The sequence below is a fragment of the Haliotis rubra genome, unplaced genomic scaffold, assembly GCF_003918875.1.
Source record: "Haliotis rubra isolate DU_JTF1 unplaced genomic scaffold, ASM391887v1 Scf2206, whole genome shotgun sequence".
Classification (NCBI taxonomy): Eukaryota; Metazoa; Mollusca; class Gastropoda; order Lepetellida; family Haliotidae; genus Haliotis; species Haliotis rubra.
This window is the reverse complement of record NW_025766233.1, coordinates 1-55,797: the sequence shown is the minus strand read 5'-3', so window position 1 is coordinate 55,797 and position 55,797 is coordinate 1. Positions and strand designations below refer to the sequence as shown.

The window sequence follows — 55,797 nt, the reverse complement described above, 5'->3', positions numbered from 1 at the left end:
TGCGAACACAGTATTATTTCAAATTTATAAATGCCAAACAGAGAGGGTTATAGGATAGCAGATTTCCCCAATATTCTAAATTAAAAACTTTATCGTACCATTCACCTTTATCCCTCTTTTCTCTCGAACCACGTCAACAATATCACGTACGCGAAAGAATTATAGAATAGCTTTGCAAAAATATAGCTCAAAACACGGATTAATGATTGAATAGGCAGATAGCAAAACCGGTTAAATTTTCAGCAATGTTCCGTATACAAAATAAAGACCGAAAAACGAAGTTCATGTTGAATGCGTAATATCACCCAAAGATTTGCGAAATCGACCATTACCTGGAAACTTTAAAATTGAGTTCAATCCTTTAACCGTCAACACATTTCTGGTAAGAGCGCCGCCTAATCGCCTAAAATCGGTTAACATCTTCAACATAACGTCAGGGCATTAATATGGGTTTGTTTGCATTGTGGTTGGCGATACCACCGATGAAATAGCGACAAGGTTGTTCTTCCGTTCATCTCTCGGTGGCGATAACATGGTGTTAACCGGTGTTCTTCATTTTATTAATACGCACATTAAAAGGCATTTTCTATCATGGCGTTGACGGCAGATATATAATTCTTCAATACGCATAGTTAACATCATTGAAGATAGCGCGGTCGCCGAGAAAGAAAAAGTAACAGCGATATGTAGCGCAGCGATATCAAAGCCGACTCGAGCAGCCTGGTTTGAAAAGTGCTGGCGTGCTATGAAACCGTATACCGACAGCCTTAACCGGTGACTTTATATCCGGTGGCCTTTCAAACAAAACCCGCATTTATGTTTTGATCCAACGAACGATCGATACCCAGATATACCTTAACATTTGGTATTTATCGAAATACTGGCAGACGTCGATTCTGCTGTATTGCAATGCCGAACACACATAAGCCCGCAGCCATCTTCAAGTCTACCGATTAACGAGGTCTGGAAATCAGAATAATCAATAGATTGACAGCTTCAATAATGCGATATTTACGACGTATTCAGTAATAAGCAAAGACAAAGTTGCATCAGTTCAAAACAAGTAAAATAGTCAGGATATCAGAAAATGACTATTTAAGACCGGTCTCAGCACATTCAAAACAAGGTGCCAGCGACTATGCATGTTGTGCGTTGCCGACTTTTGACTTTATTCAGCGGAGCATGTTGATGAAATAATCGAATATTTCGACTTAGGTCGACAGTAGTAGACAAACATTCGTCGAAAGAGCGCAGCGATATTTGCTAACATTTGGCGAAAGTAAAGATCGGTTTTCAGCGAAGATACGGTAAAGATTTGATATCACCTGGCGTAATATCAAAACAACATGACATGATCAACTGATCAGTTATGACATAGAGAAGATATGACACTTCGATAGAACAAAGACTTCCAGAGAAAGCGCGCGGCCGATATTTTGCTATATCATTTGCGACAGTAAAGACAACCAGAAGACGCTGGCTTTGCGACATTCGGTTATCATTTGCGAAATAGTAGCAGTTGATGACATAGCGCATCAAATATTAGGGTATAGTCTGATAACACATTTCTATCTTCACGGAAAATCATTGTTAAAAATAGCGTAATGAAATACCCAGCAACAATTTAATTCGGCCAGAACAAATACCGGAAGGGCGCATGCCATTAATTTGTAAATAAGCATTTCATTCTGGAGATGTTATTCTCCGTTCATAGCACACAGCATAGCCAGATAATATATCAGGATAGAGCTTTCATAGTAAAGTTGACAGCGACTTTGATAGTGGTGGCATTGCATCATATTTGTCTAATAGTTATCAATTACTTTAGCCATTTTCTCGAACTTTTATCATGTTATTATTTTTTGGCTATATATATTAACTGATAGAATTATAGTGAAGTTTAGAAATGCGTTCATGATTTGTCATCATTACCAGATAAATATATGAATTTTCTTCGGCAAGAATGAGAGTTATCAATAAAATAGCAACCCCAGTAAATATAGTAAATTTTGTAACAGGGACATTAACAGCGCTTTTAATACAGCGTACTGTCATTCCAAAGTTCGTCAATATCAATACGAAACATGTCAATATTAATGTTCCAGATTCTTTCATTAGCATCGAGTTATGATCATTATCATCATTTTCATCTACTGTTCTTTCTGTAGATAGCCAGAATGAATTCGGTATCGAACCAAGAGTTTAACATCTCAGTTCTCCAGAAAATAGCGTCCCAGGGCGCTACATCAATAACTTCCTCATTTTCATCATCAGCAATTCATTCGATTTGACGAAACGTAAAGATTTACAGCCTGAAAGGTGTAGCAAGAGTTAATATCGCTTCATTAATCGGGTCAAGATTTGGATTTGCTTACAGTCATTTAATGGCTTCCGATGCATTGGGAATACCATCGTCCTTATTGTAATTCAAAAGGTACTTAACTTCAAATCTCTAAAGTCATCAAAGATAGTAGTTCATCAGAGTCATACAAGTTCATTCAGTAACACCCTTTATTAAACCAACTAGAGATAACAGAGAAATATTAACAAATGAGGCGGTCGAATAACGGTTTCAGCTATTTTCAACACCTTAAAAGATGACATACCAAAACCATGCCGAAATCATATCCTTCCAACAGCAACATCCACTCTCAGATAGATCTATTTCATAGCTTCCCACCGAAGCAATGGGAACATTGCAGCTGATATGACAAAGCTATTAATGCCGTTAGTTTTTAGTGAATGATGAAATAGATATTCGTCATCCACTCTTCTTCCCGGCGGTCTTTAATGTTTGCCTTTCATTATCGTTTCCTTATCTGCTGAAAGAGAAAATTTTGCTCAAATCTTTACCAGCATTTGGTAGAAGCCAGATATGAAATTGTAGAAGTAGAGCCAGAGTTTATCAATCAATTTTCCGATAACAAGTTAAATGTTTTCTGCCAATTCTCTCATCGCATTCGTATTTGAGTCATTTTTCAGGTTTGGTGAGAATCCCAGTTATTTGGTCGAATATATACCACCAAAGTCACAGAAATTCGGGTCCGCTTCATGCATCTCCTCACAGATAATACCTTTAATTATTAATCATAAATTTCAAACATACGTTTAAATTTTATCAACATACTCTTCAATCCAGAGATCCCATAAAAGAGAGATGTATCCATAGCCGCCTTTTCCGTGCCATCCAGAAAAGCGAGGTCATCTGGTTGGCTCAGTTTGCTTCACGGTTTAGTACAATACCCTGACGCCACGATATCGCCTGTAGGCTGGCAACAAAAGAAAAGGCACGGTGAATACCTCGAATTGGGGAAAAGTCAGATAAGCGGCCATTTTGAATTTATCAATATTTGTGGCGGCATTACTGTTAAAAGCGATATCCGATTTCCGATAGCGATTAAATCCGAACTTTTCATAACAGAATAGACGAAAGCGTTTCCGGTCAAAGCGCTTTCAAAAGTCAATTAATCAGCAGGAGCCTCATCGCCTGTTTCGAGCTCAAAAATGTCATAAAGGAGTCTTACATTACTGGTCTCCCCGGAAAGCCAGTTCGATTTTGTTAAATATCGAGGGCACATTTCACTATTAGTATCGCAGCACCAATCAACATAACACGAACAGAATTGGGACGCCATAAAGGTTTTCGCTTCGCTTAGCATAAGTTACTGCTCATAGTTAAGTAAAGATACCAGGCTCTAAAACGACCATTTATAACGAAACAGTCCACATTTTCCTCAGATCGTCACCAAAATAGTTCTGGAACTCTGTTGAATACCCGATATCGGTCGTAATGAGACGTTTCATGATTGCTGCATTTGCCATTCATTGCCTTCAGTTTTCTGTGTCAAAGCGCCGGAGCGAATTGCGTTAATGCCAGATACCGCGGTTCATTCGTTAGCTTGGCAGATCTTCAAAATTGCTTGCTCAAAATGTTCTTCGTCAGCAATTGATCGTCGTTCGACAACAAGACAGTTAATGGCTTTGACTAGTAAATCGTCTGCTCGCGTTTACAAAATATTTCGAAAGCGTTTTCGCCTTTCTTCCTCGTCATAACATTCCGTTTCTACTCTGATACTGACCTTCTCTCGATTCTCGCCTAACTATATGTGATTGATCAGACAAGAGAGCCTTCATTCATATTTCGAAAGTTCATGATATGTTCAGCATCAGTTGTTACCCACCTTTAGTTTTCTTTACCTCTAATGTAGAAGCCGCGGGTGACATTGACTACTCAATACCATCGGGTCAGAGCCTGCGAAAGAAGATATTTTTGAAGAGCAAAGTCATTTCACCAATATTCTTTCATATCTCGGCAAGGGTTACAAACGGCATTGCCGCTCAATAAGCCTCTATTCGGTCCTTACTATTTTATGCAGCCTCGTCCGCAAAGAGGCACAATTCCGTGCAGCTCCTTCCGCGTTATTATTGCTTCGAAAGTGCGCCAGTAGGTCCGCGAAAGTTAATTCGGTGTTCGCCGTCATAACCGTCATCGAGAATCAAAAATCTGCCCGGCCAGTTAGTCCAGGGCCTTTTCCACCGCACCGCATTGTCGATAAAGATCACGCCAGATATCTCGTCGTTAAGTTGATTCGAGCCAGTGTCAATACTTTCGCACAGGGTTGTTATCATGTTTGTAGTTCATAGTTGTCATAATAATCGGTCATATCGAACGCATCAATCTGATAAATAGATTATAAAATTCGGCGTACTATGTTAGTCATAGACAGGCCGTAAGCCATGTCGGGTCAACGATGAAATATCTTCGTCTTCTGGTTTCATGAATAACGATCTCTCGTCATTGCCAAACAATATCAGTAACACCTCCAGAATTTCGACCGAAATGGTGACAGCGACATAATTTCAACCTTCACCACCGCGGTATCGTTCGTAGTACGCATCTGCAGCAATATAACGGTGGCTTCGAGCGTTCTCCAAATAACATGTAATCTCCTTCTTTAGTCGTCACAAACTCTGAAATCATTTTGGTTTTATTATCCATTTTCAAAAGGAGTATCACGATATTAAAAGCAAAACCGTTTTTATTGTTAAAACAGGAAAAGTTAAATTATCGCACATACCTTCATATGCCCACGTTTTGTTCGCTGAAATAAAGAAAAATTTCAGAAAAAAGGAAATAAAGAACAACATCCGCATAACGTCAGAGTACATTGTTTGACGTTCGTGTTCGATTTGTTTCACCCAAAGATATAGTCGCCAAAATATAGTGTTTCAGCAGAATCAAAGCAGAATATGCAAAGCGTTATATAATCGAAATTATTCAGAATCAATAATAATGGCGATATCAGAACTGGCGATATCTAAAATTACCAGGGAAAATTGAAAAGAAAAGATTCAGAATAAGCGATTCGTCAAAGTTATCGTTGGAATGTTCGTCGCCAATTATATTCATTGTTATCAAAGTCTATGTTTTATTTCATTCGATTCACTGCGCTCATGTGCGGCATGATTTGAGAACTCAAAGCCTGGTTAAAGCCATATCGTTCAGCGCGGATCAGGGCACAAATATTTGCACAAAGGATCCGTCTAACATATCTTCAATTCACACAACCGTTGAAATAAAGAAGAAAATAAGTTGGTAGAAGCGTCCCCGCGCGAATCGAAGGACCAGTTAATATTCCTTTGAATAGATGAGACATGCTCGTTTTTTAAACAATGGCTTCGTCTTCAGCAGAAATCCTTTTCATAAGAAGATTATATAATACATCAAATGAATAATATGTCGAATAGCGTACCGTGATATCAAAATGTTGGATCGAGTCTTTGTTAGGAGAGCGTAATTTCGCGTTATATAATATATGAGAAAGTCCATTGTTGCCTTGGTGTATTTTCGGTGATGCGCAGACACAACCATTACTCTGGAGGTAAATGATGAATAAAGTAAAGATTCATACTGATTTAAACATGATTTCGCTCCACCAGTTAAGATTGTGCGAATTGATGTTAATATGTGTTACATATCCATTACTTCCGGGAAAGTGAAGAGCAGCATTCATATCCGGAACAACATGATCCTCGTGTTCATTAAGACAAAGAATCATTAATAGTATGTGTCATTTCCAGAATATATTCATCCTCGTCAAACATGATTTCTCAACGACTTAAGTCAAAGCCCGACTGCGATTTTGAATTGATAGTGGAAAGTCAATATTAGCGTAAAGTCAAACATATCGGGTTAACATTGACACCTGTGTCTGCCCGCCGAACAATTCGAAGAGAAGCAGGGCGACAAAGTGCCGCTGTCATATCCAGGCTAACACGATGATTCATACAACTTTGCGTCCGTTCATCAAGTTTAAGCGCAGGCCGATCGCAGATGAAAACATTTGAACATGCTGGAACATTCATAACCATAAAGAAATCATATAAAGCATAAATAAGTTGTAGGATCCGACCAAACGAATTCCGATCCAAGAAGTTTAAAGAAGGGTGATCATGGTGGCATAAGTATAAGCGTCGTCTTCACGCGATAGTTTGTACCGCATTGAAGCTCTGAACAACTTCGACGTCTAGTTAACCAAGAAATGGAGCGAAGACGTAAGCCGATAACAACCGTAATAGTTTGAACAATGACGTCTGAAGTTGATCAGAGCGAAAAAGATGCTATGTTGTTTCCCGAAGCGAATCGATTAGTTACATGCCAATCCTTTAATCAGAAGAAACGTATTTTATAAACAGCGAAACATTTCATTGACAAAGAAGTCATATGATACCGTTGATGTCACCAGTGAAATCGAAAGCTGGCGATGCATCATTCCCCTCGAAAGTTTGTGAAAGATACCAAATGGTTACCGAATTTGTGACCTCTTACAGAGGTATCAAAGAATATGAAAAGACGTAAAGTCTTCAATTCAACATGATAGTTTGAACAACTTCATAATAAGTTTGAACAACTTCCGATGTCTGGTTAACCGCGACTGGAGCGAAAAACTTCGAAGTCGAAGGATTAGTTACATAACTCAGCGAAGAAATGGTAAACATGACTTAACAGAAACATTTATCAGTAAGTCATATGATACATCGTTGATGTCATTAGTGCGCTGTTATCGCTCACTTCGTTTGTTAATATTCAACGGGCGTTGCCTCAGATCTTCTATGAGGCGCATAATATTTGCTCATATTATTACCCATTATAAGAGAGAAGTCCGTTGTTGCTTCATATTTCAGACGCATGCCCGTAAGAATCATTACAGTAATGCCTCGAAATATTTTAGCAGTCTTTGTTGGTTTGTGTTTACTGCAGGCCATAGACCGGGGACGTCCTACCGCGTCAGCCCCTCCGAACGAATAAAATAACACATGTTATACCGACATGCAGTCGAGATCGAAGTACCAACCACAAATTGGCAGCCAATATCGACGTCCTCATTTGTAATAGTCCCAGCATCATATAATTACTGTCCCTCATTATAACATTCCGTCGAAATGGTAGGTCAAGAAACATTGAGCTCGCAGTTATCATAAAGACAGCGCGTAGTACCTCCGTTACCGGCAATAATAAGTTGTAGAGATCGTGGTTTCATTAATGGGTCGAATATTCTCCCGTCTGCTCATATCTGAGGTATGTTCAGTTCAGTGTTTCCACGACAAGCAACAAAGCATATAGAAAGCAAATTACACGATCTAGTTTATCTAATAGGCGCAGTCGTCCAGTCCACATCTCGCCATCGGTCTCATTTGCTCGGGGAAGTTAATGGAAATGATGTCGATGGCCTTTCTCAACACTTCAGCAGCATTTTCCCAGTATACGCCCGGCAGCAAAGTCACGGGTCTCTTTTCAGCTTCACCGGTAAGTTCAAATGGTCAGATACTGTACATCTGTTCGTTAAGTGAATGCATATTGAAATAATCAACGCTTCATCCGCCGTCAACAGGCGCAGGCATTTCGCAGAAAGCTAACGCAGCAGTTCATGGATATAAAACTGTTGGCGTTCACATTCGTTTTCAAACATTACCTCAGCTCGGCATTTGGCAACCCGTAATAGTAGATTTTAAGCCAGAGCGCAGTCCATATCCCGCTTTTTCATGTCGTTCGTAACTCAATAATCAGAGTTTGATTACGATTTCATCAATGGCCTGAATTGAAGAGATGGAATCGACATCTCCGGAGACTTTACTATCGTTCATCACGTCCGTTTTCTCGTTAGTTTCAACCCGCTGCCTGACTTGAAGACGTGAAAATGACCATCGGCTAACCGTTATTACAGTGTCGTGGTATCGCTAGCAGTGGTTTTTGAAACAGAACGACATCGGGATCTAAATTAAGTTGCGATAGCTGGTTGACAAGTTAAAGTCTTTGCGTCGGCTGGTTGCCATGTCGATGACGGGAAGAGGTGATACTTAGACGGAGCGCTGAAGCCTTTCACCGTTCACAACGCAAATGCATTACCGAAGATTGACATTACGTCGGCATATCGATACCATGCCAAAGGACTGGATTGTCTGCGACCGTTACATCGCCGCCATATGCTGAATAAGTTGAGCGCGGCGCAACCAAATCATCATCAATTACCACTACTCGGCACCGGCGCAACCGTCGCCCTAAAAATCCTGGTGATTTCACGTCTGCGCAGTCCAGCCAGAGATTACCGGTACCGGCGAGAGTCAGGCGACGTCACTTCGACGTTTCGCGCTAAAGTTGTACCGGCAGTATTAAAATCAATATCTCGAAAGCCGAAAAAGCCAGTTCGCCACAGTATTCCATTGCTTCAGCTGATCAAAACATTTCGCCCGTTTGGGGCATGATTTGCCGAAAGTTGGTTGGCGGCGGAGTTTCGTTTGCTCTGCAGCCCTCGATGTTTAAAACCCCCACAATCTCTGTTTACTAAATGACCAGCGTTCGTCGGGCGTCGTATTGTTGTGATGACTAACACTAAAACGGGGACGACGGCACACTTTGCACTGAATGTTTCTTCGGTGCCGGGTATATTATGTCAGGCCATTGTCATTTTCATCTATATCACGCATCACCGAGCCTGAACCTTCTCTTTATGGTCAGGGTCGGCACTATCTTTATTTGGTTCACGCCTTTACCGTCATATTCATTAACAGGAATACATAAGTAGTATGTGCTGCTTCGTCGCTGAAACAAAGAAGGGGCTTCAGCGATAATGGTTGTCACGGGTCGACTAAATCGTTGATTCTAGGTAGCGCAAACAAAGTTTTGATAAATACGTAAAGCTAAAGTTATGCACGACAGTCCATCGTGATCGCAGCACCGACAGTCTGTAGAGGCGTTTCCTGCCAATTCGTCGACTTCATCGTTGCGTTTAGCGCATTTGAAGGTCCGACGGAGAATGCAAGGTTCGTTCGTTCCAAAACCTTCAGTTCGCGATGGCGTACCATATAACCGGTCGCCCATGGATTGTCATGGCGTAATATTTGAATGCGTATCATCAGATAGAACACTTTCGACACGGACCGAGTCCGGATTATTTCAATGGAGCGTATATACCGATATAATATTCAACAGAGCCAAAGTCTTAAAGTTATCATCAAATTATCTTCCTTACCTTGGCGTTTAGCCCTGTTCGATGGTTTCATTAAACAACAGCGCCCAAAGCCGGTATCATTCGTTAATGAAAACCAGCATAATACGTCGCCAGTCTTCAGGTAGCGTACCGGTTCCGGAGATTATTAACAGCGTTTCATAGGCGCACAGCATAGTAAACGACGCCCGATTTCTGGGGTCAAAGTTAAGAATTCCAGATTTCTCCTGCCAATCAACTTTACCGTTGCGTTTCAACAGCGTGACGAACTGTCCCGTCACACCTCGTGTCTTCGCGATGGCGTGACTTGAGCATCGGTCTGAAGCCAGCCGGAGCGTCAAGGGTGCGTAATATCTGGGATGCCAGATTACCGGGTAATATCTACCAAGACCTCTGCGCATCGACATGCATGCACTCGAACGATTAATACGCCAGTACATAGAGAAACCGATTTCCGGCAGTTAATGGTTCCCGCACACCTTCACCGAACCTTATCGTTGCGTTTCAAAAGGCGACGGAGTTGTCCGGTTTCCGTTCGTCCGAAAGTTTTCATTCGACCGTGGTAGTGATGATCTACGAACCAATGTTCATGCCATAGTTCATTGGCCCCTTCAGCTTCGTTCCAACTTCCGTGATTGTGATATCAATCGCCGGAAAGCCTCAAGGGCGTTCATTACTTGAATGGTCGTTTTCTTCAGTTTAGAAACATTTTGCCAGCGACTTAAACACGACCATTCAATCAGTTAGTGCAGACCAAATATTGCTTTACCAGACAGTCTAAGTTGCTCCATGAAATGGTCTTCTTCAATCATTCAATATATCCATGACAATCGCGTATTATCCAGGGTATGTTTCGTATGATCATTGCACCAAAGAACAGGCGTTTAACACTTCATCGAAAGAATCGTTATAATATTTACCCGTTGATTAACTTCCAGGTATGTACCGAAGTTTTAAAGATCATTACATAGGTGTATAGAGCAGCCGATGTCAGACTTTCAGTTGATTCTTCCTTCATCATTCCAAAGCCAAAAATCATTGAAGTGACGAAGCGATCCGACGGAGTATCCTTGCTCGCCCGCGACATGCGATCTCTCATGATTAAAGCCAGCCGGATTGAAACAAGGCGCAATATAGGACGCATGTTTTGAAGATACGGTCATTGCCGTCTGCCATAATCGTGTCAATCATTGCTTTGCAGCCTGTCATTAAGCACCATTTTGGGTTCAGCATCCTTGAACTGACAAACAAAATCAACGGGTTATCATCATACGAGGCATTGCCACAAAATAAATGTTGATTATCTAGGCAGGCCCGCTTCGCAGGTAAAACCGATGTCAGACTTCATTTATTAGCTGTGATCTTCCTGGTTAAATTTGCCCTTTACGATGTGCTTCAACAGCGTGACGAGGGTAACTGACAGCGAATGTCTCCAAGGTTTGTTCCCGTCCAATTGTTCCACCATCTGCAGTGATGGCGCGAGACGAGACACGAATGCCGTTACAAGAGGCCACGTGCGGTTCTTTTAAGATGGTCCGGTATCGCTTGTTAAGCGATCGTCGATTATCGCTCACCGACATCGTTTCAGTATTCACTAGTCTTCGGAGATGATTGACATGCTTGGCTGGTGGTGCATATAGAGAAATGATGTCACTACGCAGCTTCGGCAATTTAACTTTAGCTTGGTGCTTTGTGCGTGACGAAGGTAAACTAAAGCGTAAGACAGCGCAAACCAAAGTTCGTTCTGCCGATTCAGACAGTCGACATGCGACTTTACAACCATCTTCAATGCTATATTCACCCAGCCTGTGTTAACTCCGACTTGGTGTCATTCACAGCCGGGTGTCGGCGGCGTGCATTGCAGGCCGCATTCACTCATACGATCGATTCGATTTTCGATATTGACCCGCCGATGACATTTATCTTCCGTCACACGATAAAAACATCGTGACTATACTAAGAGTCGCTATTCGAAATGTCGGGCAATGTCGACCGTCACCATCATTGATATAGCCGCGTCGACCGGGTTTGCTCGCCTTACGATATCTTCAACCGCCGCTGGTTCAAGATTACGTTCGCGCTGCGTGGTGGTCATTTAACAGATTATTCGATCGCACCGAAATAGTGATATGGTTACCGAAAGAAATTAAGCGCGGTCATATCTTCATCGAAATCATTCAGTACTGCGTTCTTCATACCAGAAAAAACTTTACAGCGACTCAAAAGCGATGCGTATTTTCATACCATCACCAGTTAATGTTCCCACGTCAGTCAAATGCTTTCCTTTATTCAATATTCAAGCGCGTCGAAAATTAAGTCGCGAGCGCATGTTTCAGTTTGAGCGAAAATCACAGAACAAAGACAAGGTGTATCACGCCATGAAAGAAATCGTTTGATAACGCCGATTCGTACTACGCATTTGTACCGAAGTCTTTGGAGATACCATAATGCATAGCAGAGAAAACGATGTCAGAGACTTTGTACCAGTTAATAAACCTCTCCTCATCAATTCTTCTCTCGATGTTGTGCTTCGAATAGCGTTTATCTTAGCGAATGACGATAACGTCCGAAGGTTTGCGCTCGCAGCAAAAGAAACATGCACTGTTCGTGGCAGGCGATGACGCGACGGCGACACCTTCGCCAGCCGCAGCGTCAAAGGCATGTTATTTGGGATGTGTTCTCAGATTGTAGAAATTACAACCATCTTCAACAAATATTGCATTTATTCGAGCACCGGGTAATGTCTGGTTGGTCAAAATACTAACATAATAGCTTAGCAACAACATTGCCGTCACCAGCGTTGTGTGCTCCCGTCAACAAAAGAACAACAGTTCGTCAACATAATGTAGCGAATCGTTATTATTGCTCATCATAAGCTCATCATCGTTGTATTCGCGTTCAGTTTGCGACGATTCGGCGCCAGAGGCATTTGCAGCAGTATTGTTCCGGAAGTCAATACAGTCGGATTTCAAGCACCGTGGATGAACGTACCAGCAAAAGCCGCAAGCCGATTCTTGGCGCAGTTTTAAATGGTTATTTCGGCATATCACCAATGTGAACATAAACTTCGACAGCAGTCAGCCGGTTTTAGAAATAATCAATAATCCTCACTGTTACCCGACTATCAAAGTCTGAGTATCGTAAACGCTTTAGCAATATTCGTTTTTCACTGAACCGAAACATGCCATAATGTTGCTTCCATACGTTATTAAACAAAAGAGCACGGTATTCCGATACAAAGGAGCACCAAAATCGGCAACTCAATATTTATACAGTACCTTAAAATCAATACTGTTGATACATTGTCAGTTAATGTCAACCGACTTTGGCTTCGGCAGTTTCACATACAGATTACAGCTGCATAGACACTATAAAGCTCGACCGAAGAGTAGTAATGCCAATACGAATTTTCAAACGCATAATATCACCACGCCAGATCATGTATTTCTCGAAGTTGACGCCGCGTGTCAGTAGTGTACAACTATCACGATTTGAAACAAACACTGTTCGACCAGGCCACGCCGTGACTTTGTTTGTGTCATGCTTGGTCATCAATACGGTCGGCGGTTCGACGTAGATATTCGCGGCAGCCCGTGGTAAAGCTGGGTAACGTTATTTTCAACTCGTTGTGGGGACCCGGCATTCACCGTCCGTTGTCGTGTTGCGCCCCAAAATGGTGGAGGACGGTTCGGTGGCTGAAGGCACTGGTTCAGGAATAACGACTCGCCCTACTGCGCCTGATGGGCGGTTATTCAGTCGGTTCAACCAATCGGCCGTCATGTCAGGTTCCGTACCGCGATTTGGCGTAATTGCGATTTCAATATTGTTTAAATTGTCTGGCACTTTTGCTCATGTAACATCGCTGATTTTGCAATAGCGCGTTTATCGTGAACTTCGCCTGAGCCCATGCTCAGGGCGGTGAAGCTCAGGTAAGAATTACCTTGTTTTTCGCAGGAATAATACCTCCGAAAGTACTTCAGTGCCGCAAATTACGGGCGGGCGTTTCATTTATTTGGAAATCAATAAAAACTAACCATTTGCTGGCGCCAATGAAACCCCCCAAAAACCTCAACGTTCACTGACACCGATCCGCAGGGTACTCCATCGGCCTGATCGCATTATCCATTGATATTATTACGCTGCTTTTGCGATGGAGACTTCATCACTGTTCAGTTAGTCTTTTGTTTACTTTGCAAAGGTATACAGCAGTATACCGGTGTTGTGGTATCAACGTTTATCACGTTAGTTGTAGCAAGGGGTCGGTATTCCGAGCGACTATCGAAAACGTCTGCCGGCAATTGTTCAAACGCTCTGTGCGGTCACCGTTAGTTGCCGTTGCCTTTGCTGCACTCTTCAAGCAATGACCCTGAACATAAACGTTTGATACTTTTACAACACCGGTTATGCCTTGTATGCCTTTTGCAAAGTAAAACAAAAGATTTTAACTTTAGTCTGGTGTTATCTTGAGTCTCCATCACTAAGTAACGTGGCCAGTAATCAATGGATGTGGACAGTCGTTGGTCGTTACCCACTCTGGATCGTGTGTCAAGTGGACGTTAAGGGTTTTTTAGGGGTTTCGTATGCCATGGTTAGTTTTAATGGTTCATCATCCGAGCTCTCCACCCTCCATGGAGTATCACAAGAGACAATGTTAAACACAAGTGGACCTCCGACTTGCAGCACCAAGGATACTCGGATGATATATTCCCGCAGAAAACCTAAAAGATTAATTTTTCTACCAGATTGGCCTATGAGCCACCGCCCTCTGGGCATAAGACTCTAGGCAAAGTTCACGATAAACATATTACAAAAAATCAAATGATGTTTCACATGAACAAAGGGTGCCAAGACCAAAATTTAAAACAATATTAAATCAAATGTTGTGCAATTACGCAAAATCTATGGGTACAGGGCTTGATATGACCAGCCGATTGGGTTGAACCAGGCTGAATTCAATCCACCCGTCTAGGTGATGAGGCGCGAAGTGGTGTGTTGAGCAAACGAACGCTGTTCCTGAGACCAGTGCCTTCAACCACCAGACTCCCATCCTCCACCGACACAGGGGCGCAAACTCCACGGCAAACGGGTTGGTGGATCTCAAATATACCCCGGGTCCACAACGGGGTTGAAGAGCTCTTAGCGTTACCCAGCACCCACCACGAGGAGGTGGCTCTTCACGGGTGCCCTCTACGTCAAGACCACCGACCATGCTGGTGGCTAAACGTAACCTGAACCTGTAAGGGACTTGGGAAGGAACGCGTCACATCGTTATTGGCTGTGGCCCCGTCGTCAGTGAATTAATGTTTGACAAATCGTGATGGTTATTACGCACTACTGACGCACGGTAGGCGTCAAATTTCTGAAAAATACATGATCCCCGGCGTCCACAGAGATCGTTGGTGTGTGCGTTTAAAGTATGTGGCATTATATATTCGTCCTCTTTGAGTCGAACTTTATAGTGTCTATACGAAAGCTGTATCTGTGTGCTGAAGGCTGCCAAGCCAAAAGTCGAGTTGACGGTGTGACAAATGTATGTAGTGTTATTGATTTGCTAAGGTACTGTATAAATATTGAGTTATGATTTTGAGAGTTATGCTCAGCTTTGCTTATCAGATTACCGTGCTCTACTGACAACAACACGTCTTTTATGCGGCTGAAGTGCACGAAGTAGGCTCTGTATGTTTCGGTTCCAGGTGAAGAAAAAACGAATGTATACAAAGCGTTTTGATATAAGGGTTTATTGAACTATTGATTAAGAATGGAGTAACAGTAAGTTATTGATTATTTCTAAAACCAGTATTTGTAATCAGAGTTTATGATACATTGGTGATACTTTGAAAATAACCATTTAAAACCCCCAAAACCCTTAAGAATATTTGCAGCTTTTCTCAATCACGTTCATCCACAGTGCCCAAGTCCGACTATGGTGGTGACTCCACTGAAAAGACGGAAAAAAGCTACTGCAACACAAATGCATCTAAGCGCCAAAGGTCGAATCACCCAAACTAAGTGCAGATACAACGATGATGAACTTATGATGAGCAATAGTAACAGTTCTCTGATTATAGTGACAAAGACCTTGTTTTGTTCTTTTGTTTGACAGGAGGCAATACGAAACATATGTTGACAACAATATTTGTTACTAAATATATGGTAAAGAAGCAGACATTATTTGATAATAACTTAAGACATTACCCAGTTATGAATAAATACAATATTTATTGAAAATGGTTGTAGTTTCTCTAATCTGAAGAACACATCCCAAATGTACATACCTTTGACACTGCAGCTGGCAGAGGTTGTCATAAGAATCACGTCATCATCACTGCCACAGACAGGTGCATGGTCTTTTGTACAGGCACAAACCTTCGGACATTCTCCTCCGTCGGATTCCTTCGTCGTACTATTGAAGCACAACATCAGAGAGAATTGGTGGGAAAGTCAACGAGGTTTATTTAACTGGTACAAGTCTGACATCGTTTTCTCTATATGCATTATAATTATCTCCAAAACTGAGTACAAAATTACGTAAAACACGAATCAACGATTATCAAAACGGTTCTTTCCATGATAGTGATATACACCTTGTCTTGTTCTGTGGTTACCATAAAGCTAAAAAACATACCTCTGACCAATTTTCATTGCCTTGGATATGGTAAAGATAAAAGGAAAAGCGTGTTTGATGATGACGTAGAACATTAACTGGTGATGGTATATGAAAATACACATCACTCCTTTTTAGTCCTTGTAAAGTTTTTTCTAGTATGAAGAACACAATGTACTAGGGCTGCAACGATTCGGTTCGATTCATTGAAAATCGAATATGACACCTATAGTTTCGATTTTCGATAACCATTATCACTATTTCGATTCGATATTTGAATATCTATTTAAATTATTTCCACACAGCCAGAACGTAATCTTGACTCCAACTCGAGCAGTTTGGGGCGCAGAAATAAGGCGAAACAAGATTGGTCGACGCCTGGCTAATAATCCAATGATAATTGTTTGTTAGTCGACATTGCCGACGATGGATTTCAGGCTAATGAAACCGACTCTTTGAGAGTTAAATGAAATCTGATGTTTTTACTCGTGTGACGAATCGAATCGAAAATGATCGAATCGAGGGTCCAATATCGAAAATCGAATCGAATCGAGGTCTGGGTGAATCTTTGCAGCCCTACAATGCACACACCCTTGACACCCAGCTGGCATTGGTTGTCACAAGTCAAAGGGTTAGACACAAGAGCAAGGATAATTTTGAATATAGCATTAGGGAATGGTTGTAAAAGTCACGCCATCATTGTCACAGATCGGTAGAACGGACTTTTTGGACACGCACAAATCTTTGATACGCTTTGGACACCTTCGTCGCACTTTTAAAGCACAAAAGTAAAGTTAAATTGCAGAAAGCTGCATGAAATTTGACATCGGTTTCTCTATATGCACCTGTAAACGTATCAATCATCTCCAAGACTAAGTGAATACCTAAACGATGTCAGTGAGCAATGAATATTTGATCATAGCTTAAGACATTACCCAGTTATCTTAAAAGAACCACACATCCCAAATGTACACACCCTTGGCACTCCAGCTGGCATTCGTTGTCATAAGTCACGCCATCACTGCCGCAGATAGGTGCAAAGATAAGTGGACAGAGACAAACCTTGGGACATTCGCCGTCGGACACCCTCGTCGCACTGTTGAAGCACATCAGTAAAGTTAAATTGTAGGAAGGTCTACAGGCATTCTTAAATGCTAGAAGTCTGACATCGGTTTTTTATATATGCACCTGCAAGCGTATTTATCATCTCCAAGACATGCCTAGATGAATCAACGATTTATTTTGTAGCAACTGCCTCATTATAGTGATAACCCATTGATTTGATTTTTTGTTTGTCAGGTTCAAAGGATACTGAACCTAATAAAAATGGTAACTTAACATAGATATGGTAAAGGTACAAAAGCAATGATTATTTGATTATAGCTTAAGACATTAGCCAGTTATCTTAAAAACATGCATCCTAAATGTACACACCCTTGACAATCCAGCTGGCACTGGTTGTCATAAGTCACACCATCACTGCCGCAGACAGGTGAAAGGACATCAGGACATGCACAAACCGTCGGGCATTCTCCGTCGGATTCCTTCGTCGCACTATTGAAGTACAACTTTAGAGATTAATGGTAGGAAAATCAACTGCTAGAAGTCTGACATCATTTTCTCTATACACACCTGTAAGCGTATTAATTAATCATCTTTAAAACTGAGTACATACCTGGGAGATGAATCAACGATTAAATATTATAACAGTTCTTTCATTAAAGTGTTAAACACCCTGTTTTGTTCTTTGGTTACCGTAAGTCATACAAACATACCCCTGGATAATACTGATTGTCATGGATATGGTAAAGATGAATTGGAAGAGATTATTTCATGACAACTTAAGACTATATCTGGTAAACAATATTTGAATATACACCTAACTAATTGAAATGGTCGTGTGTTTAAGTCCTTGTAAAGTGTTTCTAAACTGAAGAAAACGTATTCAAAATGTGTAGACACCCTTGAAACTCCAGCTAGTATTGGTCGCCACAAGTCACAGAGTTAGGTACAAGAGCAAGGGTTATGAGACTATAGCATAAGACATTGGTTGTAAAAAGTCACGCCATCACTACCACAGTCAGGTGAAAAGACTTTCCGGACAGGCGCAAACCTTTTGGACAAGCTCCGTCGCCTTTTAAAAAGCACAACAGTAAGGTTCAATTGTAAAAGGTGTGCAAGGATTATTAACTGCCAGAAGTCATCGGTTTCTCTATATGCCCCTGTAAGCGTATTAATCATTCAAGTGCATGCATAAACGATGTCAGTGCAAAGAGATTATCTTAGTATAGCTTAAGATATTACCCAGTAATCTAAAACCATACATCCCAAGTGTACACACCCTTGACACTCCAGCTGGCATTCGTTGTCATAAGTCACGCCATCACTGCCGCAGACATGTGAAAGCTGTTTTGGACAGGTGCAAACCTTGGGACATTCTCCAAATCGGATTCCTTCGTCACACTGTTGAAACACAACAGTAAAGTTTGATTGTAGGAAAATCTACAAGGATTCTTAACAACTAGAAATCAGACATCGTTTTCCTATATATGCACCTGTAAACGTATTAATAATCTCAAAATTGAGTACATACCTGAAAGATGTTTAAGCGACTTAGTATTATAACAGGTTTTTCATTATAGTGATACAGCCTGGGCCCTTGTTTGGCATAAAGCATAAAAACCATACCTCTGAACAAAGTTCATTGCCAAAGGTAAAAGGAAAAGATAATTTGATGATAACTTTAAGACTTTATCTGGTGAATATTATATGAATATACATATATCCCATTGAAATAATCGGATTTTTTCAGTCCGTGTAAAGTGTTTCTAATCTGATGAGACACACATTCCAAATGTACACACCCTTGACAATCCATGAGGCATTGGTTTGCCATAAGTCACGCCATCACTGCCGCAGACTGGTAAAAAAGAGTTTTGGACAGGCACAGACCTTGGCACATTCTCCGTCGGATGCCTTCGTCGCACTAGAAGCACAACAGTAAAGTGTGATTGTAGAACCGTCTACAAGGATTTGTAATTGCTTGCAGTCTGACATCGTTTCTCCATTTGCACCTTTAAGCGTATTTATCATGTCCAAAACTGTTTGCATACCTAAATTATGAATCAACGATTTAGTGTTGTAACATGTCTTCCATTATCATACAAACCCCTTCTTTGTTTCTTTGCTTGACTGCAAGCAAGCATACTCACCTTTATAAACAATATTCCCTGGTATGGATATGGTGAAGGTAAAGAAGCATTAATTAAATAAAGGTGTATATGGTGCCGACCCTGACTCCTCTAAGGGAAGTTCAAGGCTCGGTGATGCATGATATAAGGTAAATGTAGTATGGCCTGACATGATGTATGCCTACCCGGCACAGGAGAGGAAACATTCGTTGGTGTAGGTGTTGCCGTCGTCCCCGCAGACAGGGGTGTTGGTGTCATCACAACAACAGTCCTGACCTTGACAGACGCTGGTCAGAACTAAGTAAAACAGAGATTGAAGTAAAAGAGGGTTACAAGGTATCGAGGAACACAGAGGCAAAACAGAAACTCCGCCACCGTTGGCTTTTTGGGACTTCCGGTAATGCATTGCGACAGCTAAGACGGGTGAAGATAGCGCTCCGTCTAAATCCTCTTCAATCATCAAACATGGCAGCAACCCGGAGCCAAAACAAGTCAAAAGACAACTTACAATCAACCAATATCACTAGCCTTGAAAGATTTAGATCCGATGGCGTTTCTAGACAAAAACCCTGCGCAAAAGAAAAAGACGACGACACTACCGGAAACGAAGACCGCATGGCCATGATGGCGGACGAACCGATGGATATGAGGGCATTTTTCACAGCCCAAATAGATAGGCTAGCGGACAAACTAACGGGAAAAATGGACATGATACAGGAAGAACTGACAAACACAAATACAAGAATCTCAGAGGTAATCAGTTCCATCTCTTTCAATTCAAAGGCCATTGATGAAAATCGCCGGGAAATCAAAACTCTGAAAAAGACAATTAGTGAGTTACGAGACGACATGGAAAAACAGGATATGGTCTTTGAGATGCACTCACGGAAACAAAATCTACTAATCTACGGGGTTCCAGACGCTAAGAATGCCGAAGCTGAAGTGAAAAAACTGTTTGAGGAAATGAATGTGGAGAACGCCAACAAAATGGATTTTGTAAATATCCATAGACTGCCACGTTACGCAACTACAGGACGCTCTGCAGAAATGCCTCTGCCTATTGTTGTGAAATTCGTGCGGATGACTGATAGGCAGTTGGTCTTCAATGCCACATTCACTAACAGACAGATGCTACGGGAAAATCATATCTCTATTCGTACAGACTTACCAGTCAAACTGAAAAAGTTCCGTGGAAAACTTGCTACCAGAGCGTATTTCTTGAGGAAAGAGTACAACGTGCACACTAAAATTGTTGAGAAAGGTATCGACATCAGGCTGTGCTACAGGCAAAATAAGGATTCTCAGTGGCGAGATATTGGACTGGACGATACGCCTATTGTTAGATAAACTAGATCATTGTGAATTACCACTTGCTCTATATGCTGTTGCCAATCATTGACGGACTGCTGGACTGAGGCATACCGCCGAAGATCATGAGCAAGTTATCGGACAGGAGGATATTCCGATTATTGTGAAAACCACGATCTACAACTTGTGTGCCGAGTAACTTTTGGAGAATGCCACTGTAATGCTGTAATGGACACTACGAGCTCCAGGAATACTGAAAACTATGTTTATAAACTGACCTACCATCTGAACTGTTGGAATGTGTATTTATAATGAGGGACAATTAATTATATAATGCTGGGACCCTGTACAAAATGGGACGTGTGTGAGAACACTTAGTTTGTGGTTGAACACTCGATCTCTGACCATGTCAGATATATAACATGTGTTATTTTTATTCGTTGGATTTCTGGAATGAGGAGGGCCCTTGGCACGGTAAGGACAGTCCCCAGTCTATATTTTTTCCTGATAAAAACAAAATAACAAGACTGCTAAATATTTCAAAACATTTCAAAATGTGAGATATTTTGTTTATGCATCTGAAATATATAAACAACAACGGACCTCTCTTATAATAAGGTAAATAATATGACAAATATTGTACACCCTCTCATAGAAGGTCTAAATTCGGTGCTGCCGATTTTGAATATGCTCATAAACGAGTGGTATCTATGTATAACTGTCTCACACTAGTGACATCCAGCTTGATGTATCATATGTAACCTCTTGTGTAAATGTTTCTGTTAAAGACAGAAGTCACTGTTTATAAAATACGTTTCTTCTATTCAGGATTATGTAACTAATCCTTCAATTCACTTCAAGAGTTTTATAACTTACTTATATCTTTTTTCACTCCAATCCCTTAGTTAACTAGACATCAAGTTGTTCAAACTATTATGAGTTGTTCAAACTATCATGTTGGATTGAGAGACTTACATCTTTTTTCACTCCAATTTCTTAGTACACCCTTCCATAGAAGGTCTAAATTCGGTGCTGCCGATTTTGAATATGCTCCTAAACGAGTGGTATCTATGTATAACTGTTTCACACTAGTGACATCCAGCTTGATGTATCATATGTAACCTCTTGTGTAAATGTTTCTGTTAAAGACAGAAGTCACTGTTTATAAAATACGTTTCTTCTATTCAGGATTATGTAACTAATCCTTCAATTCACTTCGAGAGTCCTATAACATACTTATATCTTTTTTCACTCTAATCCCTTAGTTAACTAGACATCAAGTTGTTCAAACTATTACGAGTTGTTCAAACTATCATGTTGGATTGAGAGACTTACATCTTTTTTCACTCCAATTTCTTAGTTAACTAGACATCAAGTTGTTCAAACTATTACGAGTTGTTCAAACTATCACGCTGGATTGAGAGACGACGCTACATAATACTTATACCACCATGATCACCCTTCTTTTAAACTTCTTGGACATCAAAGGTTGTTTGAAGTCAGTTCCTACAACTTATTTATACTTTTATACACGCCAATTTCTTAGATAATTGGATATAAGATGTTCAAACTGGCATGTTAGATATTTTCATCACCACGATCAACCTGCGCTTAAACTTCTTGATGAACGAGACACAAAAAGTTGTATGAATCATCATGTTAGCCTGAGACATAAATGTTACTTGTACTTTTATCACTTCTCTCTTGAATTGTTCAATGAATTAGACACAAGTGTGTGAAATTACTATGTTAGCCGGACATATGACGGCTACATAATATTAACTCTATAATTCACTTTAATCCCTTAGTGAACCTGACTTAAGTCGTTGAAATCATGTTTGATTGAGGGATGAATACTACTCTATATTCACATCATTTTCCAAAATGTGAGATGTACGGCTACATACTATTAACTTTATAATTCACTTTAATCTCTTAGTGAACCTGAGATCATGTTTGATTGAGATATGAATACTACTCTATATTCACATCATTTTCCAAAATGTGAGATATATGGCTACATATTAACTTTATAATTCACTTTAATCTCTTAGTGAACTTGACATAAATCGCTGAAATCATGTTTGATCGAAATATGAATACTACTTTATATTCACATCATTTTCCAAAATGTGAGATATTGTGTCTATGCATCTGAAATACACAAACAACAATGGACCTTTCTCATATAATGCATATAACACGAAAATTACCGCTCTCCCTTTCATAAAAGGTCTAAATCCAGTGCTGCCGATTTTGAACATGCTCCTATCTGAGTGGTACTTGCGTATATTTGTTTCATATTAGTGACATCCAGTTTGATGTATTATATAAATCTTCTTATGAAAAAGTTTCTGCTAGAGACAGAAGCCATTGTTTAAAAAAAAACAAAACATGTCTCATCTATTCAGGAATATTAACTGAGTCCTTCGATTCACTTTGAGACTTCTATAACTTATTTACATCTTCTTTCACTCTAATTTCTTAGTTAAGTAATGAGTGAAATCATTATGTTAGATTGAGATGTGCTTGTTACATGATATTTGGTACCTAAATCCATGCTTAGTTTGATATGAAGCTAGCCAAGGTATCGAAATTATTTTTTGAGTTCTCAAATCCTTGTATCTATATTACCCTTTACTTAATTTTTTTAGTGAATCGAAGATAAGTCTAAAATAAGACTTGTTAACCATGAACTCAGGCCCAAACGTTGGGAACGAATTCTTTGATGCTTGATGAATCCTTATTCCTGTAAGATCTTTCTTTTCAATTTTCCTAGTGAACTAGATATCATAAGTTCTGATATCGCCATTGAAATTGTGATTCTGAGATGTGACTGTTATATAACACTTTTACACATATTCACACTTTGATGTTCACTGAACTTTTCTTTTATATTTTCGCTTGTTGCTATTACCTAACCACGTCACTTTAGGTTAAGGAGCAAATAGACGGAAGCGTCAAACCTGTCTTATACAACATTATACGGATGTTGTTTCTTTTTATTTCCCTTTTTCTACAAAGTTTTTTTCTTTTATTTTCCAGCAAACTTAAAAAACATTTTAATGGGCATATAGGAGGGTATAGCAGACACCCCATGAGACTGCTTACTATGACAACAATAAAAACAGTTTTGCTTTTAAATATCATGTCTCACTTTGAAAATGGATAATAAAATTAAAATAGTTTCCGCTAACTGTAGGGGACTAGCTGACAAACAAAAGAGAAGAGAGATTATGAACATTTGGAGAAAACGTAAAGCCACCGTTATATGCCTGCAAGACATACACATCTCTGAAAAAGACGAGAATACCATGAGGAATGAATGGGGTTTGAAATGTATCATATCACCATTTCGGTCAAATTCTAGAGGTGTTGCAATATTGTTTAACAATGATAGAGAGATCGATATTCATAAATATAAGAAAGATGAGAATGGTAATTTCATCATTGTTGACATAAGTATCGATGGTATAAGAATAACCCTAGCCACTATCTATGGCCCTAACCAAGATACGCCAGATTTTTATAGAAATCTATTTAATCAAATTGATGCATTCGATAATGAATCAATTGTGCTCTGTGGTGATTGGAATGTGGTACTTGACCCAACTATAGATCTAGAGAACTACAAACATATTAATAACCCTAATGCAAGAAATATTATTTTGGAAAAAATAGATCAACTTAACTTGACAGATATCTGGCGTGATCTTAATAGTAATACGAGAAAGTATACTTGGTGGAAAAAAAACCCTAGACAGCAAGCCAGGTTAGATTTTTTTTTGGTCTCCCACGATGTTGGTTGTATGACAGTAGACACCGAAATTCTTCCTGGTTATAAATCTGACCACTCTACCATAACACTTACTTTTTCAAATAATAATAACACAAGAGGAAAAGGCTACTGGAAATTTAACACCTCTTTACTGCGAGACAAAGAATACATAAAAATAGTAAGGACCGAGATAGAACTAGCCAAACAGCAATATACATTTAATAACTATACCGAAGATATAAAGAATATTGATGAAAATGACTTGCTCTTAAATATCGATGACTGTCTCTTTCTGGAAACTTTGTTGATGAATATTAGAGGTAAATCAATATCCTACAGCTCCTACATTAAGAAATTAAAAAAAGAAAAAACTAAAAAATTGGAAGCCAAAATAACTGATACTGAAGACACAATCCGTAGGAACTTTCAAAATATAGATGAGGCTCTCTTATCTGATCTATCCACATATAAGTTAGAACTTGAAAAAATCAAAGAGGAAGAGGTCAAAGGTATCCAAATTAGAAACAGAATGTTATGGCAGGAAGAAGGCGAAAAACCTTCAAAATATTTTTGTAACCTTGAAAACAGACAATTTACTAGTAAAGCCATTAACTGTCTGTTGTCAGACGACGGTGAGTTAATTACTGACGAAAAGGACATTTTGTGTAGGCAAAAACAATTTTATCAAGATCTATATGCTGAAAAAGATAACAAGATAGACCACAGTGAAATACTATCTGAACTTAACGTGCCTGTTCTTCCAAGCACTTTGACAGAAAAACTAGAAGAGCCAATAAATATGAATGAAATACTAAATGCCTTGAAATCTATGAAAAACGATAAAAGTCCCGGTATTGATGGATATTCAATAGAGTTTTTCAAATTCTTTTGGTGTGATCTGGGAAAATGGATATTTCGTTATATAAATGAAGTGTTTAAGAATAATTATCTTACTTTAACTATGAACAGGGGAGTAATAACTTGTATACCTAAGCAAGGAAAAGACAGAAAACTGCTAAAAAACTGGCGTCCAATTTCTCTGTTGAATTCCGTGTATAAACTGATTAGTGCTTGCATTACTAATAGATTAAAATGTACCCTCGATTATTTAATACAGGAAAATCAGACTGGCTTTATTCCAGGGAGATGTATTAGTGAAAATATAAGACTCCTTTATGACATTATTTTTGAAACTCGAAAACAAAACATTAAGGGGCTCCTGCTGTTAATTGACTTTGAAAAGGCCTTTGATACTGTTTCAAAACCTTTCATCTATTCTGTTATGAAAAAGTTCGGATTTGGCAACTATATGCTCAAATGGATATCGCTTTTAACAAGTAATGCCACTTCATGTGTCATTCAAAATGGCCACTTATCTGACTTTTTCCCTAATTCGAGAGGCTGTCGTCAAGGGGACCCAATTTCACCGTACCTTTTTCTTTTTGTTGCCGAAATTCTAGGCATTATGATCCGTGAGAATTCTGATATCAAGGGTATTGTACTAAACCGTAAGGAATATAAACTAGGCCAATATGCTGATGACACTCAGCTTTTCCTGGATGGCACAGAGGATAGTCTAAAGGCAGCTATGGATACACTCTCTCTTTTTTATAGGATCTCTGGATTGAAAATTAATGTTGATAAAACTAAAGCAATATGGTTAGGGGCTATGATTAATAGTAAAGATATTATCTGTAGGGAATATATATTGGATTGGGTTTCTGGTAACTTTGAGGTGTTGGGTATAGTATTAAATGCTAAGTTGAACGACCTCTGGGTCATAAACACAAAAAAAAGAATGGCTCAAATACTGAATACATTAGGAAATTGGCGAAGAAGACATTTAACTGTTATCGGGAAAATTACAGTTATTAAAACTCTAGCTCTTTCCTCCTTGGTTCATATCTTCACAGCTCTACCTAATCCACCAAATGCTTTTATTAAAGATTTAGAGCAAAAATTTTTCTCTTTTCTATGGAATGGGAAACCCGATAAAATAAAAAGAGTAACATTAAAAAAGGACCACCGGGAGGGGGGGAATTAGGATGACAGATATCCTTTCTTTCATCGATTCACTAAAAATAACAGCATTGAAAAGATGCCTTTGTAGAGCTCCTCGCAATAACCCTTGCAATGTTCCCATTATATCATTACTTCAATTAGGAGCTAATAGTGATCTATCTAAGGAAGTGGATAACCTTTATTGGAAGGATGTGTTTCAGGCATGGACGAGGTATATATCATCTTTTAAAATTGATCAACATGACTATGAGAAAATACTTCATGAACCGTTGTGGCTAAACCATCAATTTGTTAACTCTTCTCTGTTTATCTCTAGTTGGTTTAATAAGGGTGTTACTGAGATTAAAGACTTATGTAACTCTGATGGACTACTATCTTTGATGACTTTAAGAATAGATTTAAAGTTAAAGGTACCTTTTTGGATTACAATAGAGTTTTGAGTAGTATTCCCAATACATGGAAAGCCACATTAAATGACTATAAACTAGAAAATCAAAATCTTGGTATTAATGAAGCGATATTAACTCTGCTTACACCTTCAAAAGGCTGTAGAATATTTTACGACAAATTGATCAAATCAGATAGATTGCCTGATGTGTGTAGAAAATGGGAAGTTGTGATAAATATTGCTATACCCTGGGACGCTATTTTCTTAAATTATAGAAAATGTACTAAGGATATTAAACTCTTGGATTTTCAGTACAGATTCATTCACAAAGCTATCTACACAAGAAAAGAACTAGTAAAGATGAAAATAATTGATAATGATCACTGTATATTCTGTAAAAAGAATCTGAGGACATTGTACATGTGTATGTTTCATGTGATATTGTCCAGACTTTTGAATGACTTAAGTACATATATTAAAAACACTGTTAATATTAATATCCTATTTACAAAATTTACTATATTACTGGGGATTAACACTGGCTACCTTTTTATTGATAATATCATTCTTGCCGGAAAAAGATTCATATATTTATCTAGTATTAATGATAGAAAACCATCCTTGGACACATTTCTAAACTCACTAAAAACAATTCTATCAATTGAAAGATATATAGCCAAAAAAAATAATAACATGACAAAGTTCCAGAGAAAATGGCCCAAGGAATTGAAACTGTAGTATTCTTCTTAGATAAATATATGATACAATACCTACTATAAAGTGCTAATAACTACTATAAAAAGCTCTACTCCTATTATATTATATCTAGCTATACTGTGTGCTATGAACTGAAATAACATCTCAAATTAAAATACTTATTTATATAAGTGTAGCATGCGCTATATACAGTATTGTTCTGGCCGGATTAAATTGTTACTAGGTCATACGGATATTTCATTACACTATTTTTTGTATAATGATTTTCCATGAAAATCAAGTGTAATATGTGTTAGCTCAAGACTATACCCTCTTAATATTTGATGCATATGTCATGCTTGTTTTACTATTTCACTAAATGATACTCAAATATCACCATGTATGCTTCACTGAAAGTTTGTCTTACTACATCACCAAATGATACTTAAATATCAACCCTGCACGCTTCTCTGAAATGCTTGTCTATTACTGTTTTTCATCAAGTGTCCTTATGCCATCCTATATCCTCTTAGTAGTTGATCCATATGTCATGATTGTTTTATTATTACACCAAATGATACTCAAATACTACCATGTATGCTTCACTGAAAAGCGTGTCTTACTACTTCACCAAATGATACTTAAATATCACCCTGCATGCTTCATTGAGATGTTTGTCTACTACTGTATTTCGTCAAATGTCATTATACCATCCTGTATGCTCCACTGGAATGAATAAAAATTAAAAAAAAAAATGCATCCAGCTGTTTACGGCGAAAAACAATATGGCGCCAAGCAAGGGAGTGTTCATTAAACTAAACATCTCCGGGAGAAATCATTGTCAATTTTTTCTCTTAAATGATCAACCTTAATATATAAATGAAAATAAAGACCAACTTTTATCACCAAAAAAGACCAAACATTATCATAAATATTCAAAACAGGTGGTAATGAAAGAGCATTATCATCGTTCTCTTTAAACTTTGTGGTGGATATACTGGAAACAAGTGAAATGTTAAAACGTGTTACCTTAGCCTTGCTCCTTTTATGTGATCCACAAAATTGCTGCCACCCAGTCTTCGAAGATGAGATTTCTGCAAATTCCATTAAAATAATCTTATTTCATAATTAAATGTTCCTTACATTAAAATTACTTCTTTGTATGTAAGATTTTAACCTTTACGAGACATGAATTACCATATCCCTTCCAAACAAGTGTAAGAATGAAAGTCTGTGGGTGCAGTTTTGTTAATTGTCCCATCAAAGAATCATTAGTGAAGTTACACTTTTTGTAAATAAATAAAAGTTCAAATAAATTATATACAATTTCATCCTTCAAAGACTTTCACAAGACATTTTAAAGTGAAAATTTTCGTTGCATTTCCTTACGCCATTCTCCACCACCCCTTCCCCCCAATAATATACATATGTTGACAGGGTTCAGGGCGTGCTCAATGCATCATTTACTGATAGATCAAACAAATGTTCATAATAATGGGAAGCAATATAAAATGTTGATTAATCCTATCCGATTTTGTATAGCCGCCCTTAGGGATCGTTCATAATGTATGGCTTTGGGTGATGTTGATTTTTATGTACAATGTGAATTAGGAAAATCTTATTCGATTATATAATAAAATGCCAAATATATGCATGCAAATATATTGAAAAATAACAAAACAAGTTCATGGAAAACACGGGCTTCCACTAAATTTTGAGAAACATGTACTGTGACATACCGGTAACCTTGTGAGATAAAACATGAGCCCTAATTCGGAGTTTCTTGCTACTGCTAGATTTAAACGGCATTCCTACGTTTTCATTATACATGAAGGACATACTTACCAAATAAACACCAGCATGCCGTGAAGATGGTGAAAATAGAACGATATTGAGTTGAACTTCGCCAAAGTGAACTGACAACGATCAGCTGCCTTTGCGCGCGCGATAATTGTGCGCATGTCCGATATGGCCAAACGAGGCGATCGAAAGGTCAACATCTGGCTTGTGTTTGAAAGCAAATTGTCGGGAATTATACAACTTTCACAGTTTTGTGGGAAAATATCAAATGTAATGCAATTTGATAACTGATGACTTTATACCTAAAACTGCGATTTACGTAATATTTCCGTCCGTTGATCGATGCACAATCAAATAATATATAAGATTATATCTGTCACTAGCTCGATCTTGATCTTTTATGAAAATAATGTTCCGAAATGATAGTTGCTAAGTTGGATACCTATTACCAATATGAATTATGTATCAAATTTGCCAAGGAAACAATTAGTTGACAATTTGTTGGTTCCTTACGTTGAAACAACGTTGACAACTAAACGAATCTCGACTAACTTTCTTTGGTCGCGCATGATAAACGTTGAATCAACGTTTATGAAAGGTTGATCAACCAAACAACCAAAATTCAACGTTGATTCAAAGTAGGTAAGGTACAATGTTGCAGTGGATAAGGGAGTAGGTACAAAGTTGTACTGGCTATGGGGCGGTACGGTACAATGTTGCATGGATAAGGGAATAAGTAAGGACAATGTTGTAGTGACAGGGGTAGTAAATTGCAATGTTGTTGGAGAGTAAAGGCAACAAGTAAGGTGGAATGGAGTGGATAAAGGAGGAAAGGGATACACAGTTGTAGTGTATAAAGGAGGCAATGAGGAACAATGTTGTAGTGGATGTAACTAGGCACACAACACAGTAGTTGATAAGGGAATTAGGTAGAATGTTGCAGTAGTTTAGAGTACACAGTGAAGTGATGGACACACACAGTGTTGACATAAAGGGAGGGAACACACAGTGGTAGAGGAGTGAGTAAGAGTGAGGCAGTGGAGAGAGAGTGGAAGGTACAAGTTGCAGTAGGAATTAGAAGTAAAGGTACAATGTTGTGGTGGATGAAGGGGAGTACACTGTTGTAGTGGATGAAAGGAGTAGAAGTGATGAGAGCAATGTTGTAGTGGATAAGGATTTTGGTACAATGATGTAGTCGATAGGGGAGTAAATGTGTACAATATTTGCAGTGGACAGTGGACATGGAGAAAGGAGTTAGGTAATGCACAATGTGCAGTGGATAAAGGAGTAAGCAAGGTACAATGTTGTAGTGTATAAGGGAGTAGAAGTAAGGCAATGACTTTGGTGGATGGGGTAAGCAGGAATGCAATTTGCTGTGGATAAGAGGGTGTAAGTAGGACCAGTGTTGTATTGGATAAGGGAAGTAGAAGTAAGGTACAATGTTGTAGTGGATAAGGGAGTATGTAGGTACAATGTTGCAATAGATAAAAAGAGTACGTAAGGTACAATATTTAGTGGCTAAGGTAGTAGGTATGGTGCAATGATGTAGAGGGATAAAGGAGAAAGTATGAAGCAATGTTTTACTGAATAAGGGGGAGCAGGTACGGTAGAATATTCTAGGATTGATGAGGGAAGTAAATAAGGTACAATGCTGTTTGTGGAAAGGAGGTAAGTAAGGTGCAATGATGATGTAGAGGGATAAGGGGAGTAAAGTAAGGTGCAATGATATAGTTGATAAAGGAATTAGGTTCAGTACAATGTTGTAGTTCATAGAGAGTAGGTAAGGTACAATGTGTGCAGTGGATAAAGGGAGTAATTAAATTGCAATGTTGTTGAGTAGGGAATAAAAGTAAAGGTGGAATGTTGTAGTGGATAAAGGGAGTAGTGGATAAGTGCATACACAGTTGTAGTGGATAGGGGAGTAAGTAGGAGCAATGTTGTAGTGGATAAGCAAGTAGGTACGATACAATGATGTAGTGGATAAGGGGGAGTAGGTAAGGTACAATGTTGCAGCAGTTAAGGAGTAAGTACGGTGAAATGATGCTTAGTTGATAAAGGGGTAGTTAGGGTACAAGTTGTAATTCATAAAGGGAGAGTAAAGGTACACTGTCGTAGTAGAAGTGAGTTAGTAATGAGCGATCTTGCTTGGTAGGTGAGAGTAGAGTAAAAGGTACAATGTTGCAGTAGATAACGGAGTAAGTGATGAGCAATGTTGTAGTGAATAAGTAAGTAAAATTACGATACAATGATGTAGTTGATAAAGGGGAATAGAGTAAGGTTCAAAATGTTGCAGTAGATAAAAGAGTAAGTAAAGGTACAATGTTGTGGTGGATACAAAAGTAGTAGGTAAAAGATACGATGATGTAAGAGGAAAGGGAGTAAGTATGAAGCAATGTTTTGGTGAATAAGGGAAGCAAATTGCAATTTTAATATTGTAGTTGATAAAGGGGCAAGTAGGGAATTACAATGCTGTTGTGGAGAAAAGGAGGTAAGTAAGCTGCAATGATGTGAGTGGATAAAGGTAGTAGTACCCAGTGATGTGGTTGATAAGAGGTAGGTAAAAAGTACAATGTTGTAGTGGATAGGGAGAAGAGTAGAAACAATGATGTACTGAATAAAGAATGTGGGAATTTTAATGTTGCCAGTGGATAAGGAGTAAGAAGTAAGGAGCAATGCTGTAATGGATAAAGGAGTAGGTAAGGTACAATGTTGTACTGGATAAAAGAAGGGAGTAAGTAGGAACAATGTTGCTTAGTAGATAGGGGGAGTAGAAGTAAGGCGCAATGTTGTTGAGTAAAGGAAGTAAAGTAAGGTGGGAATATTTATGGTGGATAGGGAGTAGTGGATAAGAAGAGGATACTAAGTTGTAGTCGATAGGGAGTAAGTAAGAACAATGTTGTAGTGGATAAGTAATTAGGTACGGTACAATTATGAGTTGATAAAGGGAGTAGAGTAAGTTACAATGTTGCAGTAGTTAAAAAGGGAGTAAAGTACGGTGAAGTGATGTAGTTGATAACAGGTAGGGAACGTACAATGTTGCTTGTAATTCATAAGGGAGGAAGTAAGGTACACTGTCGTAGTAGAGTGAGTAAAGTAATGAGCAATTTTGCAGTGGATGAGGGAGTAGGTAAGGTACAATGTTGGAAGATAAAGGAGTAAGTAAGGTACAATGTTAAAGGTGGATGAGGGGTAAGTGAAGTACAACGTTGGCAGTGAATAAAAGTAAGTAGAGCAATGTTGTAGTGGGACAAATTAGGTACGGTACAATGATGTAGTGGATAAGGAGTAAATAAGGTACAATGTTGCCGTGGATAGGAGTGTAGGTAGGGAGCAGCGGTGGTTCATAAAGAGGTAGGTAAGGCACAATGTTGCGGTGGATGGGGGTAAGTAAGTAGCAATGTTGTAATCGATAGGGAGAAGGTACGGTACAATGATGTAGTTGATAAAGGGAGTAGGTAAGGTACTATCTTGCAGTAGATATAGGAGTAAGTAAGGTAGTATGTTGTGGTGGATCATGGAGTAGGTAAGGTGCAATGATGAGGGAGGAGGATGAGGGAGTAAGTATAAAGCAATGTTTTAGTGAATGCAGGAGCAAGGTACGGTACAATATTGTAGTTGATAAGGGAGTAAGTAAGGTCAAATGCTGAGAGTAGATAGAATGATAAGTGGATACAAAAGTTGTAGCCGATAAGGAAGTAAGCAAGGTGCAATGTTGTAGTGTATAAATAAGGGTACCGTAATAATGATGTAGTTGATAAGGGAGTCGAGGGAAGGCAAAGGTGCAATGTTGTAATCCATAAGGGAGTAGAAGTACAATGTTGTAAGGTACACCGTCGTAGTAAAAGAATTGAGTAAGCGATGAGCAATTTTGAACTGAAATGAGGGGAGCAGGTAAGGTACAATGCCGCAGGATACAAGGGAGTAAGTAAGAGCAAATGTTGCAGTGGATAAGGGAGAAGGCACGGTACAATAATGTAGTTGATAAGGAGCGTAGGTAAGGTACAATGTTGCAGTAGATAAAGGACTAAGTAAGGCACACAATGTTGTGGTGGATAAGGAGCAGGTAAGGAGCAACGCCGTAGTTCATAAGGAGTAGAACGTAAGGTACGAAGTATAGTAAATAAAGAGAAAGAGCAAGGTACAATGTTGTGGTGGATAAGGGAGTAGGTAAGGTGCAAATGATATAGAGGATAAAGGAGTAAGTAAGGTGCAATTATGTAGTTGATAAGGAAGTAGGTAAGGTGCAATGTTGTAGTTGATAAGGGAATAGGTAAGGTACAATGTTGCAGTGGATAAGTGAGCAGGTAAAGTACAATGTTGGAGTGGATAAGGGAGAAAGTAAGGAGCAATGTTGTGGTGGATAAGGCAGTAAGTAAGGTACAGAGTTGTAGTGGATAAGAAAGTAAGTGAGGACCAATATTAAAGAGGATAAGCTAGTAGGTAAGGAACAATGCTGCAGTGGATAAGGGAGTAGGTAAGAACCAATCATGTAGTTGATAAGGGAGTAAGTAAGGTACAATATTGCAGTGGATAAGTCAGTAGGTAAAGTACAATGTTGAAGTGGATCAGGGAGAAAGTAAGGAGCAATGTTGTAGTGGATAAGGGAGTAGGTAAGTCACAATGTTGCAGTGGATAAAGGAGCAAGTAAGGTGCAATGTTGTTGTGGATACGGGAGAAGGTAAGGTACAATGTTGTAGTGGATAAGGTAGTAGGTAAGGTACAATGTTGCACTAGATAAAGGGGTAGGAAAGGTACAATGTTGTTTTGGATAGGTGAGTAAGTAAGGTGCAATGATGTAGAGGATAAGAGAGTAAGTAAGAAGCAATGTTGTAGTGGATAAGGGAGTAGGTAAAGTACGATATTGTAGTTGATAAGGGAGAAAGTAATGTACAATGTTGAGGTGGATGAGTGAGTAAGTGAGGTGGAATGAGGTATTTGAAAAGGGAGTAGGTAAGGCGCAATGTTGTAGTTCATAAGGGAGGAAGTGAGGTACAATGTTACAGTAGTTAAGGGAGTAAGTACGGTGAAATGATGTAGTTCATACGGGAGTAGGTAAGGTACAATGTTGTAATTCGTAAGGGAGGAAATAAGGTACACTGACGTAGTAGATAAGGGAGTAAGTAAGGTGCCATTGTATCTTACCTACTCCCTTGTCTACTACTTCAATGTACCTTACCTACTCCATTATCCACTGCAACATTCATCCATACTTACTTCCTTATTCGGTACAACATTGCACATTACTTACTCCTTTATCTACTGCACCATTGTACCTTACTTACTCCCTTTGCTACTGCAAGATTGTACCTTATCAATTCCCTTATCTACCACAACATTGCTCCTTACTTACTCCCTTATTAACTACTGTATTGCACCTTACCTACTCCCTCATCCACTACAACATTGCTCGTTACTTACTCCTTTATCCACTGTAACATTATACCTTACCTACTCCCTTATCCACTACAACATTGCTCCTTCCTTACTTCCTTATCAACTACAAAATTACACCTTACCTACTCCCTTATCCACTGCATCTTTGCACCTTACCTACTCCCTTATCGACCACATCAATGGACCTTACTTAATCCCCTTTCCACTACAACATTGTACCTCACTTCCTCCCTTATCAACTACATCAGTGTATCTTACTTCCTGCCTTATCAACTACAACGTTGTACCTTACCTACTCAGTTATTAACTGCAACATTTTACCTTACTTACTCCATTATCAACTATATCATTGCACCTTACTTCCTCCCTTATCCACTTCAACATTGTACCTGACCTACTTCCTTATAAACTACAACATTGCACCTTACGCCTTATCAACTACATCATTTCACCTTACTTCCTCCCTTATCAACTACAACATTGTACCTTACTTACTCCATTATCAACTATATCATTGCACCTTACTTCCTCCCTTATCCACTACAACTTTGTACCTGACCTACTCCCTTATAAACTACAACATTGCACCTTACGCACTTATCAACTACATCATTGCACCTTACTTACTCCCTTATCCACTACAACATCGTACCTTACTTACTTCCTTATCCACTACTACATTGTATCTTACCTACTCCCTTATCCACTACTACATTGCATCTTACCTACTCCCTTATCCACTGTAAAATTGATTCATACTTACTGTCTTATCCAGTACAACATTGAACCTTACTTACTCCTTTATCTACTGGAACATTGTAAATTACCTACTCCCTCATCCACTACAACATTGTACCTTACTTACTCACTTATCTACTGCAAGATTGTATCTTACCTACTCCCTTATCTACTATAACAATGCTCCTCACTAACTCCCTTATCCACTACAGCATTCCACTTTACTTACTCCCTTATCCACGACACCATTTCACCTTACTTACTCCCTTATCCACTACAACATTGCACTTTACTTACTCCCTTATCCACTGCAACATTGCACCTTACTTACTCCCTTATCCACTACAACATTGCTATTTACTTACTTCCTTATTCACTACAACATTGCACCTTACATTACTCCCTTATCCACTACATCATTGCACCTTACTTACTCCCTTATCTACTACATCAATGTACCGTACTTCCTTTCTTATGAATAACAACATTGCACCTTACTTACTCCCTTATCTTCTACATCAGTGGACCTTACCTACTCCCTTATCCACTACAACTTTGTACCTTACATCCTCCCTTATTAACTACATCAGTGTGCCTTACTGCCTCCCTGATCAACTACAGTGTTGTACCTTACCTACTCCCTTATCAACTGCAACACTGTACCTTACTTACTCCCTTATCAACTACATCATTGCACCTTACTTCCTCCAGTATCTATTACAAAATTGTACCTTACCAACTCCCTTATCCACTGCATCATTGCTCCTTACCTACTCCATTATCTACTTCTTGTACCTTACATTATCTACTACTGCCATTATCATCAATGCAACTTGTACCTTTACTTTCTCCCTATGAATTACAACATTGTACCTTACCTTTTATCCTACAACATCCCTACATATCCTTACTTCCTCCCTGATCAACTACAATATTGTACCTTACCTACTCCCTTATCAACTGCAACACCGTACCTTACCTACTCCCTTATCAACTACATCATTGCACCTTACTTCCTCCCGTATCCACTACAACGTTGTACCGTACTTCCTGCCTTATCAACTACAACGTTGTACCGTACTTTCTGCCTTATCAACTACAACATTGCACCTTACTCCCTTATCAACTACTTCATTGCACCTTACCTACTCCCTTATCTACTACAACATTGATCCTTACTTACTCCCTGATCCACTACAGCATTGCACTTTACTTACTCCCTTATTCACTACACCATTGCACCTTACCTACTCCCTTATACACAAAAACATTGCACTTTACCTACTCCGTTATCCACAGCAACATTGTAGCTTACTTACTCCCTTATCCTCTACAAAATTGTACCTTACCTACTCTCTTATCCACTACAAAATTGTACCTTACCTACTCCTTTTTCCACTACTTCATTGCACCTTACCTACTCCCTTATTTACTACATCATTGGACCTTACTTACTTCTTTTTCCACTACAACATTGTACCTTACTTCCTCCCTTATCAACTACAACGTTGTACCTTACCTACTCCCTTATCAACTGTAACAGTGTACCTTACTTACTCCCTTATCAGCTACATCATTAAACCTTACTTCCTCCCTTATCCACTACAACATTGTACCTTACTTCCTCCCTTATCAACTACAACGTTGTACCTTACCTACTCCCTAATGAACTACAACATTGCACCTTACACCCTAATGAACTACATCATTGCACCTTACTTACTCCCTTAACTTCTACATCAGTGGACCTTACCTACTCCCTTATCCACTACAACATTGTACCTTACATCCTCCCGTATTAACTACATCAGTGTACCTTACTTCCTCCCTGATTAACTACAGTGTTGTACCTTACCTACTCCCTTATCAACTACAACATTGTACCTTACCTACTCCCTTATCCACTGCATCATTGCTCCTTACCTACTCCATTATCTACTTCATCAATGCAACTTATTTACTTTCTTATGAATTACAACATTGTACATTACCTACTCCCTTATCCACTACAACATTGTACCTTACATCCTCCCTTATTAACTACATCAGTGTACCTTACTTCCTCCCTGATCAACTACAATGTTGTACCTTACCTACTCCCTTATCAACTGCAACACCGTACCTTACCTACTCCCTTATCAACTACATCATTGCACCTTACTTCCTCCCGTATCCACTACAACGTTGTACCGTACATTCTGCCTTATCAACTACAATGTTGTTCCCTTTAATTACTCCCTTTATCAACATACAATCCACATTGTACCTTACCCCCTTCCCTATCAACTACTTCATTGCACCTTACTTCTACTCCCTTATCCACTACAACATTGATCCCTTACTTACTCCCCCTGATTATCCACTACAAAATTGTACCTTACCTTACCTACTCCATTATCTACTTCATCAATGCAACTTATTTACTTTCTTTATGAATTACAACATTGTAATTTACTTACTCCCTTATCCACTACAACTTTGTACCTTACATCCTCCCTTATTAAGTACATCAGTGTACCTTACTTCCTCCCTGATCAACTACAATATTGTACCTTACCTACTCCCTTATCAACTGCAACACCGTACCTTACCTACTCCCTTATCAACTACATCATTGCACCTTACTTCCTCCCGTATCCACTACAACGTTGTACTGTACTTCCTCCTCTTATCAACTACAATGTTGTTCCTTACCTACTCCCTTATCAACTACAACATTGCACCTTACTCCCTTATCAACTACTTCATTGCACCTTACCTACTCCCTTATCTACTACAACATTGATCCTTACTTACTCCCTGATCCACTACAGCATTGCACTTTACTTACTCCCTTATTCACTACACCATTGCACCTTACCTACTCCCTTATACACAAAACATTGCACTTTACCTACCTGTTATCCACAGCAACATTGTACCTTTACCTACTCCCTTTATCCACTACAACATTGCCCCTACCTTACTTACTTCCTTATCCACTACAGCATTGTACTTTACTTACTCCTTTATCCACTACACCATTGCTCCTTACTTACTCCCTTTATTCACTACAACATTGCACCTTACTTACTCCCTTTATCCACTACAACATTGTACCTTACTTACTCCAATTATCCACTACAACAATGCTACTTACTTACTACTCCTTTATCCACTACAACATTGTACACTACTTACTCCCCTTTATCCACTGCATCATTGCACCTTACTTTACTCCCCCTTATCCACTACAACATTGAACCTTACTTACTCCCTTATCTACTGCAACATTGCACCTTACTTACTCCCTTATCCGCTACAGCATTGCACTTTACTTACTCCCTTATCTACTACAACATTGCTCCTTACTTACTCCCTTATTAACTACACCATTGTACCTTACCTACTCCATTATCCTCTACAACACAGCTCATTACTTACTCCCTTATCCACTACAACATTGCACTTTACTTACTCCCTTATCCACTACAACATTGTACCTTACTTACTCCCTTATCTACTGCAACATTGTACCGTACCTACTCCCTTATCTACTACAACATTGCTCCTTACTTACTCCCTCATCCACTACAGCATTGCACTTTACTTACTCAATTATCCACTACACCATTGCACCTTACCTACTCTCTTATTCACTACAACATTGCACTTTACTTACTCCCTTATCCACTGCAACATTGTACCTTACTTACCCCCTTATCCACTATAACAATGCTACTTACTTACTTCCCTATCCACTACAAAATTGTACCTTTTATCTACTCCCCTTATCCACTCAACATTGTACATTGTTGTCCACCTTGTACCTTATCTACTCCCTTATCCACTTAACATTGTAACCTCCTTTTATCTCCACTGCAACATTGTACCTTACTACTCCTTTTATCTACTACAACATTGTTCCTTACTTACTCCCTTATTAACTACAGCATTGCACCTTACTACCCATTATCCACTACAACACAGCTCATATTACTTACTCCCTAATCCACTACAACATTGTTCCTACTTACTCCCTATCCACGATACAATTATACTTTACCAACTCCATTATCCACTCCCCTTATCGGCTATATGCTTGACCTTGCTTACTCCCCCTTTCCACTACAACATTGTAATTTTACTTCCTCCCCTTATCAACTACATCAGTGTAGCTTACTTCCGGACTTATCAACTACAACGTTGTAATTTTACTTACTACCCTTATCAACTGCAACATTGTACCTTTTACTTACTCCCTTCCATCAACTATATCATTGCACCTTACTTCCTCCCTATCCACTACATCATTGCACCTTACTTCCTCCCTTTATCCACTACAACATTGTACCTTACCTACTCCCCTTATAAACTACAACATTGCACCTTACGCCCTTATCAACTACATCATTGCACCTTACGTACTTCCTTTATCCACTCACAAGATTGTACCTTACCTACTCCCTTATCTACTACAACATTGTTCCTTACTTACTCCCTCATTCACTACAGCATTGCACTTTTACTTACTCCAATTATCCACTACACCATTGTAACCTTACCTACTCTCTTATTCACTACAACATTGCACTTTTTACTTACTCCCCTATCCACTGCAACATTGTACCTTTTACTTACTCCCCTTTATCCACTATAACAATGCTACTTCTACTTCTTACTTCCCTATCCACTACAAAATTGTACCTTTATCTACTCCCCCTTATCCACTACAACATTGTACCTTACTTACTCCCTTTTATCTACTGCAACATTGTACCTTTTCCCTCACCTACTCCTCTTTATCTACTACAACATTGCTCCTTACTTACTCCCTTATTAACTACAGCATTGCACCTTACCTACTCCATTATCCACTATAACACAGCTCATTACTTCCTCCCTAATCCACTACAACATTGTACCTTACCTACTCCCTTTTAAACTACAACATTGCAACTTACTCCCTTACCTACTTCCTTCAACAACTACAAAAATTGTATCCACTACATCATTGCACCTTCCTTTCTCTTACTCCCTTTCCACTACAACATTGTACCTTTACTTCCTCCCTTATCTACTACATCAGTGTACCTTACTTCCTCCTGTATCCACTACATCATTGCACCTTACTTTCTCCCGTATCCACTACATCATTGCACCTTACTTACTCCCTTATCCACTACAACATTGTACCTTTACTTACTGCCTTATCAACTACAAAATTGCACATTACTTACTCCTTTATCCACTACAACATTGCAGCTTCTTTACTTACTCCCCTTTATCCACTGCAACATTGTACCTTACTTACTTCCATTATCTACTACAATCATGCTACTTACACTTACTCCCTTATCAACTACAAAATTGTACCTTTACCTACCTCCCCTTTACTTATCCACTGCATCATTGCACCTTACTTTACTCCCCTTTCCACTACAACATTGTACCTTACATCCTCTCCCTTATCAACTACATCAGTGTACCTTACTTCCTCCCCTTATCCACTATTTAACACAGTACCTTACTTCCTCCCTTATCCACTCACAACGTTGTACCTTACCTACTCCCTTTTAAACTACAACATTGCACCTTACGCCCTTATCAACTACATCATTGCACCTTACTTACTTCCTTATCCACTACAACATTGTACCCTACTTACTTCCTTATCCACTACAACATTGCGCATTTCCCATTCCCTCATCCACTACAACATTGTACCTTTCTTACCCCCTTATCCACTGCAACTTTGTACCTTACCTACTCCCTTATCCACTTCAACATTGAAGCGTACCTACACCCTTATCCACTGCAACATTGATTCGTACTTACTGCCTTATCCAGTACATCATTGAACCTTACTTACCTCCTTTTATCAACATTGCACCTTACCTACTCCCTTTTTATCCACTACAACATTGTACCTTACTTACTCCCCTATCAACTACATCATTGTACCTTACTTTCCTCCCTTATCAACTAAAACGTTGTACCTTACCTACTCCCCTTATCAACTACAACATTGCACCTTACGCCCCCTTATCAACTACATCATTGCATCTTTACTTACTCCCTTATTCACTACAACATTGCTCATTACCCACTCTCTTCATCAACTACAACATTGCACCTTACGCCCCCCTTATCAACTACAACATTGTACCTTTACCTACTCCCCTTATTCACTCACTACAACATTGCTTATTACCCACTCCTCTTCATCCACTACAACATTGCACCTTACTTACTCCATTATCCACTGCATCATTGCTCCTTACATACTTCCTTATCCACTACAAAATTGTAACTTACCTACTACCTTATCCACTGTATCATTGCACCTTACCTACTACCTTCATCCACTGTATCATTGCACCTTACTTCCTCCCTTATCAACTACAACATTGTACCTTTTACCTACTCCCTTATAAAATAGAACATTGCACCTTACGCCCTTATCCACTACATCATTGCACCGTCCTTTCTCCCTTTTCCACTACAACATTGTACCTTACATCCTCCCTTATCAACTACATCAGTGTACCTTACTTCCTCCCTTTATCAACTACAACATTGTACCTTACTCCTGCCTTATCAACTACATCATTGTACCTTACCTACTCCCTTTATCTACTACAACATTGCACTTACTTACTCACTGATCCACTACAGCATTGCACTTTTTACTCTGCTCCCTTTTATCCACTACAACATTGCACCTTACCTACTCCCTTTATACACTACAACATTGCACTTCTACTAACTCCCCTTATCCACTACAAAATTGTACCCTTACTCTACCCTTTGTCCACTGCATCATTGCACCTTACTTACTCACTTATCCACTGTAACATTGTACCTTAGCTACTCGCTGATCCACTGCAACATTGATTCATACTTACCCCTTTATCCACTACAACATTGTACCTCCTCACTTTATTCCTTTATCTACTACATCATTGGACCTTACTTTAGTTCCTTTCAACTACAACATTGTACCTTTACTTACTCCTTATCAACTGCAACGTTGTACCTTACCTACTCCCCTTCGTTATCTACTGCAACATTGTACCTTTTACCTACTCGCTGATCCACTGCAACATTGATTCATACTTTACTCCCTTATCCAGTACAACATTGTACCTACTCACTTTTACTCCTTTATCTACAGCAACATTGTACCTTACCTACTCCCTCATCCACTACAACATTGTACCTTACTCACTCTCTTATCAACTGCAACATTGTACCTTATCTACTCCGTTATCTCATTACAACATTGCTCCTTACTTAATCCCATATCCGGGTAATGTAAGTCCCAAAACATTAAGTCAATTCTAACATGTACCAGGTTTTAATCGTAGAATATGTGTACTTTTAATTGATGGCTAGGTTTCTCTTTTGTCGCCAATTCCTGAAGGGATGGTGTAAATCCAGCCAGGGTCCATGCAGGAAGCAAATGTACTGTAAGTCCCCATGGTCCCTAGTATGGTGATCTACCTTCAGTTGTTGGCGATCAATAGCCTGTTTTTTATATTGTATCGTCTTGTATAGTTCCAATGTTTTAGATTTTTGTTACTAGTTTTATATCTATATCTGTGATAACCTAGTTATTTTACTGTCCTTCGTCAGCCGAATTTTATAATTTCACTTAAATTGTCGATATATTTATAACTTGCTTTAGTCACGATATGGCTGAAATATTGCCGATGTGACTTAAAATCTTAACTCACTCACTCACTCACTACTCCCTTATCCACTACAGCATTGCACTTTACTTACTCCCTTAACCACTACGAAATTGTATCTTGCCTTCTCCCTTATCAACTGCATCATTGCACCTTACCTACTCCCTTATCTACTTCATCAATGTACCTTATTTCCTTCCTTATGAATTACAACATTGTACCTTACCTACTCCCTTATGGACTATGTCATTGCACCTTACTTACGCCCTAATCTTCTACATTATTGGACCTTACTTACTCCCTTTTCCACTACAACATTGTACCTTACATCCTCCCTTATCAACTACATCAGAGTACCTTACTTCCTCCCGTATCAACTACAACGTTGTACCTTACCTACTCCCTTATCAACTGCAACACTGTACCTTACCTACTCGCTGATCCACTGCAACATTGATTCATACTTACTCCCTTATCCAGTACAACATTGTACCTCACTTACTCCTTTATCTACAGCAACATTGTACCTTACCTACTCCCTCATCCACTACAACATTGTACCTTACTCACTCCCTTATCAACTGCAACATTGTACCTTACCTACTCCGTTATCTACTACAACATTGCTCCTTACTTAATCCCATATCCGGGTACGTAAGTCCCAAAACATTAAGTCAATTTAAGTGTACCAGGTTTTTAATCGTAGAATATGTGTACTTTTAATTGATGGCTAGGTTTCTCTTTTGTCGCCAATTCCTGAAGGGATGGTGTAAATCCAGCCAGGGTCCATGCAGGAAGCAAATGTACTGTAAGTCCCCATGGTCCCTAGTATGGTGATCTACCTTCAGTTGTTGGCGATCAATAGCCTGTTTTTTATATTGTATCGTCTTGTATAGTTCCAATGTTTTAGATTTTTGTTACTAGTTTTATATCTATATCTGTGATAACCTAGTTATTTTACTGTCCTTCGTCAGCCGAATTTTATAATTTCACTTAAATTGTCGATATATTTATAACTTGCTTTAGTCACGATATGGCTGGAAATATTGCCGATGTGACTTAAAAAATCTTAACTCACTCACTCACTCCTCACTCACTACTCCCTTATCCACTACAGCATTGCACTTTACTTACTCCCTTAACCACTACGAAATTGTATCTTGCCTTCTCCCTTATCAACTGCATCATTGCACCTTACCTACTCCCTTATCTACTTCATCAATGTACCTTATTTCCTTCCTTATGAATTACAACATTGTACCTTACCTACTCCCTTATGGACTATGTCATTGCACCTTACTTACGCCCTAATCTTCTACATTATTGGACCTTACTTACTCCCCTTTCCACTACAACATTGTACCTTACATCCTCCCTTATCAACTACATCAGAGTACCTTACTTCCTCCCGTATCAACTACAACGTTGTACCTTACCTACTCCCTTATCAACTGCAACACTGTACCTTACTTACTCCCTTATCAACTACATCATTGCACCTTACTTACTCCCTTATCCAGTACAACATTGTACCGTACTTCCTGCCTTATCAACTACAATGTTGTACCTTACCTACTCCCTTATCAACTACAACATTGCAACTTACTCCCCTATCAACAACATCATTGTACCTTACTTCCTCCCTTATCAACTAAAACGTTGTACCTTACCTACTCCCTTATCAACTACAACATTGCACCTTACGCCCTTATCAACTACATCACTGCACCTTACCTACTCCTTATTCACTACAACATTGCTCATTACCCACTCTTTCATCAACCACAACATTGCACCTTACGCCCTTATCAACTACATCATTGCATTCCTACCTATTCCCTTATTCACTACAACATTGCCTTCATTACCTACTCCTTCATCCACTACAACATTGCATTCTTACTTACTCCTTTATCCACTGCAACATTGTACTTTACCTACTCCCTTATATCTACTACAACATTGCCATTACTACTCCTTACTATCCACTACAGCATTGCACTTTTACTTACCCTTATCCACATTGTTCATTACTTTACTCCCTTTATCCACTGCAACATTGTTCATTACTACTTTTATCCATTCACTCTTTATCCACTACATCATTGCTCCTTACTCACTTCCTTATCCACTACGAAATTGTAGCTTATCTTCTCCCTTATCCACTGCATCATTGCACCTTACCTACTCCCTTATCTACTTCATCAATGTACCTTTATTTCCTTCCTTCTGAATTACAACATTGTACCTTACCTACTCCCTTATCAGCTACATCATTGCACCTTACTTATGTTGCATTGATAAGGGAGTAGGTAAGGCGCAATGATGCAGTGGATAAGGGAATAAGTAAGGAGCAATGTTGTAGTGGATAAGGGAGTAAATAACGAGCAATGTTGTAGTGGATAAGCTTAGTAGATAAGGTACAATGTTGTAGTGGATAAGGGAGTAAGTAAGGTGCAATGTTGTAGTGGATAAAGGAGTAAGTAAGGTGCAATGTTGTAGTGGATAAGGGAATACGTAAGGTACAATGTTGTAGTTGATAAGGGAGTAAGTAAGGTACATTGAAGTAATAGAGAAAGGAGTAAGTAAGGTGCAATGTTGCAGTAGATAAGGGAGTCAGTAAGGTACAATGTTGTAGTGGATAAGGGAGTAGGTAAGGTGCAATGCAGTAGATAAGGGAGTAAGTAAGGTACAATTTTGTAGTGAATAAGGGAGTAGGTAAGGTACAATGTTGCAGTAGATAAAGTAGTAAGGAAGGTGCCATGTTATAGTGGATAAGGGAGTAAGTACGAAGCAATGTTGTAGTGGATAAGGGAGTAGGTAAGGAACAATGTTGTAGTGGATACGGGAGGAAGTAAAGTACAATGTTGTAGTGGATAAGGGAGTAGGTAAGGTACACTGTTGCAGTAGATAAGGGAGTAAGTAAGGTACAATGTTGTAGTGGATAATGGAGTAAGTAAGGTAAAATGTTGCAGTGGTAAGGGGATAAGTAAGGTACAATGTTGCAGTAGATAACGGAGTAAGTAAGGTACACTGTTATAGTGGATAAGGGAGTAGGTAAAGTACAATGTTGCAGTAGATAAGGGAGTAAGTAAGGTACAATTTTGTAGGGCATAAGAGAGTAAGTAAGGTAAAATCTTGCAGTGGTAAGGGAATAAGTAAGGTACAATGTTGCAGTAGATAAAGGAGTAAGTAATGTACAATGTTATAGTGGATAAGGGATTAAGTATGAAGCAATGTTGTAGTGGATAAGGGAGTAGGTAAGGAACAATGTTGCAGTGGATAAGGGAGTAAGTAAGGTAAAATGTTGCAGTGGTAAGGGAATAAGTAAGGTATAATGTTGCAGAGAACAAGGGAGAAAGTAAGTTGGAATGTTGGATTGGATAAGGTAGTAAGTGAATGAGTGAGTCATTATGTAACGTCACATCGGCAATATTGCAGTCATATCGTGACGAGAACTCATTTGACATTGAAATGGAATATATGTATGTTATGAAAACCTGTCGACGAAGGACAGTGAAACAACTAGAAAAATCACTATTAGAATTAAAACTAGCGTGGGAAGTTTAAACTAATAGCACTATTTGGACAATACAATATAAAAAACGGGCTATAGATCGCCAACAACTGAAGGTAGATCACCTTACTAGGAAGATAATGGAGTAAGTAAGGTACAATGTTGTAGTGGATAAGGGAGTAAGTAAGGGACACTGTTGTAGTGGATATAGGAGTAAGTAAGGTACAATGTTGCAGATGGCAAGGGTGAGGTGAAGTGAGATAGGGTTTAACGTCGTGCTTGAGAATATTTCGCTCATATCACGACGTGCATGCGTGTGTATGTGTATGTGCGGCTGCTTGTACTAGCCCAGACTTAAGCTGGTTTTATAGGGCTAGCCCACTGAGATACCACGCCGCAGTGAAGCATGGATACCCCACATAGACACATTATACTGACTCCGAGCCGATTCAGTCCTTGTTGTACCCATTAATGCCGAGCGCCAGGCAGGGACCAACAAGTAAGATATTTTAACGTCTTTTGGTATGACGCGGTCGAGTATCGAACCCGCGACCTTCCGCTCTACGGGCGGACGCTCTAACCACTACACGACGGCGGCGGTCCAGAGGGCAAAGGAGTAAGTAGGGTACAATGTTGCAGAGGAGAAGAGAGTAAGTAAGGTACGATGTTGCAGTGGGTAGGGAGGAAAAGAAGCGACAAAACCCTTTCCACATCCATAAAAAATCTCTGCTTAAAGCAGATTGTACAGTTGTGACAATGCCATAAGTATCTATTTGTTTAACCGGTATTACAGCAGTACGATGTTGTTTGTAAAGAAACTGAGTCTGGACCAGACATCTCACCATATGATATGATGACAGAGCATGACTGTGTTTTTGAATCACTATCAATTAGTGGTGATACCAGGTTTTCGCTAAAAGGTGAACGTATCCTGCCCCACCGGTGACACCCATCACAAACATATGCTACGTCTAGTCGCTTGTTCACCTGGAATAATTCGGGAACGTCAAAATAGGGAATTGCATCGGACATCAATTCTGTCACCGATGTATCAAATTCATCCACATGTCTACTTGCAAACAAGGATAAGTTTGGACTCTCGCAGAGAACGCGTTACGAGAAGTAGGCGGTGCATGGCAATGAGCAAACCATTTTGTTTGCGAAAGGTAGAGTAGATGGAAGCTAGAGCACATGCAGTACATGACGATGAAATTGATTCCGAGCGTAGCTGCACACGCCTTGCTCATAAGGCTCTCACCCATCGAACTCTACTTGATCGCGGACAACCTGGGGCCCCTTCGCTAACAATGACAAGCGCCATTGGGCGGCACTCATACATGCTAATACGGGTCAATTGTCAGGTCGGTGATCAATTTATCCTTGTTTGCCTGTACCATAAAACTTCTTGAAAGCTTTACTGAGGCCTTGCATATTGTAACCTTGATCAACTTCTGAGCAAGAGTGGTTAGACACTCTTTGAAATTCTGAAGTAAGGTGCAATGTTGCAAGGTTAGAAAATACGTAAGGTCACGTTCTTTAACAATAGTCCTGCAATATTACAAAGGGGACACCAGAAATTGACTTCGCATAACTGTTCATAAATGGGGTATCAAACCAAGGCATTGAACCCATCATGACGAGTGAACTATTTGACAACTAGGCCGTACCAACACCCTGATGTAGATAAGACATCTAGAAAGGAATGTCGTTCCTACTGACCACCAGCCATAGTATTTACCTTTCGGTTTATATTTTGAGTCATGTTGAGGAACGGCATCCTCGAAACAGATTTTGTATCTGCACCAGGTTCCAACAGTTTGCTCACACTGCACAGTTCTTGGATTAACAGGTGAATTAAGGTCGCAGTTTGTCTAGCGAAACGTACCCCAACAGGCACATCCGAAGCCCTTGATTAGTGATCAGAGAAGCATGTGATCAATTTATTTCACTGTCGTATCATGCATGGTGTAGAAAGCTTCAGAAAAGCAAATAATTAGCCAGTGTTAAAAATATGTGAGTTTTAGAAGCAATCAAGCTAATGCGACCACAAGAGAAACGCTGTATGTGCATAAAACACTAATAAATTGTACTGCCATGTATGAAAATGGCTCACTGATTTAGTAAGTAACACATCATCATAACCCATCGATTTTCACAATATGGAGTATTGGATTCATTGGTAAAGACATCATTCTTTACACACTGTCGACGCATTCCCCGAAAGCTATATTTGCTACAATATTGTTTTGTGTCTTCCAGAATGGACACCTTCCCGAAGTGTTCTGTCTGTCAGCGGCAGTTTACCCTGAAAAGCCCCGCCCCTACCTACTGCCCTGTCTACACGCTGTGTGTGAGACGTGTGTGACAACTGCTGCTAGTGGCGTGATATCATGCTCTACATGTCACAGGGAGGTCAACCTCACGGAAGCAAGTCTCAGAAGGATGAAGTTAGGCAACAAGAAATATTCCACCTGGCAATCAAACATTATCCCACAAAGCTTCTCTGTACACATGAAGATGACGGAAACCAGGCTGTGTTTTGGTGTCAGGAGTGTGAGGAGTTACTCTGTGAATTCTGCCAGAACATGCACAACAGCTTCAGACACTCAAGAAACCACCCCTTGTACAACTTTGGGGGATATTGCCCCTCAAAATCTAGTGTGTGAAACAAATTGCAGAATACACAATCGTTATCCTCTTGATTTGTTTGACAAAAGATGCAACACATCTATCTGTAGCCGATGTTTGAGAGGAGAGCATGCTGGTCACGAGGTGGAAGATCTGGATGAGGCAGCTTTAGGAGGTAAACAACGGATTGAACAACACGTCAAAGATCTATCCTCGCTACTGTCTGATCAGCAAACACATCTTCAGAGCATCAGACAAGACATAAAGTTTACAGACGGGACACAGAACACACTGACGGAAACTATTGCACTGACGTTCCAGTCGTTAAGGTCTCAACTTGACCAGAGGGAGAAAGAACTCCTGATAGATCTTGAAAGTCAGACAAAGGAAACCAAGGAAACTCTACATGCTCTTCAAACCTCGTGTGAAACCGAACATGTCAGATGCAACGATGTTTCAGGATACATTAGGAAGAGTCTTCTCTATGCCTCGAAGTCGGCACTCCTGAAGCTTGAGAGTTCTGTTGATAGGGTAACTCGGACCTACCTAGAAACTGCTTCACCTCAAACATATGATGTTGCAACAGCTGTCTTCAACACCAACGGTCTGTCCAAACTGAAGTCAGATATGTCTGGATTTGGTACCATCACTGCTTTGAAAGAGGAAACAGCAAGAGACAGGACCGATGGTAAGCATATCAAAGCAGCTGTCCATTATCAATGATATGTGATATGATAATTCTGTAGAGCTTGTTTTATGCTTTCTCGGAAATAAATCATTACTCGGAAATTCTTGATACAATTTCAGACAAAGAAACACTGACCGATGACATTTTTGCGACCCTGACACAGAAACATGAAATGGTATGTCTAATAAGCTATCCCATACACGTATGAAAGAATAATAGGCGCTCAGTGGCCGTTTGTTAACATTTCGTAGTCCATATCTATTTAATTGAAACTGATTCGCCATGAAACCGGTTGGAGTAAAGTCTCCAGACAGTAAAAAGGCAGCAAAAGATGAACAATCCATGCTGGGTATCAAATTCATATGTTGATAATCTTGCTGCAGGTTCTTTGTTAGATGTTTTCCACTTGAAACCCGGTGTTTCCTCCTTCAACCAACACTCCTTGTTAATTCACCTATTCTCCCTGTCCATGTCATCTCTTCCCTGAATAGATAATTATGTTGGTTTTTGATAGAGAGACGAAAAGTTCATTATATGGATCAAAATAACTGTGTTGGATGGCAGAATCAGAACGTCAATGTATGAGAAAAGTGTCGGTGTTTGTTGTTGTTTGTTGAATACGGGTTCGTAGATGGCCTCCATCTTCTAACCAAAAACATATGTTACGTTTCAGGAGCTTGCAGAACTGAAATCGAACTTTGCTTCAGACAAAGAAAGACTTCAGCAGCTAACTGACAAGTTGAATGCTGAATCAAACAATATGAAACTGATATGTCATCTTGTCACACTTTTTGAGGAAATGTAGCTTTAATTACGAGAATGGCCAGAAGTGATATTACACTGACATTGCACATTTGTAGATGCTTCAGAATTTCAGATAACGATTGGATTGCAATAAATACTGTTTGAATGTCTACTGCTCAGGGAGCATCTACCAGTGACACCCTATGATTTGTCTTGTTCCGACTCGACCCTTAAGTCACAACGTTAAGCAAAATTATAACGTAAACAAAACTAATGGCCCAATAAAATAACCCTGTATATTATTTTAACAGGCGTATAATGTATATGTGAATGTGTGGTTTTAGTATGTTTGTTTAAATACAAACACATTTGCTAACATGAATTTTTTCACCAGCTGGTATTTTTTCGTATTTGTAGATGCTAGCTGAGAAAGACAGAAGCTTACAGGCCGCTTCAGAAACTATCAATCGTCTACAAACATTCCTGAATAGTACGTACAGATGCTTCTTATTACTTAAGACACCACTAAGCATGAGGATTTTACCATTTCATATTTAAATTACAATATTCAACTGTGTTTTAAGCCTTGATAATTCTATTTTTGCAGGATCAATTTGTTAATTTAACAAAAATAACTTTATGTTCAAGTTAAGGAACTCCAGCTGGATATTTGGCACTATTCGATCACTACACTCACATCCTGTTTTTACTTCCTATCTGTGGTTTGTTAATAGTAATTATTCTAGATTTCTTCACTCATGTGGAATACGATGTCGCCATTGTAATTGTTTGTACCATTGATATTACTCGTGCAACACAAGAAGACCCGTGGGAATGTGAGTCGATGTGTATACTACTGGAATAAAGCAACTGTGCATTATTCGATGTTATGCCCTTTTTAATGCCAAAAGATAGGAGCATGATTTGTGTGTTTTCCTTAATCACTGTTTAACTGTTGACAGGATAATATCGAAATCTGTATGATTTGATTCTCGGCATCGTGACACGCTCTTGACAAAATGTGGTGTAAAAAGTCAGTTCACTAATTTACTACCGTGAGTGTCCACCATTGATATTCTGGCCTTGACGTAAAGGTTGCTCCATTTCATCCCGAGCGTGCTCGATAGAGAACAGGTCCGGAGAAACAGCTGAACAGGGAGTATCGGAATGTTCACTTTCTCGGGAAATCTGTCACAACACGAGCGTCATGTGGACGGGCATTATGGTGCTGCTGCGTGAAGTTACGTCTCTGTCCCTGAATGGACGCTTGTAAAGTGATCTCAGAACTGTCTGGCAGACCTGTCAGATTGCCAATAACAATGACAAGTTGTGTCCGACCATGAGATGTGATGCCTCCCATACCATAAATGCTTCCACCACCAAACTGTCGACATTGAACAACGCAGGCGTCAGCATACCGTTCACCTATCTGTCTGTACACCCTTGTCCTGAAATCTGAGCTGTCTAGATGAAATTTCGACTCGTCAGGGGACAATTCGCCATCCCGATCTTGTCTCCTGTACCGTAGATGCTGTCTGCGCCTGACAAGACGTGCCTGTCGGTGACGTTGGAGACAAACTGGACGCATTGCAGGCCTTCTTGAGGGCCGCATATTGTGCTCCTGAGTCGGTTCCGTACAGTCCTGAGTGAGTGAGTTAAGATTTTAAGTCACATCGGCAATATTTCCAGCCATATCGTGACTAAAGCAAGTAAATATATCGATAATTTAAAGTGAAATGATAAAATTCTGCCGACGATCGATAAAATAACTAGGTATCACAGGTATGGGTAACAAAATCTAAAACATTTTGAACTATACAAGACGATACAATATTAACAAAAAGCTATTGATCGCCAACAACTTCGAAGGTCTCACTGCATGACCCATGGGGACTTACACAGTACATTTGCGTATGGACCCCAGCTGGATCAAACAGTCCTGAAACGGATAAGCAAGGAATGGTCCGACAGTCTGGAATCGATTCATTAAATGGGTCATCCGAATGTGGTTGTCTTTGGTTGACGTGACGTCGCGTGGACGACAAATCTGTAGTGACATTATCTCCATAGATCAGCGAGTGCTTCGGACCACCACTTCATTTGGGGGCGTTTCAGTCTTCAGCATTCCCACGGTGTATAGACGCTGACTTTCTGTGCTTGCCAAGCGGCATGGCGTATACCAGTTTAGGTTTAAAATGAACGAGTTTTCCACAAAATTCAGAGGCTAGAGAATACTCAACCGTTCTTCACTTTTCAACATTTCCAATGTGAACTTCAGGTGTCAATAAGCAAGCAAAAGTGAGTAAAGTTTATTGTGCACGTGTCACGTGCGATATGTGACATCAAATTACATGCTGTGTGTATTGCCATTGTGTGTATACAACTTTTTTAGATAACTTTTATTTTCTGCACTTTTTATGTTATGCACAGTTACTTTTCTTTCTCTGTTAGTATATATATCCAGAATGGTTCTGTCTCTACACCTACTTTGAAGGCCAGTAGTTCTTATGTCGTTGTGTTCTTGCAGGTTGCCCTACTGGAGGCTGCGTCCATGTGCTGAAGACGGCTGTGCCAGACAGACACATGGTGCTGCATTGTGAGTACATAATTACATCTATTGAGAGGATATATACATGCCACAGCCTACCAATTCACTGTGCACTTCTATACTCTACACTTCTACAATACATCTTACCATGGATAACGGAACACACTTCATTTAGAACCAGGTGTTTGTGTCGTCATAAAGCAACTTTAACACATATTTGTTACACGGCATTGTAATTTATCGTAGCAATGACACAAATTGTAGTACATTGTTTCTGTTTTGATTCAGTAGAAGTTCATAACATTGTATTTAACAGTAATTAGTAGCTGTCATGAATGTATTACTTTCCGACGTTGTGCTTAGATGCGTCCTGGTGTTAGTTAAAATCTGACTCTTCTGGAAAGGCATAAACTTATATTGTATGGTATGGACTCTTCTGGGTTGAACTATATAAGGTGCAAGCTCATTTCTACAAAGCATTACTTGCATGGAGAGAAGCGGTTGTGTGAAGTCACCACATTTTACCTTGGCTACAAAAGGTGCAGTATGCCGATTATGCGTAATTTGATCATTATTGATGCAATGAGGTAAAATGTGGGTGGCACATTACTGACTCTAAAGTGGCTACCAGTGCTGGCATTGTATTTAAACTTCGCAACTGAAACTGTACTCCAGTTGTATGTGTCCTGCCATTGTAATCACATTGTAGTAATTTGTATTTCGGGGATATCTGTACCTACGTGTTTGACGATGAAATTCAAGACGTATCCGGTGGTTATATGTATGCCGCAAAATGTAGTTATATCGGCAACGCTTGTAACAGTGTTCGGCCTCAACAGGTCAATGCTAGTTGTTTTTAAGTAAACCGTATGCTGTTTATACGGTCGGAAATTTATATCAGATTTTGTCGTAATCCATACACACAACATGAAAATGATGAACATCTTCGCACATATTCAAGTTGTCCGAGTTAAGGTAAATGTAAGCAATACGGATGATTTAATGTCTCAATTTTCCTACACAATATTGCCATGTTAGTAAGTGCCAGCAATATTATCACATACGCCAAATATAATATACCAGACTGTTTAGGAAATACTTCAAACATCGCATGTATACATAATATATATATATGCTTATGTATACACATATACACCGCTAATGTCGCATATGTGCGCCTGCAAATATACCTACCCAACACAATGCACCAGCTGCCAAATGATTTCAATAGGTCGAGTGACACCGATATTGCGACCTCGCATGGCAGATTCAAATGTAATACATAGTAGATTGTGGCTTATGTAAATAACATTACATAACTCACTCTGTCTCACGCCTTTGTAGGGTACACGCATCAGCAGGCGACAAAGATACAGAGTCAATCTCGACAAAGTCCACATCAACACAGAAGGAGACCCGGCCAACAGGAAGTCGGACACCAGGACCTGCAGGGAAGGTGGAGACTGAAGAAGCAATAGCGCGGCAATATTGCACTGCATCCGCCCCCAGGATGGCTGTCCCCAGTACTGGGAGGCGGTGGAGAACAGGGTCAAACTGGGATTTAAACCACTTTCAGAGACTTCAACCTTCATCCTGGAGGTTGGAGTATGTAGGGGAGTTGAGGGACGGGAGTCATTATGAGATGGACTTCCTTTTACACCCACTGTATGACCGTCTCCCACTGTACCTATACACGGCGGGACATGCAGGAAGATGGGTATGTGCGTAGAGTAGCGTGCGCTGTGGTCTGCCTGATCCCTCTCCCCTTAACACAGCAGGGGACATCTACAAATACGACCTGCATTACGGTGCGTTGGTTCTAGTGATGATGCCAGGAAGAAGATTGTCTCTCATTGATGTGAAAGAGAAGCAGAAAGTCATGTCGACGTTAGACAATGTAGACTGTAGTGGAACCACTGTGGCCGATGTTCAGTGTGTATAACCCAGATGATGTCACTAGTCAGGGCATGAGACTGGTAGTGGGCAGCGACATCAACATGGACTGGAGGAGAAGAAAGCCGCATGATTGACAACTGATGGTGACCACATCGATCACATATTTGTAGTAGAAGCTTACCCATCACCAAACATCAGCTTTAGTGATTTCACGAACACCAAGACAGCAGTACATGCGCTGTGTTGTGGTGTGTATGTCCTTGACCCCATGTCTACAATTCTAGTGACCCCTGGTTCACTCCCAGTGCCCCTTTGTCTACCCAGGTCCCCCTTTGTCTACTCCCAGTAATCCCCCTTTGTCTACTCCAGTGACCCCTTGTCTACATCTATATGTCCCCCCATGTCTGCATCTTCAGCGGACCTCCTTGTCTACCCAGGACCCCTTTGTCTACTCCAGTAACCCCCATGTCTACCAGTGACTTCTATCTACACCAGTGTCCCCTTTATTCACACCAGCAGCCCCTTGCCCGCACCTAGTGACCCCTTTGATACTCCAGTGCCTCCCTTTAAGCAACTGAAACCCTTTGTTACACCCAGTTCCCTTTATGTCTGCACCAGTGTCTCCTATGTCTACACCAGTCCCTGCATAGTTCACCAGTGTCCCTCATGTCTCATGTC

At 39.6% G+C, this 55,797-nt stretch overlaps 2 protein-coding genes and 3 long non-coding RNA genes across 14 annotated transcripts; 2 read left to right on the top strand and 3 right to left on the bottom strand.

The window, feature by feature from the left end:
- Positions 1 to 15,781: 15,781 nt before the first annotated feature.
- On the bottom strand, positions 15,782 to 19,707 carry LOC124277389 (serine protease inhibitor dipetalogastin-like; the record flags this gene model as incomplete). Its single annotated transcript, XM_046713063.1, has 7 exons — positions 19,487 to 19,707; positions 19,063 to 19,096; positions 18,452 to 18,573; positions 17,545 to 17,664; positions 17,087 to 17,206; positions 16,862 to 16,882; positions 15,782 to 15,909 (listed from the first exon to the last, which is right to left on the bottom strand). Coding segments are annotated over exons 1-7 (766 nt in total), but the record flags the coding sequence as incomplete, so codon positions are not given.
- A 12,963-nt stretch (positions 19,708 to 32,670) lies between these two features.
- LOC124277386 lies at positions 32,671 to 46,126 on the top strand. The gene is made up of 3 exons (XR_006898809.1): positions 32,671 to 32,928; positions 33,432 to 33,670; positions 45,519 to 46,126. It is a non-coding gene; the product is annotated as an uncharacterized LOC124277386 (long non-coding RNA).
- Positions 36,799 to 38,631, bottom strand: LOC124277387. Of its 2 annotated transcripts, none has more exons than XR_006898810.1 (3): positions 38,426 to 38,631; positions 37,281 to 37,348; positions 36,799 to 37,080 (listed from the first exon to the last, which is right to left on the bottom strand). It is a non-coding gene; the product is annotated as an uncharacterized LOC124277387 (long non-coding RNA). The 2 variants fall into 2 exon arrangements; XR_006898811.1 differs by having other exon boundaries at positions 37,006 to 37,041; positions 37,276 to 37,348.
- On the bottom strand, positions 38,890 to 41,278 carry LOC124277388. The gene is made up of 3 exons (XR_006898812.1): positions 41,030 to 41,278; positions 40,636 to 40,669; positions 38,890 to 38,975 (listed from the first exon to the last, which is right to left on the bottom strand). It is a non-coding gene; the product is annotated as an uncharacterized LOC124277388 (long non-coding RNA).
- Positions 46,127 to 48,857: 2,731 nt separating the features above from the next.
- On the top strand, positions 48,858 to 53,479 carry LOC124277385 (tripartite motif-containing protein 2-like). 9 transcript variants are annotated; one of them, XM_046713056.1, is made up of 5 exons: positions 48,858 to 49,931; positions 50,051 to 50,106; positions 50,605 to 50,700; positions 51,093 to 51,165; positions 53,203 to 53,479. In XM_046713056.1, the coding sequence occupies exons 1-5, from the start codon at positions 49,058 to 49,060 to the stop codon at positions 53,457 to 53,459; spliced, it is 1,356 nt and encodes a 451-aa protein (XP_046569012.1). In that variant the 5' UTR covers positions 48,858 to 49,057; the 3' UTR covers positions 53,460 to 53,479. The 9 variants fall into 9 exon arrangements, 6 of the variants coding, with proteins under 6 accessions (XP_046569012.1, XP_046569013.1, XP_046569014.1 ...); XM_046713059.1 differs by lacking the exon at positions 53,203 to 53,479 and adding an exon at positions 51,638 to 52,280 and having other exon boundaries at positions 48,860 to 49,931; XM_046713057.1 differs by lacking the exon at positions 50,605 to 50,700 and having other exon boundaries at positions 48,859 to 49,931.
- Positions 53,480 to 55,797: the final 2,318 nt, after the last annotated feature.

Excerpts from the sequence above, each read along its gene's own strand:
- LOC124277385 (XM_046713056.1), top strand. The coding sequence starts at position 49,058 with ATGAAGTTAGGCAACAAGAAATATTCCACCTGGCAATCAAACATTATC. Across the intron at positions 49,932-50,050 it reads AGCAAGAGACAGGACCGATG|ACAAAGAAACACTGACCGAT; the intron begins GTAAGCATATCA and ends ATACAATTTCAG. Across the intron at positions 50,107-50,604 it reads TGACACAGAAACATGAAATG|GAGCTTGCAGAACTGAAATC; the intron begins GTATGTCTAATA and ends GTTACGTTTCAG.